Here is a 71785-nt window from a genome sequence, read left to right as displayed (position 1 = left end):
TGTTCTTGATTTAAGGTGCAACATATAGATAACATTAGGCTACCCCGAAAAAGATTTGTAGAACTGAGGAATGGATTAAAGGTAAAAGGTAAAGGTGTCCCCAACCAGTCGTGTCTGACTCTAGGGTGCGGTGCTCATCCCCGTTTCTAAGCCGAAGAGCCAGCGCTGTCCGAAGATGCTTCCGTGGTCATGTGGCCAGCAGGACTGAACACCGAGGTGCACGGAACGCTGTCACCTTTCCCGCCGAGGCGGTACCTATTCATCTACTTGCAATTTCTTGCTTTCGAACTGCTAGGTTGGCAGGAGCTGGGACTGAAGACGGGAGCTCACTCCGTCACGCAGCACTCGGGTCTCGAACTGCTGACCTGCCGACCTTCCAGTCTGAGTTCAGCGTCTTAACCACTAAGCCACTGCGGTCGAGAAATGGATTACCTATTAACAATTGGATACCCCATGCTGCCCAATTTATGGTTACATATGGTTTCTTATTGACTGACCTTAAAAACGTCCCATCAGATATACAGAAAAAAACATGATTAAAAGAACTATAAGGGAGGTTATTACTAAAGAGGATTTAAACTGTGTTTATATATCTAGATGAACACCATTATATTTTCGACTTAACAGTGGCCTGTGGAAGTATAGATTATTTTACTGAGCTGACATTTGTACAGCTCCGGAAAGTTTTCACAGCATTACAATTAAAATTGATGGATACAGCTTATAGAGATGGGAGGTATAGGGGTATTCCAGCAAATGGGTGTATTTGTCTTGGTGGTTGTCCTGAGCCAGAGGATCTTGTCCATTATATTTTGTGCTGCCCCTTATACAGTGACCCAAGAGAATTGCTTGTGGTACCCTTAATTGAAAAATCCTCTTACCAGAGTCATTTGCATATGATTTTCTATTTCCTAGTAGATATGTAAAAATATGTGACCTGGCATGTCGCTCTCTTTGCCTTTGCTGTCAAGATCAGAAAGGAATGTATAGCAGAAATATGTAGCCATCGATTGCAAAGGAGATTACTGAATTTGATTTATACCATTTTACTTATGGATCAATGACAGATTGTTTTTATGTATTTTTCAATTTTCTATATCATGCGTTATATGTATTATGTGTAACCTTGGCATATTTTGCTTCTTTCTTTTGGGGTGTGTATTTATACCACATTAATTATGGACCAATGAAAGATTATTATTATTGTCTTTCATTTTTGTACATTATGTGTTATATATATTATATTTAACCTTGGTATTGGGGGCTTTTTCTTCTCAGCATGTGTATACCTTTTATGCAAAGGCCATTGGCCAAAAGCAATACAATTTGATTGGATTGGCAGAAATACAAAGGACTGAATACAGAAGGGGGACTCATGGAATGTTAAATCAGATTGATATAAAAGAGATCGTATGGAAGAAGTGAAAAGACAATGTAAGTCAAAGCATTCCAGGCTGCAGCTCAAATGGCAGAGAACAAAGGCCAGAGAGGAAGCCTTTTTATCTAGTAAGGAAAACCCGTCTTAGCAGAAATACCAATTTTACTTAGGAACAAACGGTCAGCAAGGCCTGATCAGTTCCTGGCTGAACTGGACAGGGGAAATTAAAGCAGTCCTAAATGAATAGGTGCAGAAAGGAATATAAGAAATAAAGGAATGCCCAGTGGATGGAGCAGAACATTTATAGAGTCAGAATCAAGGTAAGATTGTGTAAGGAGATCCCCATCAGTTCTATAGACAAATAGCTGGGAAAGATTGAAGGCAACAGGAGAAGGGGATGGCAGAGGATGAGGTGGCTAGACGGCATCACCGATGAAATGAATATGAACTTGAGCACACTCTGGGAGAGAGCGGAGGACAGGAAGGCCTGGCGTGCTATGGTCCATGGGGTCACGAAGAGTCGGACATGACTTAACGACGACTGAACGACGACGAAGAAAGCATTTGGGTCCAAGGCTGCCAACTGGTTTCAGGATCATTTCCTTCGCACTCCTCCTGCCCTGCATTTTCTGCTAGACAGCTGATTTCGGCTGTCTAGCCGCAGGGGGGCCGAGCAGGGCAGGAGGCTGCTGTACAACACATTGGTTGTGTCCTACGGGCATTTCCTGTCTCTCCGCCCTGGAACACCCCCACACACCCTGCTTTTCAGCCCTCCATGCTCCTCTTGCCAGCGTGGAGGACGGGACTTCTTCACACTGCCTTTGAGGCAGCGCAGCAGTGGGGGGAGGTCGGTTCCCAGAAAACAAGATATCCTATGGCTGCCTAGCCACTGTCTAGCAGCCATAGGATTGCACCCTAAGACTACGAGCCCTAATTCATAGGACAGAAGGTAATATTAGCTATGGGGTAATTTCTACAGAAAAGTAGAAATATGTGCTGAGTTTAGAATGCAGGAGCTTCTTATAACAATCTCACCAGGTCTGTGTATCTGTCAGCTCAGAATAGCCTATTCAGTATTGAATGAGGAGCTTGAGATCTCTCCTTTTGAAAGTATTAAGTCTAAGAGGAAGAAATGTTTAAGAAATCCTATTTATTATTAAGCAATTAAGATCTAAGAATCTTCAGCAAAGCTCTGTTTAACAACAACAAAATTTTGTGGGTTTTTTGGTTTTACTTGTTGTGAACTGCCCAGAGAGCTTTGGCTACTGGGTGGTATAGAAATGAAATGAAATGAATACATACATACATACATACATAAAATTTTCATGTCAGTTTATGTTAGTTATATTTTGATGTGATGTTACAAGCATATTTCTAATAAAAAATAAAAAAATGGATCCAAAAGATTTTCCTTTCTTAATTCTGGTTAGTACAAAACCAAAATTAAACCCACTGAAATGGTGTTCCCTTTCTTTGAAGTGTGTTGTCTACTCGACCACCTTGTCCTACAACATACTTTTTTAGTTCAGAAATTTGCCTGGCCAGCTGCAGTCTCAGCTTCTGCAAAGGCAGTCTCTGCACAGGTATAAGAGTCCTAAGAGCTCCAGCTCAAATGGTCCTATAATACGTCACAACACAACAATGGACTAGAAGTCTGTGCATTGAATGATGACTTCTTGTTGATGGCAAAATAAGACAGCGATTTACCAGGTTCCAGATAATGGGGACACTAACTGCTAATTTGGGGTTATTGGAGCTCATTAAATCAGTAGGACATGGAGCAGCAGTAACTCCATCACACACATAATGACTTAGGAGTAAAGTGAATTAGAGGGCTCCTCGTTGAAAGCATATGGTAGAAACTGAGCATGTCCTGTAGAGATGACTGCACTAATCAAGTGGTCTCCTGGCCTGTGATTCGGTGGGTCAAGTTCATCCCTTCCCAAAGTCAAAGTTAGAAGATGCCAAAGCCCACTTGCAAAACTGAGGCTTCAGTGATTTTCATAATGGGGATGGAGTCCAGACCACCAAGGCCTCACATCACATCTTACAGGGATGATTGGACATTAACCTCAGTCCCACATAGTCCTCCTCACCTGCCCTAAACCTCCTCCCAAGCCAAGCCCTCGCTGGTACAGGAGGCTTCCAGTGACAATGATGGATCTCGGAGTACCCCCAGACTAAAGATGTGATCTTCCATAGGGAGAGCAACCCCATCCAGAACAGGCAATGAACCTATCTCTTGGACCCAGGAACCACTCACCCACAGGGCTTCCATCTTGCCAGGATTAAGCTTCAGTTTATTGGCCCTCATCCAGCCCATTACTGAGTCTAGGCACTGATCCAGGACTTGCATAGCCTTTCCTGATTCAGATGTCAAAAGGAGATAGAGCTGCATGTCATCAACATACTGATGGCATTTAGCTCCAAATCCCCTAATGACCACTCCCGGAGGCCTCATATAGTTGCTACACAACACTGTGGACTAGATGGCACCCTACTTTGGTATAGTATCAAAGAAGTGAATTTACAGTGTTTTATAAACATGTGTATAAACAAATAAGGCACAACTGATCATATCAGACATTTCAACGGAAGCCCAGTGCATTACCGTTTCGACTCAGAATAGTATTTCTCAGGAGCTATATGGACCTTTCTTTTAATATGTGTGTGTGTAGATATACATATATGAAAACTGATATCATAAGAAAAAAAATCACATCCTAAACAGTATAAATATTCATTGGTGTACTGGTTCGTTGAATAAGGCAAAATAGCGAAGTATAGTATAAACTGTTATCAGAATGATTTACCTTTATTTCCCCCTTTAAATAAATTAAATTGGGGACCACTGTGGCCCCTATTTCTGATGGATTCAAGAACACACTCACATCTTCCAGTAACTCCTGTGTGGCAGCACTTAGGATTAAGATGATGGGGGGAGGGAATGCTTAGGGATTCCCATGCTTTTAAAGGTGGAGTACACCCTTGGAGAGGTTCCCCATCCAGCCAACCCCCACCCATGACAGGCTCCTATGCTTCATAGGAAACTCAACGCTACCCCACTTAACCCTGAAATTGCTCTCACTGCTTCTAGTTAGAATTGGCTTCGGCAAACTTGAGGGAGAAGGGGAACTGCATGTTGTGGCCCTGAAAAATGCATGTAGGGGACTAGATACAGGTTGTCTTTGACTGCAACCCTGTACATTTTCTAAATGGAATAGACAGGGCTGCTGTGCAGGCGTGCAACGGTGATAAACTGAAGCAGGGGAAATAAAAATAAGTCAATTCTGGGGACAATAGTGCACATTCCCTGGCATGGGGAGGTGCTATTTTGTTCCCTCAGCTCCCATTCCCCCCTGTCTTTACTTGTCAAGATATGAGGGCGCAGTGACTTTTTATTCTGACATAGCCATGAGCCATAGGCGTGAGATTTTGAAAAGCAGAGAAATATTTATTATTTACAGAATTTAGGTGTTAAACAGTAAATGACCACTTTAGTCTCATAAATAATTGAGACACATAAATAACTGTGGTATGACAGGAAGTCAATTCGAAACCTTCTAGATATCCTCTCTCACACATTCAGTCCCCACTCTCATCCTAGAAAAACAGATCCTAGGCACTATCTGTCTCCCCTCAAGCTCTGTCTATCTAAAACTCCACAGGCACTGCTCCCTGTTTATACATCACACATCATTTCACCCTCGCCCCACATCAATCATTTAGACAATCATCTCACATATGCAATGACAACATACCTCCTGTCACTCAAAGCACTCACTTTCTCAATCTACTTAACAGAGGAATACAGAGTCAGAACGTTAATGCATTACACAAACACACACACACACACACACACACACACAGAGAGAGAGAGAGAGATTCATAACATATATACATATATGTGACATCACATGGAGCTTGAGGCAATATAAGATAATCTTAGTCTAATCGTAAACCGGCAGGTTTTTTTGGACCTGTGTGTGTGTGGTGTCTCTGTATATGTGTCATTGAATTTCCCAGGTTTTTGAAAAGGAAATTTCTCTCCAAAGTATTTGAATGTGCTTACTTGGATATAAATGTATCTGATACATGGGATTCTAAATACTTAACTAATGGTAATCATGATTTAATTTCAATGTACACTTATTTTTTTAGATGAACAACTCAGAGAGTAAATGCAGGTACAATGTTTGCAAATTAGAACAAATCAAAAGCATAACTGGAGGTAATATTTTTATTCAGAATAACAAGAAATCATACTCTAGAGAACCAGGTGTAAAAAATCCAGAACCCCACTTTGTGCTTAACTATAATAAAAATGTTAATTCTAGAGCTGTGTATTGGAATCCCCTCATGCAATTTATAATGAAGGGTGTGGATCCTAAACAAAGGCTGCGATTCTGTTCTGACTTACTAGACAGTACGTCCCATTAAACAAAATTCAACTTACATCTGAATAGGAAAAAATGGGATGGGAGCATGCCTAGCCCTATCAGTATGGCTTACTTCTGAGTAAGCTGCACAGTGACAGGAGTATAGTTTATATCTGTTGCATTTCCAGCCTCCCATCCTTATTTCCAGAGGCAAAGGACTTACTTCTGAGGGTGAAACTAAATGTTAATGCAATTGCACATAGTTCAGCTATGATTTATTTACTCTAGAGTAAGTGTGCATGCTCCTGATTTATATCAGGATGATGCTGGGGGGGGGGGGTTGGGAGGGGGAAGTTACTATGGGAGGGAAGAATGAACTCCATCCAGATTTCCCCCCAAAATGTATATCCTTTATCAATCATTGGAAGGGGCTTAGGTCAAATGATCAAGCAACCTTAGATATGCTATATGTGTGTTAAGTTGAAATATTGTAATTGGTTTGAATGACTGCATTGGAAAGCAAAATAAAATAAAAAAGTGTATATACTGCTCCACATCAAAAGATCTCAGAATGGCATAGAACACATTAAAAACAACGAAATATGAACACTTTTTTTAAAAAAAAGTGAATATGTCAATGTCTGTGTGTTTGTGTGCAGGAGGAAAGAAGTGTTTAGTATAGCCATTTTGCTATGGAATGGCCCTGGCCAGAAATACATCAGAAAACAGGCTTGGCAGCTTGTCCAAATTTAAACCATGATTTGGCCCCCTTCCATTGCAAACACAAGGGGAACAACGGTGAAGCCCTACACATGTAGATATTGCCCAAAATCTCCTTTAGGAAAAATGTATGTCACAGTTCAACAAAGCTGGCCTTGCATTCCCTTTCTGGGAACTTAGTTCAAACCACACACAGACACAGAGATGTTGCAATTGTATCTTCTGGGCAAAAGCACCGTACACTGTAAAGCTGGGTTCCAGCCGATGGGTCTTGTGGATAGACTCAGAACATCAACTGAGAACCAAATGATGTCAAGGGCATGGCCCCTCCCCCTGATGCCATTCAGACTATGGGTAGGTGGGTGGGAGTTTGTCAAGGCCCATCCTAATTTAGCGCCCCGGCCTTGCTTTAACCCATTCATTCTGTTGCAAGACTGGTGATCCTGCCCTTTGATGCCATAAATTACACAAATGTGCCCCTATTCTAAGCTTTAAAGGTCTCAAGTTCTTACCAATATATATCTTTTTGCAGGGGCATGCAATGGCATAAATACACACATATTTTGCCAGCAAAAGGGATACTTCCCTCAAGGGTCTCCTCTCACCTTGATCTTGGAAAAAGTCGACCCCAAATCGAAGGTAAGGTCAGACTTTACACCCTTTCCCTTTGCCCATTATCCTAAATGTAATGGCATAGATTATTCCTGAGGAGTTACAGGTTAGGAAATCAGAGATTTGAAAAAGGTTTCCAGTGCTTGGACTGGCAAAATATGTTTTCTTTTTGGTGAACTTGCAGTATGTGCAAAAGCCACATGGATGATTTCCTTTTGGTCTTGGTGTATTAAACACTGTTGGTTGCACAATCTTGTTTGTGCTCTGTGTGTGTTCGGTATGCACTAACCAGTCCTTGAGGTTTTTTGTTCTCTTGAACATTACTCTGGGTCTTGTAGTTAAACCTAGCAAATCCTGAGTAAGACTAAAGTTGGGGGGGGGGGGCGGGGATATGTGTGTTTGTAATCTTTTTGTGACTGGGTTAAAATGAAGAATATATGTTGCTCACTGTTCTCTTTGTTGTTTTACCATTCTTTTTGGGAGACCTAATAAAGTATCTCATTTCGAGGCATTTGCTCTGTTCATAGCTGATTTTACCACCTTGGTGGGGTATCCTCTTTCTTGAAAACATTGTGCTAATAACCATGATTCTTTGAAGAAATCTTGACTTCTTCAGCAGTTGCATTTTATTCTTGAAAACTGACTGTAACATAAATTATTCTGGAGATGTACATTGATACAATCTCAACCAAAGTTAAAAGCAGGGAGCATTTAAACCCAGAGTGATACAGTAAAAATAAAAGCCATAGCTAGCAAGATTAAAAAGGCAAATGTTTCCTTGTTTGCTTTTCCAAAGTTGGAATGAAGCCAAGTTTTCCAAATGCAGATTATTGCATAAAAACAGAATATCAGAATGTTTGCTAAAAATATTAATCAGATTTATTCTTTGGTTTTCATCACGAGATGCTCCTTTGTATTCAGATGAGGCCTCAGAATAATAATATAGCACTTGGGAAAAAAGATGCAGCCCAGTAACCCAGCACTGGAGGCCAAAATAGAGAAGACCTGCACGGCAACCATGTATTTCCCCTTCGTGCTCAGGTAGGTCGGCACAAAGGACAGCCAAACACTGCAGAAGACCAGCATGCTGAAGGTGATCAGTTTGGCTTCATTGAAGGCCCCAGGCAGCTTCCTGGCCAGGAAAGCCACCGTGAAGCAGATGGCAGCCAGGAAGCCCATGTAGCCAAGGGCAGAATAAAAGAAGGCGACAGATCCTTCGTTGCATTGCAGGATGATCTGTGCTGGCTGTGAGTGCTTGTCTGAGTCTGGAAAGGGTGGAGAGATACCCAGCCAGATGGCACAAATGCTAGCTTGAATACTGGAACAGGAAATGACAGTGGAGTTGGCCAAACTCTTTCCCAGCAAATTCCTCACCCTGTTCCCTGGCTTGGTGGCCAAGAAGGCTAGCACCACAGTGATTGTTTTGGCCAAGAGAGAAGAGATGGCAACTGAGAAGATGATGCTGAAGGCTGTTTGTTGGAGAAGGCAGGTTGCTTTCCCTGGCTGGCCAATGAACAGTAAGGAGGACAAGAAGGAGAGCATGAGGAAGATGAGGAGAATGTAGGAAAGGTCCCGGTTGTTGGCTTTGACTATTGGAGTTCCTTGGAATTTAATGAATATTCCTAACACATATGCTGTGATTAAGGACAGGAACAGGGCGAAGGAAGCAAGTGTGATCCCCAAAGTTTCTTCATTTGACAGGAAAGTTATAGTCTTGGGGATACATTGATCTCTGTTCTTATTTGGATGCTGATCATCAGGACACTTGGTGCAATGGTCTGCATCTGGAAAGAACAAGAGTAACATCTCCCTTACATCCTTGGCAATATCTGTTCTTTTACATTCCATCAAAGATATTTCTCCCATGTGATGGGCAGCACACAGTAATTTCATGCAGGGCACAATCTGGCTTTCTGGGCTTCAACATTCTCCCATGTCAACAACCCAAATTTTGGTGATTCATGTGTTTAGGATCCATATTTAACCATGTTTTTAACCTAGAAACTGGGAATTTCTGTCCTGCAGGCTTTATTTGGCCTTAATGGATTATTCTAACAGGTGGGTTTTAGCCTTCTATCTTTTAAAGAATCCTCACTGCTATCTCCGATGTGTGATTAGGGGTGTACGAAAGTCACTTACCTTTTCGAAGGGTGACATTCACGGTGGGGAGGGAGGCGCTTCACACCTCCCCCCGAAATTCTGGCTGGCTGGCTCTGCTCCATGGAGATTCTGCGGAGCCGCCGGCCAGGGCCACCTGCAGCCAGACATCTGGCCACTGGGGAGCCTGCAGGGATGCAAATGGTGGCTGCGTCCCTGTATTTTGCCATGATAGGGGTCATAAATATTTATGTAGCCTATCACGGCAAGCAAAAACAAAACAAAACAGCGGACACAAATGGTGGTGGCTACGGCGGCTGCCATTTGCGTTCCCTTTTTTTTTGCTGTTTTAGCCTATGTAAATATTTACGTAGGCTATTACGGCAAAAAAAAAAGGGGGGGAATGCAAATGGCGTAGTGGGCGCCATTTGCATTCCTTTTTCCCCCCCTGCCGTTTTAGCCTACGTAAATATTTACATAGGCTATTACGGCGAAAAAGGAACACAAATAGCACCCACTACGCCATTTGCGTTCTCCTTTTTTTTCGCCGTAATAGCCTACGTAAATATTTACATAGGCTAAAACAGCAAAAAAAAGGGAACGCACATGGCAGCCGCCGTAGCCGCTGCCATTAGTGTCCGCTGTTTTTTTTTTCTTTTGCTTGCCGTCATAGGCTGCATAAATACCTACATAGCCTATCACAGCCTCTGCAGGGACGCAAATGGCATCCCTGTGTTAGCCGTGATAGCCTACGTAATTATTTACGTAGCCTATCATGGCTATGATGAGGAAGCGAATGGCGGCCGCAGACACGGCCGCCATTCGCAAGTCAGCGCGGACGGCAGCAGGTAAGTGCCCCGTTTCGCGCGCCTTTCATGGGTTGGGGGGGCACGGACTTCGTTCCACCATGGTTTTCTGGGGGCCGAATGCACTGGCATTCGGCCTCACCAAGATGCGTGGCGGAATTCTCTGACATCCCTACGTGTGATTGGAGATTACAGCAGGGGATGTGGGCAGCAGGGGACATTGCCAGTGCTGCACAGCATTGGTTGTTTTGCATGATATGCTCCTTCCTTATGAGGTGATGTAGGGATGTACGAAAGTCACTTACCTGTAAAGAAATTTGATTCACGGTGGGGGGGAAGTGCTCCGTCCCTCCCCCCGAAATTCTGGCCTGGGGGGGAGGCGCTCCGTCCCTCCCCCCCAAAATTCTGGCTGGGGGGGAGGTGCTCTGTCCCTCCACCCCCGAATCCTGGCCGGCCAGGCCGCAAAAGGCGGCAGCCGTAGCCGCCGCCGTTTGCGTCCCTGCAGTTAGCCGTGATAGGCTACATAAATGTTTACGTAGCCTACCACGGCTGAGTAAAAAACAACAACAAACAAATCGCATGTACGCAAATGGTGGCGCCCATGGGCGCCGCCATTTGCGTTCCTTATTTTGACACGTCTAGTCTACATAAACATTTACGTAGACTACAGAGAAAATAAGGGGAACACCAATAGCGTAGACGCTATGCTATTTGCGTTCCCCTTATTTTCGCCGTAGTCTACGTAAATGTTTACGTAGACTAGACGTGCCAAAATAAGGAATGCAAATGGGGGCGCCCATGGGCGCCGCCATTTGCTTACGCGTGGTTTTTTGTTTGTTTGTTTTACTCAGCCGTGATAGGCTATGTAAACTTTTACGTAGCCTATCAAGGTATTTTTTAAAAATCTAGCCGTGATAGGCTATGTAAATCTTTACGTAGCATTATGGCATGTGAAGTCCCAGGGACTAGCCTCTGTGGTGCTTCCCAATTGTGGTGTATACCATCCAGATGAAACTGTGACGAGTTCCTGGCTGAGCTGGAGCACTTGAAACAGAAAATGAGAGGAACAGTTGCAGAATACCACAAAAGCAATGCTAAGAAGACCCAACTGTTGTTATAAACTTTAAAGGTGTGAATTATGGTACAAAAAGTAAAATTGATGGTGCAAAACTACAAAGCCCACGTACAAAAGATGGGAAAACAAAGAAACAGGGCACAATTTTCAAAACACACAAACGGAGGCACATTCGATATGTGCATATGTTATGTGTAGGGGTGGACGAAAGTCACTTACCTGTCCTCGAAGATTTCCCACGGTGGGGGGGAGGTGCTTCGTTGCTCCCCCCGCGAAGTTCAGGCCGGGGGGGGAGGCTTCTCGCCTCGCCTGGCTGAAATTCAGGCCGGGGAGGAGGCGCCTCGCCTCGCCAGGCCGCGAACTAAACAGTTAAAAAAAAAAATGCCCCCGTGATAGGCTACGTGACGATTAACGTAGCCTATCACGGCTAGATCTGCAAAGTCAGCCGTGATAGGCTACGTAAATCGCCATGTAGCCTATCACGGGTGACTTTAAAAAAAAAAAAAGCACGTACGCAAATGGCGGCCCACATAGGGAGCTGCCATTCGCGTTCCTTATTTGGTCGCTGTAGTCTACGTAAATCTTTACGTAGACTACGGTGAAAATAAGGGCAACGCAAATAGCAGACAGGTGTCCAGTAAAGTGCCTGTTTCAACAGTCCATCAGAAGTAATAGGAGATAGACCTACATTTAAGCCACAGTTCAGAATTTAACAAAGCCAAATGTGTTGAGATGTTGCATCTCCTTTGTCAGCTTCTCTCTGTCTCTGTCTCTGTCTCCCTCTCCCTCTCTCCCTCCCTCCCTCCCTCTCTCCCTGTCTTTCTCATTCTGTCATTTTCTCTCTTTCTTTTGCTTTTTTCACTGCAGCCTGATGTCTGGTCAAACAACTGTGCCTCTGAGGGCTCCTTCACATGGGCTTTTATCCTGCTACCGAGGTTGGTTACTCACAGATGTTTGCAGGTCCTGTACACAATGCTGTCCTCCTTCAGGGCACCTCCTGCTCTTTGTGAGCTGTTTTGCATTGTTTTCCATGACAACGAAAGTCTGGCATTTTCCCTCCTCCCACCATGGAGTCACAGTATATCACGGTATACTGATCAAAGTCGCTTTATTGCAAGTAATACAACTTCACCACCTAGTGGCTTTGTAATGAAACACATAGAACATCTTGAGAAGTTTAGTTTGTTTGAGAAGCCACATGGAAAGGAATCGATCTAATCCCACAAAGATTCCAGAAGCAGAACCCCTGTTTAACTATGGGATTTTTAGCCTTGTTTGATGAAGCCCTGAATGGTGGAAGATTCAGGACAGAGTAAATGAAGTCCTTCTTCAGAGCTGTATAGTTAAAGTATGGAATTCACTAACACCGGGAGAGAGGCAGGGGGACTGCGACCCTGTTGATTCCCTGGGACCTCTCAGTGGCTTTCAATACCATCAACGATGGTATCCTTTTGGATAGGTTGTCTGGGTTGGGAGTTGGAGGCACTGCACTGCAGTGGTTCCACTCCTACTTGGATGGCTGATTCTAGAAGGTGGTGCTGGGGGATTATTGCTCTGTGCCATGGCAATTATGCCATGGGGTTCCACGGGGCTCTATTTTATCCCCCATGCTGTTTAAGATCTACATGACACCGCTGGGGGAGGAGGGGGCTGGGACGTCACAGTAGAATGGATCACAGATGTTTATGCACTGTTCCCCTTCTACCCCCTCTGCCTCTAGCTCTGATGTATCTGGTAGCTCATCCACTGTACCCTCCTGTCTTGTGGTGCTGCTATTTAATGCCAGGATGGTCTGCAGTAAAAGCTTACTCATCCATGACCTAACTGTGGATGAGATGGCTGATCTAGTGTGTATTACTGAGACCTGGGTGGGTGAGCTGGGTGGGGTTGGCCTGACTCAGCTCTGCCCACCTGGGTACTCAGTGCAGCCCCAACATAGGTTGGAGGGCCGTGTGTGTGTGGGTTGTGCTTCATGGAACGCCCACCAGGAAACCACTCCTCCTTGAAGCAGGCTTTCTTTAATAGACCAGTCATGCAGGGATGTTAGAGAATTCTGCCACAGACTCCAGTGAGGCTGGATTCTTTAGAATCCGGCCCCCTGAAGTCCATGGCAGAACAGAGCAATCCCCCCCGCCACCCCGTGAAACTTCCTGAGGATGGATCTTACCTTTTGTCAGCTGTCCATCTGCTGCCCCTGGTCTGTGGCCGCTATTTCCCTCCCTACGTTAGCCGTGATAGGCTACATAAATATTTACGTAGCGTATCATGGCAAAGAGTAGGGACACAAATAGCATCCGCTATGCCATTTGCATCCCTGCTGTTTGCTGTGATAGGCTACGTAAATATATATGTAGCCCATCACGGCTAACGCAGGGACGCAAATGGCGGCCACAGCCCAGCAGCGGATGGAGGTGGAGCCAGCCAGGGAGGATTCCAGGGAGAGGGATGGATCGCCTCCCCACCACTGCGGATGCCCCGAACCGGAACAAGGTAAGGGATTCGTACATCCCAACAGTCATGGTTTCTATTGGTATTCTGTTTTTTAAAAAGCAGACTTTTAATCTGGTGTTTTAATCTTTTTATCCTTTTACTGTGTTATCTCTTGTGTTCACCACTGCAAAATCTGTTCTAGATATGGAGCAGTATACAAATATTGCAAATAATAAGTAAGTAAGTAAGTTAATAAGTTCATATATTATCAAATTTCAATAAGCGTCCATCCACCTCCTTCCAAAAGAAATTAAACCTTGGCAAGCACTCCATCCCATGCATTCCTCACTGCTCAGAGAAGTGGGGTGGACATAACAATATTAACCATAGAAGGAGTAAAGTGTGGAAGACACATGTAGGATGGTGGGGGATACACAAGTCCCATCCACTCTCTCACCCACCCCCAAGCCCAGGGAGCTGTTACGAAGCTTCTTGTGTGAATTCTGCTGTTAGGGGAAGATAGGGCCTGGTCTTGGAGAAGAGCAGAAAAGCAGGTTGAATAGGATGGCAAGGCCTTGCACATCCCAAGTGGAGCTACAGAATTCTTCCATACAACTTTCTGGTCAGCCACTGTGCCTTAATTCCTCAGTGTTAACACTTGCAAATTTCACATCTTGCCTCAGGACAACAATCAGTTTTATATACCACCCTGCATTGCTGAAAAGTCCTTCCCACCCCCTGAAGTCTACACTGGGAAAATTTCAACCAAGTTAAAAACAGAGAGCCAGAGAAATACTGGAGGGGGGTGGTGGACATAGCTAGAAAGATTAAAATGATAAATAATTTTTTTCTGTTACTTTTCTGAACTGCATAAAAATAGAAGAACATGTGTGTGTTTGATAACAATATCAATCACATTTATTCTTTGGTTTTCATCGTGAGGTGATCCTTGTGTTCACATCAGGCCTCAGTGTAATACTGTAGCAGTTTGGGAGAGAGATACAGCCCAGTAACCCAGCACTGGAGAACAAGAAACAGAGGACCTGCATGGCTACCATGTATTTCCCCGAGGTATATTCAAAGATGACTGTGAAAATGCACTGACAGACAGCTAGTAAAATGCCGATTTTGACAGTCCATCGGAAGTAACAGGAGATAGACCACCATTCAGAATTTAACAAGGCCAAACATGGTGGGATATTTTCTCCTGTTCTGGCTTCCAGTTTTTACCATTTTTCATGGCCCCCTGATGTTTGGTCAAAGAACTATGTCTCTGAATGAAGGATGTTTCAGGTAGGGCTGTGCAGGGACCCCCCGATCTGACTTGGAAGCCACTTTGCTGCTTCTGAGGTGGGTCCAATCTAGCTGGATTCGGGGCCACGACTTGCCTCGGCCCTGAACCCGAAGTGGGGTTTGGATAGTGAACCCCACTTTGGGTCCTCTCCCACCGCCACCTCCTCTGCTGCCGCTGCCGTCACTGCTCCTATCTCCTGATGCCTGGATGTGCGGCGACACGTCTTCTTCCAGGGAGTTGCCATTTTTAAAATGGCAATCTCCTGGAAGTTCCAGGAAGTTGCCATTTTAAAAATGGCGACTCCCTGTAAGAAGAGTCGCCGTGCGTCAAGGCCTGAAGAGCTGGTGGCAGTGGTGGTAGGCAGCAAAAACAGCAACAGAGAAGGTGGTGGTGAGGAGAAGGCAGCAGCAGCAGTGGAGAAGGCAGCTCTTGTAAGGACCTGGGGGCACTGGGGGGGGCTGGACCAGGGGGGCTGGGTTAGGGGCTGAAGCACACCAAGTGCTTCGGTGAGCCCCTGACCCACTCCGGATTGCTTCGTGCCCCCTCCACTTAGCCTCCAAAAGGGCACAAAGTGACCTGAAGCGGCCCGCTTCGACTCAGGGTTTGGGCCTCGGACTGAAGCAGTGCACAGCCCTAGTTCCAGGTCAAAGAAAAGGGAGTACTTCTTCACACATGCATGTTTAAATTATGGCATTTGCTAACAAGAGGATGAGACAAATAAATGGAGGAAAGGCTATCAGAGGCTCCTAGTCATGATGGCTACATATTAATTCAGGTGTCAGAAGCAGCATGGCTGTGTATACCCCTTACTGGGCAACATGAGTGGGAGGGTGTATTGTGCTCATGTCCCCCTACGTGCTTCCCATTGGCCACTCTGGGAACTGTTGGCCACTGTGAGAACAGAATGCCGGACTAATAAAAAAATGATCTAATCCAATATTTCTCTTCTTACGTTTTCATGTACATTTGTGGATACATATAGCGAACTAAAATGGACAAGCACGGGCGAATTTAATTCAGATGACCATTATATCTACTACTGTGGGCAAGAATCCCTTAGAAGAAATGGAGCAGCACTCATAGTCAACAAAAGGATGGGAAAAGCAGTACTGGGGTACAATCTCAAAAACAATAGACTGATCTCAGTATGAATCCAAGGCAAACCATTCAACATCACAGTAATTCAAGTCTATGCCCCAATCACTGAGGCCGAAGAAGGTGAGGTTCATCGGTTCTATGAAGACCTACAACACCTTCTAGAACTAACACCAAAAAAAGATGTCCTATTCATCATAGGGGATTGGAATGCTAAAGTAGGAAGTCAAGAAATCACCAGGATAACAGGCAAGCATGGTTTGGCGTACAAAATGAAGCAGGAAAAGGCTAATAGAGTTTTGCCAAGAGAACACGCTGATCATAGCAAACACTCTTTTCCAACAGCACAAGAGGCGACTCTACACATGGACGTCACCAGATGGTCAATATCGAAATCAGATTGATTATGTCCTTTGCAGCCAAAGATAGAGAAGCTCTATACAGTCAGTAAAAACAAGACCTGGAGCTGACTGTAGCTCAGATCATGAGCTTCTTGTTGCAAAATTTCAGCTGAAATTGAAGAACGTAGGGAAAACCACTAAACCATTCAGGTATGACCTAAATCATATCCCTTATGAATATACAGTGGAGGTGAGGAATAGATTTAAGTGATTAGACCTGATAGACAGGGTGCCTGAGGAACTCTGGACGGAGGTCCAGAACATTATTCAGGAGGCAGCAACGAAATCCATCCCAAAGAAAAAGAAATGCAAGAAAGCAAAGTGGCTGTCTGAGGAGGCTTTACAAGTAGCTGAGGAAAGAAGGGAAGCGAAAAACAAGGGAGAAAGGGGAAGATATATCCAACTGAATGCAGAGTTCCAGAGAATAGCAAGGAGAGACAAGAAGGTCTTCTTAAGTGAACAATGCAAAGAAATCGAGGAAAAGAATAGAATGGGAAAGACTAGAGATCTCTTCAAGAAAATCGGAGATCTGAAGGGAACGTTTTGTGCAAAGATGGGCATGATAAAGGACAAAGAAGGCAGGGACCTAACAGAAGCAGAGGAGATTAAGAAGAGGTGGCAAGAATACACAGAAGAAATATACAGGAAAGATCTGAATGTCCCTGAAAGCCATGATAGTGTGCTCACTGAACTTGAGCCAGACATCCTCAAGAGTGAAGTCAAGTGGGCCTTAGGAAGCATTAGTAACAACAAAGCTAGTGGAGATGACAGTGTTCCAGCTGAGCTATTGAAGTTCCTAACAGATGATGCTGTTGAAGTGCTGCATTCAATATGGCAACAAATCTGGAACACTCAACAATGGCCACAAGACTGGAAAAGGTCAGTTTACATTCCAATTCCAAAGAAGGGTAACGCCAAAGAGTGTTCAAACTACCGCACAATTGCACTCTTTTCACATGCCAGCAAGGTTATGCTTAAAATCCTACAAGCTAGGCTTCAGCAGTATGTGAACTGGGAACTACCAGAAGTACAAGCTGGGTTTCGAAGAGGGAGAGGAACTAGAGACCAAATCACCAACATTTGCTGGATCATGGAGAAAGCAAGAGAATTCCAGAAAAACGTATATTTCTGCTTCACTGACTATGCCAAAGCCTTTGATTGCATGGGTCACAACAAACTGTGGCAAATTCTTAAAGAGGTGGGAGTACCAGACCACCTAACCTTTCTCCTGAGAAACCTGTACGAGGGCCAAGAAGCAACAGTATGAACCAGACATGGAACAACCGATTGGTTCAAAATTGGGAAAGGAGTACGACAAGGCTGCATATTGTTGCCCTGCTTATTTAATTTATATGCAGTGTACACCATGAGAAACACCGGGTTGGATGAATCACAGGTCGGAATTAAAATTGCCAGGAGAATTATCAACAACCTCAGATACGCAGATACGCAGATGCCACTCTAATGGCAGAAAGCAAAGAGGATCTCAAGAGCCTCCTGTTGAGGGTGAAAGTGGAGAGTGCAAAAGCTGGTCTGAAAGTCAACATTAAAAAAAAACGAAGATCATGGCATCTGGCCCCATCACTTCCTGGCATATAGAAGGGGAAGAAATGGAAGCAGTGATAGGTTTTACTTTCATGGGCTCCCAGATCACCACAGACGGTGACTATAGCCATGAAATTAAAAGACGCTTGCTCCTTGGGAGGAAAGCTATGGCACACCGAGACAGCATAGTAAGAAGCAGAGACATCACCTTGCCGACAAAGGTCTGTCTAATCAAAGCTATGGTTTTCCTAGTAGTAACATATGGCTGTGAGAGCTGGACTATAAGGAAGGCTGAGTGCCAAAGAATCTATGCTTTCGATCTGTGGTGCTGGAGAAAACTCTTACGAGTCCCCTGGACTGCAAGGAGGTCAAATCAGTCCATCCTAAAGGAAATCAACCCTGACTGCTCATTGGAAGGACAGATACTGAAGCTGAAGCTCAAATATTTTGGCCACCTAATGCGAAGAGAAAACTCTCTGGAAAAGACCCTGATGCTGGGTGAAGACTGAAGGCAGAAGGAGAAGGGGACGGCAGAGGATGAGATGGCTAGATAGCATCACTGATGCAATGAATATGAACTTGAGCACACTCCGGGAGAGAGCGGAGGACAAGAAGGCCTGGCGTGCTATGGTCCATGGGGTCACGAAGAGTCGGACATGACTGAACTACTGAACAACATTATGCAAAATGCCACTAAGCCTCCACTGACCTCCTTCCAAATGAAACAAAAATTTGGCAAGCACTCCATCCCTGGCATTTGTCACTGCTGAGGCAAGATGGGTGAACATCACAATATTACCCAAGGAGAGTGTGTGTGCAGTGTAAAGTGCATAAGACACATCTAGGCTGATGGAGTGTATCCCAGCTCCATGCACTGCCTCAACCACCAAACCCTGGGGAGGGGTCCATCCTCCAACGTTACTGCTAAGAATCACTTTCCGAAAGGAATTATGGATATTGCAAGAATAGATCCAAGTTTAGACATGCGGTGAAAAGAAAAGAAAACATCACAGAAAATGTTTGGAGTCACCCTCCCCTCCCCTACTGTCCAGCCTCCAAGTTTATTTTTTGTGACTCATATTGTTCAAATAAATTGTGGATATTGCAATAAAGGACACAAGTTTAAAAATCCTCTTAAGAAAAACTTCACAGAAAACACCTGTGTGGGTCTTTGCCCTCCTCCCCAGGGGCTGCATCTTCCTCCACAGTCACCCACCTTCCTGAGTGGAGATGGTCCCTTCTGCGCAGGGTGCACAGTCATAGCAGCAAGCAACCTTTCCTTCCTGAGCCACCTTCACGAATCCAGGGCGACAGCTTTCCACGCACCTGGCGTGAGGCAGGCGCTAAGCAGAAAGATCGAACAGCAAGGAAAATGTGTTAGGGGAAATTCATCTGTGGAAAGGAGAGAGAGAGAGTTGGAAAGAGCCCAAGAGAATTCCAGGGTTTAATTTGATCCCGTAACTAAGCTTAAGCCTGTGAAACCGAAGCAATTGCATGTTCCATCCAGTCTGTATTTATTACCTTTCTTAAATATAAAAAAAGGTAAAGGTGTCCCCAACCAGTCGTGTCCGACTCTAGGGTGTGGTTCTCATCTCCATTTCTAAGCCGAACAGCCAGCGCTGTCCGAAGACGCTTCCGTGGTCATGTGGCTGGCATGACTGAACACCGAAGTGCACGGAATGCTGTTACCTTTCCCGCCGAAGTGGTACCTATTTATCTACTTGCAATTTCTTGCTTTCGAACTGCTAGGTTGGCAGAAGCTGGGACTGAAGACGGGAGCTCACTCTGTCACAGAGCACTCAGGTCTCGAACTGCTGTCCTGCCGACCTTCCAGTCTGCAGTTCAGCGTCTTAACCACTGAGCCACCGCGGCCCTTATTTCTTAAATATACCTGTCAAAAATAATAAAGGTTAAGAGATGGTAAAGAAATATAGTGAAATGCAAGGAATGATGTTTTTCACCTGGTTGAGCCATTTGGACCACACAATGGCATCCGGGTCAATGGTGACCTTGAGGCTTGGGGATCCCCGTCTTTCCATTCTCCCAAATTTCAGTCCAATGACAGTCCTATTGGGCAGCTTCACCCAGTTAATAATGTCAAAGTTGGCTGTCAGGTCTCCATTTTTATCCAAATGCATTCCATCCATAGATGTATTGTAAAACTGGGGGTTTCTCAGGAAAGGGTGAAACTAGAATGGCAGAGAAAACACCAGCATTGAGGAACTAAGAAGCCACATTTGATATCCCTTTTCAAGCTTGAAGCTCCCATGGCTCAGGGCTGGTGCCAGACTCAGATGTCTGGGTGTGTCTCTTCACATTCACCTGATTTCATTCCAGGATGCCCTTGTCTGCTTTAGGAGCTTGGGAAGCTGAAGCCATTAGACATATACCCTTGTTCTCAGCAGCAAAATGTCAGTTATGTAACTGCGATCGTACACGCACTTACCTGGGAGTTAATTCAATGGTACTCCATACGATTTAGTTCTGAGTAGGCACCATCACAGAGGATCGCATCGTAAATATTATACGTTTAATATATGCTTGGGTGACAACCTGGATTTAATGCCTCAGGGATCCAATTGCACAACTTGATTAAAAAATTGCTTTCAGCACAAAAAACTATTGTCGGTTTGAGATGAAAGATAAGTTGAATACAAAAATTTACTACAAGAACTTTAATACAAGATAATAAGAGAAAGTACAGCCTGGCACAAAATTAGGGGTGGACAAACCCAGCCCCATCCAGTATCAGCGGGCACCCACTGAAGCCCTGCTCCTGCTCAAGCCCCAACCCCCGGACTCGCACTCAAGCCTCACTCACCCTGCATCCTGTCGGCAAACGCCCACCATTTTGCAAAGTTTATTTTTACAAAAAAGGGGGTCATTGAAAATGCACATATTTAAATACTCACAAATTCAGCCTGGGAAAGCTGGATATATGTAATATTGGAGGTGTGAATTGACCATTTCCCAGTCTGAATTCACGCATATTTAAATATGTGCATTTTTAATAGCTTCCTTCCTTCCTTTCTTTCTGTAAAACTAACCTTGGCAAAATGGTGGGTGCTTGCGGATTGGTCCGGGTGAGTGTGGAGAATGGCCAGGAGGGTGTAAGCATGGGCAAGCGAGGCCAGAGTCTCAGCAGGCATGGTCCAGGAGCATAGGCAGGCAGGGGGAGGGGGAGTCCGATGGATTCTCGGACCCAGTCAGGCGTCTGCGCCATCCCTAGGCACAAGAGTCTAAAAACTGCAAATGTACAAAACTATCAAACACTATCAGCACATGGGCCTGTCCATGTTGGGTATATTGCAGCGGCATCTGCAAGTTGCCAGAAGGAAGCAGTGTTGCAGTCAGTTAATTCATGGGAATTTGGACCATAGATAGCATTCGGATCACTATAGCCTATTGTGGTTTCCTGTGATTTCTTCTTTTTGCTCCTCCCCTTCCTCCCTTCCTCTCTCCCTCTTCCTCTCTCTCTCACTCATCTCCACCAGTGCTTCTGTCAGTGTAATCTTTTGAACCTCTATGCTTTAACTGCATTGTATATGCAAGAATATTTGGGAGTAAAACTGCTTTCTTTTCCTCACTGAAGAACAGTGTGGTCTCCTTTATTGTCTTTAGACAGGCAGTGTGCATGTGGGACTGGTGAACACTCATTCTGTTTTTCCATTTTGTTTTTCTCTGCAAATCAGGGATGTCGGAGAATACCGCCACGGATCTTGGTGAGGCCGAATGCCAGTGCATTCGGCCCCCCAAAATCTGTGGCGGAACGAAGCCCCTGATCCCCCAACCCACGAAAGGTGTGTGAAATGGAGCCCCCAACCCACGAAAGGCATGCGAGATGGAGCACTTACCTGCTGCTGTCTGTGTTGACTTGCGAATGGCGGCCGCCCTGCGGCCACCATTTGCTTCTTCATCATAGCCGTGATAGGCTACGTAGATACTTAGGCTATGTAAGTATTTACGTAGCCTATCACGGCGCAGAGCCGGCCGGGCAGGATTCCAGGGGGGAGGACCGGATCGCCTTCCCCCCCGTCGAGGATTCCAGGAGGAGAGACAGAGCGCCTCCCTCCCCACCACGAATCACATCCGCAAAAAGGTAAGTGACTTTCGTACATCCCTACTGCAAAGTGCTGTTCTAACAGGAGACATCATTACTAAATAATCCCATCAGTCCAAACACCTAGATAAGGTCCAGAATTACATGTGAAGTCCCACGGACAAAGGAGGAGCGAGATAAATTCAAGCAAAGATTTATAGATTCCCACCCCTTGCTTATACTGACTCCTGCAGGATGGCTTGAACCAGTTATGGGGGGAGGGGGCACTACCAGAAGGACTGCATCCTCTAAATACAGTGTAAGGGATAAAAAGAGGGAACAACACGGGAAGACTCAGGTTGCCCCATACCTATGCAAAATATCACCCCAATTTCTCATTTTCTATATCCAAGGCAATGATCCTAGAATTGTACAATTGATTGTCATGTTCAGAAGGGATATCTGTGATGGAAAAGGGAATACCTGCCATGGCTGAAGCTTTGGAACTGCCACCCTATCTCCACCCTCCACCATCCTCCTCTTGGGTCTGGATGAATAAGCAGCATCTAAGTAATGGGCCACAGCCTGAACAGTGTTGTAAGTGATGTAGGTGTCTAGAGACAGGATTCTATCAATGATCTTTTGGGGCAGGGCCTCCAGTTTCTCCTTTTCTGTGCATCTTTTCCAGCCTTTCACAGACAAATGATACTTTGAATAAGAACAACTAAATGCTTTCTCCACAAATTCTTTGATAACATTGTAAAAGGGTACAAAATTATTAATTTCTGCCTGTTTCTTTCTCTGGAGAAAGAAGGAAAAAAAACCATAGATACGTTGGAAAGAGAGATTATTAAACATTAACTCCAAGGTGAAGTCCCACATAGCTGTTGTGATCCAGACTTTCCCCACACTGGGTTTCATCAATGTTTCAACTTTATGTTGCACACGGTATATTCCACTTAACAAGGAACTAGTCTCTGCACAATAAACAAAGATGTTGACTTGTTGCCACTTTTGGAGGGAACTATGAGGAATTTGGACAGAGTTTGTTTTCAGTTCTGGCAGGCTTTCTGAAAAAACCACACAAACACCATTCCTGATGAGCTCAGGTGCCAAGGTCCTTATAAACCTATTTCCATTGTCAGTGTCTACAGCAAAAAGACCAATCATCGTCCATCTGAAATGCAGCAGAATTTTGACAATCCCTGGGTACTGGCTTCCTTCTTTGGGGACCATGCGGTAGAAAAAAGGAAACTGAGTTTTATCACTCAGAACCTGAGAAACAAAAGCATACGTGACCTGGAAAACAAAGGGAGAGACTGGTGGTTTGTTTTGTTTCAGAACCAAATTTCAAATCTTCATCTGGTGAGATTATATCTTTTAACTTGTAATTATCTGTGTGAAACCTTATTCCAGTGGAACAAATAGTCTTCATTTTATGATGGATAAAACGTTCAGGCTTCACAATTACAGAACACTGAGAAATGAGATGCCTTAAAGGGCTTAAACTATGGAGCATCTCCTGAATCTGCATAATGGAAGCAAGGTCCCAGCAGCTCTTCTGACTTTCACAGCAGTAGGGGCATCCTTGTTTCTTACGAGTGGCCTAAATATATATTACCAGCCCCCCTTGCTGGTGTCCTTGAGTGCCCCCTTTCCTTTCTCAGCTATATGCATATGAATGAAGGCAAAACTTTACACAATGATTTGCCCTTGTGCAGGATTTTTCTTTCACAAATTGACAGCATGGGCCCACAGTGGGATCCTGGCATGAGTGATGGGGGGCTTAAACCCTTTACACCCCATTGTGGATCCAGATCACCAATTTTCATAGGGAAGCGGAGTTCCCACTGGAGTTCTCTGGAGCACATTGTGATTTCTCAGGAGAGGACCGCAAGTGGAATTAGACTCAGCCTGCAAATACCACCTCACCACACCTGTGGGATTTTGTAGATGCCCAATATTGTTGACATCTGGATGGAGTTTTCAGAGTCAGTCCCTTCAAGAACAGCCAATGGGTGCTTCCCCCTTCCACAGTCATAGTTGGGAACATTTGCCTGCCCAGGAGAGAGCAGGTCTACAAAGACATCTGAAGTCACTCTGGCATTGCGATAGTTGTCATAGATGCTGTAGCCCAGGGTGATGTTGGGTAACAGGCTGGGATTCTGGTTGATATCCTGAATGGCAAAGAAGACATACAGTATCTTCCAATAATCTGTGGGTCCCTCCCTGGGAAAAAAAGGTGTAAATGTGTTACATTGTCATTTCAAGTTTCTGATAGATAGATAGATAGATAGATAGATAGATAGATAGATAGATAGATAGATAGATAGATTTGTTTGTATGTCCTCGATGGGCTAGAAAACCATATATCCGGTTATTATGAAATGTTCAGGACTTCTTCTACCCATATCTGGGATGTTTTTTGGCATATTGAAAATTTGGTCTGCTATCTTGACACTAAATGCCGGCCAACTGAATTATAGACTCATACAACAGTAGGGTTGGAAGGGGCCTACAAGGCCATTGAGTCCAACCCCCTGCTCAATGCAGGCATCCAAGTCAGAGCATCCCTGACAGATGGCTGTCCAGCCTCATCTTGAATGCCTCCAGTGTGGGAGAGCCCACCACCTCCCTAGGTTCCATTGTCGTATTGCTCTAACGGTCAGGAAGTTATGCACATTTGCTTGGAGGGTTCAGTGTATCACCAGGTCAGTACTGATCCCAAGCCAAAGCCAGAAACACAATTCTAACTTAACGGCTGATGGTTTCTTCTTTGTGTGTGTATGTATGTGTGTGTGCGTGTGTGTGTAAAATCCATATAACAAGATGTGTGGCAGATCAAGCAAATCTTTCACATTTGCATGATCTTGCCCCTGCTGCTTGATTAGAAAATTCTATAACCAAATGCCTCCAGGAGAATTCTTGAATTAAAAATGGGATCCCAATGCCTAATATCACCCAGTTTCGGCTTCTGACCCAGGAGAAATAAAAACCTTTTAGCTCTGAGGTTTGCCAGATGTACCAGGCAATTAGAGATAGATCCTTTTATTGCTTAGAAAGGAATCCAGATAAAGAGGTGTCCATGGTAGATTTAGGTTTATGACTTTCAATCAGTAGAGTCTCGTATAGTCATTAGGTCAGATGGGTCATCAGATAAGTGACCAAGAGGCCTCACTGGAGACCATAAATATGTAAGAAAAACAAGCCCACAAGACAGGATGATATCAAGTGAATAGGTTTGTGTCAAGAACATACCTCTAACATGTCAAGGAAAGTAAAGATGTTTGGATAAGTATGCTGGTATGCACATTATTCTAGATAAGCAACTTAAAAAATCAACACTCTTATTTAGGCATATGAAGATTTAGAGCAGAAAGGTTATCTTCGGAATTCTTGGATAGGGAACATCAGCCATAGTAAAAAGAGTTTAGACATATTTTATAGCATCCAAAAAGTATATAAAAGAGACTCAGAACACGCAACAGAGGAAGCTGTTTTTTGGGATCAGCTTTCCCCATGTGTTGCGTGTTGAATCAGCCTGGTAAGCATGATATTGATTATCATTGAGAACTAGCAAATGTTCTTGACTCTGCTTAGAAGCCTTGTTTAAGAATGATATCAGATGTTTTCATGTGTTTGAATATACATATGCATTAGCTCTTGGATTTAATACTGTTACGCTAATACTTTGGAGTAAAAGATAAAAAAGACAAAATCATCTCTGAGAGAGTGTTTCCTAAGAACTAGAAGTCTGTATCACCTATATCTGGACAGTATCATTCATGCCCTTAACTGGACAGAGAGATACTAGCTACAGTTATCCATGCTCTGATAACTTCTCGTCTGGATTACTGCAATGCGTTATACATGGGGCTCCAAAATAGTCCAAAATAGGGCAGCAAGATTGTTAACAGGGACTGGCCAATGAGCTCGTATTATGCCAATACTTTTCCAGCTGCACTGGCTGCCAGTCCATTTCCGGGCCTGATTCAAAGTGCTGGTGTTAACATTCAAAGTGCTTAACGGCTTGGGGCCAGGTTACCTGAAGGATCACCTCCTTCCATGTGTGCCTACCTGGACCTTAAGATCATCCTCAGTGATTCTTCTCCATGAGCCCCTGCCAAAGGAAGTGAGGAGGGTGGTTACTAGGAAGAGGGCCTTTTCTGCTGTGGCACCTCGGATGTGGGATGAGCTCCCTAGTGAGGTTCACCTAGGACCTACATCACATTCTTTCCAATGCCAGGTGAAGACTTATTTTATTTTGGCTGTTCCAAGTGGTCTGGAGCCTGGTCGGTCCTGTGGCTCCTGAACCACTGGAGCATTCTAAGGCCTCCTGTGAGGCCTTGGCAAGGCACTTTGCAGATAAAATTGATCAGATTAGATGTGTTACTCTGCACGCTGTGGATACAGTTAGTGAGCAAGAGGCAGCCTGTGGCAAACCGGTTTTGTGGGATCGGTTCCAGCTTCTTCCTCCTGATGACGTGGACAAGGTGCTTTCATCTGTAAGGCCGACCACCTGCTTACTTGATCCTTGCCCATCGTGGCTCATTATGGTCTGCAGAGAGAGAATGGGTGAGGGGATCAGGGTGGTGGTGAACGCCTCCCTGGAGGAGGGAGTGATGCCATCAGCCCTCAAGGAGGCAGTGATAAGACCGCTCTTAAAGAAGCCCTCCTTGGAACCTCAAGTTTTGAGCAACTTTCGCCTAGTCTCAAATCTGCCATTTTTGGGCAAGGTGATTGAGCGGGTGGTGGCGGTGCAGTTGAAGGCACACTTGGAAGAAACTGATTATCTAGACCCATTTCAGTCGGGCTTCAGGCCTGGGCATGGGACAGAAACGGCCTTGGTCGCCTTGGTGGATGATATGAGGAGGGCTCTGGATAGGGGTGAATGCTCCTTCCTTGTTCTCCTCAACCTCTCAGCGGCTTTTGATACCGTTGACCACGGTATCCTCCTGGACCGCCTGGAGGGGTTGGGCATTGGAGTCACCGTATTGCGGTGGTTCCGGTCCTTCCTCTCCTGCAGGTACCAGAGGGTAGCACTGGGAGAGGAGGTTTCAGACCCGTGGCCACTCACTTGTGGGGTGCCACAGGGTTCCATCCTCTCCCCGATGCTATTTAATATCTATGTGAAGCCGCTGGGGGTTATCATCATGAGGTTTGGGGTGCGGTGTCATCAGTATGCGGATGACACACAGCTCTACCTCTCGTTCAAATCTTCACCAAGGTTGGCCGTAGAATCCCTGTCCAAATGTCTGGAGACGGTGAGTGGCTGGATGGGGAGGAATAAGCTGAAGCTGAACCCTGACAAGACCGAGGTACTTGGTACAAGAGGAGGCTGGGGGATGTTGACCTGGTGTTGAATGGGGTACGGCTACCCTTGAAAGACCAGGTCTGCAGCCTGGGGGTCATTTTGAACTCCCAGCTGTCCATGGAGGCTCAGGTGTCAGCTGTGAGCCGGACAGCGCTGTATCAACTCCATCTGATATGGCGGCTGCGCCCCTTCCTTCCCGACCATCTGCTCCCATCGGTAGTACATGCCCTGGTCTCCTCTCATTTAGACTACTGTAATGCACTCTACGTGGGGTTACCCTTGAAGACAGTTCGGAAACTGCAGCTGGTACAGAACGCTGCGGCTCGACTGATTAAAGGCAGCCGCCGGCGAGATCACATCACTCCAGTACTGAAGGAGTTGCACTGGTTACCAGTTGTTTTCCAGGCCAAATTCAAGGTGTTGGTTTTGACCTTTAAAACCCTATATGGTTCTGGCCCAGCCTATCTTACAGAGCGCCACCAGCAGCACCAGACTGGCCACTTAACAAGATCAGCCTCAGATGGCCTTCTCTCTGTCCCATCAGCCAGGACAGCTAGACTGGTGAGGATGAGGGAAAGGGCCTTTTCTGTGGTGGCCCCCACTCTGTGGAACTCCCTCCCTAGGGAACTCCACCATGCCCCCTCTTTAATGAGCTTCCGTCATGAATTAAAAACATGGTTGTTCAGGCAGGCATTTGGGGTGGGTTAGGGTATTTTAGAAAAAAATTTTACTGTAGAATTTTATTGTTTTAAACTGTTTTATTATATGTTGTATATCGCCCAGAGTGGCTGGGTTACCAGCCAGATGGGCGATTAACAAATTTAATAATAATAATAATAATAATAATAATAATAATATTTTTCCAGGCATTTTAGCATTTTAGCTTTCTAGTCTTTTAACTATGCTGTTTTAAATCTTTATTTTAAATCTCTGCATTGCTGCTAGGTTTTATTCTGGTTTTATTCTGTTTGTATTGTTATATTGTGGTTTTAATGCTTTTATAGTTTATATTGTTTTGCTGTGTGCTTTTTGGTTTTAATTTTTGTGAACCTCCCAGAGAGCTTCGGCTACCGGGTGATATAGAAAATCAATCAATCAATCAATCAATCAATCTGAGTGAAGTTTTGAACTGGTTCTAAATAGTATCTGGTTGTAAGTAGGGGTGTACGAAATGGAAACCCCACTTACTTGGCTCCACTGAGGTCTGCAGGTGGGGGGAGGTGATGCGTTCCTCCCCCCGGAATCCTGCCTGGCCGGCTCCGCTCCATGGCCAGTCTGCAGAGCCGATAGCTGGGCCAACCTGCAGTGGGGCCTCCACCCGCTGCCGGGCTGCTGCGGACGCAAATGGCGTCCTGTGTAGGGTACGCCATTTGCATCCCTACGCTAGCCCGTGATAGGCTACGTTAATATTTACGTAGCCTATCACGGCTAAAGCAGGGATGCAAATGGCATCATTTGCGTCCCTGCTTTAGCCGTGATAGGCTACGTAAATGTATACATAGCCTATCACGGGCTAGCGTAGGGACGCAAATGGCGGCCACTATGATGGCCGCCAGTTGTGGCTGTAGCAGCCCGGCCGTGGCTGGAGCTGCCACAGCTGCTTCATTCGCTACCAGAGCCGCTGCCGGAGCCACCCCCGCATCTGCCGCCAGGTAGGTCCATCCTGGGAGGATTCCGCAGGGTGGTGGAGGGGAGGGAGCCCATTCTGCCACGGACTCCGGGGGACTTCTTTAGAATCCATGGACTTCTTTAGAATCTGGCCTCACTGAAGTCTGTGGCGGAATTCTCCGCCATCCCTAGTTGTAAGGGGAATCTGATGGTATTAACTGTAGACAGCTGATCAAGGGTCAACGACGTACTGACAATACAGTTTGAGAGAACCTCTGATCCAGGTCATATACCACAGATGCTTTATGAGTCTTCTATTACAATATCTGTTAAACCTGAACACATCAAAAAACAAGTGATATGAAATTCTTGGGAAAAAATGTACTAAACAAAGTTATTAACTCAAGACAAGAAAATGAAGTTTCCAACAGCCATTCCCAGCAGCAGATGGTGTCCTGGATTGTTGGTAATGGCTGATCCTGTTTTGTTGAACTCTCTGGGAAGACTATTGAGAGAATGCTAATCCACCTCTCTTAACACAATAAAAGATGTCTTATGAAACGCAAATGCCAAATGGTTAATGGTAAATAATTAAGAATTTGAAAATGTAATTAAGTGAAAAGTAGAAATTGTATTAAATAGAAGGTGCAGGTTCACAAGCATGTTCATAATGAATTCTGGGAAACTGGCATAAAAATAATGGTCACGTTTACCTGGATAGTATCCAAAGAAAATGTGCTGAGTTATAGCTCTATCACTTGGGCCCAAAATGTATTGGATAATGAACAGGGGTGAAATTGTATTATTGCAGGTCAGAAGTGTACTTTAAGTTTTCACTTATCAATTCATCAGCAAAAAGTACCATGTAAGGTATACTCATTAAATGCTTGAGGAGCCCCAGTGATGAAGTGTCTCAGCCTCAACGACAAAGTGTCAGCAAACAAGCAAGTTAAGCACCTGTGCAAGGGGAAGGTAAGTGAAATGACTGACTCATCTTTTAAATTACCTCAGGTAATCATTTCTAATTCATAAATAGTGGCTGAAGCCAAAACAAGGGTGTAACCAAGGGAGCTGAATCCCGGAGGGGCAGCCCCTTACAAACTTAAAGCAGAGAGCTAAATATCTTAAACAAAATCACCCTGGCCAGGGTTGCCTGATGTCAGGGGTGCCTCTGAGCATAGGCAGTGGCAGAGTATCTCAGATTCCGAAGAGGAACCACAAAACATGGGGGAGGAACTTTCCCAGACTCTTCCAGACAGGGAGAGACAGACTCCTCAGGTTTCAATAGTCCATCTGGAAGGAGAGGGCCTCTCTTCACACACCCCTGTGAGAGACAGTGATCAGGGAGAGGTGGGGCTTGGAGAGCCTGAATTCTTAGATGCCAGGCACAGAAGCAGAGCCAAGAGAGAGATGGCAGGGGCGGAGCTTAGACGGTCTGCCCGATTGGCCCAGCGTGGACAGCTGCGCTTAGAGGACTCACGAGAGAGAGAGGAAGATCCCCCCCACCCCTTAAATTAGGATAGCCTGCCTGCCTTTTCTCAAATGGTGGGCAACTTTCAAACTTCGTAGCTTCCCTTTGAAATCCCTGAAGGCATTTCCTTTGTAGACAGTGAGTTACGGACAATTTGCATCTGTATGACCCACTGAAGTAAAATGATTAAAGAGCCTTGGATAGAAGCCTGTTGTCTGTGTTTTGATTTGGCTACTGAAGTTCAGCAGGGACAAAAGGGAATCCTGACACCTCCCCTCTGTTCTAGAGTACAATCATTTAAGGAATTGAGAAATTTAAAGCAGAGAGCTAAATAAACTTAAAGCTAAATATCAGAGCGGGAATCCAGGGAGAACTTATAGATCTTGCAGCTTTGCACTAACAAAGATTCTCGAGTGGCTGAAAAGAACCTCAGCTACATATTTTAACTACTCTCATGCTTAGAAAATGGGAATAAAATCAATATTGAGCTAAATATCAGTGGGGTAAGGTAAGGGGCTGGGTCAGGGTGGGGTGGGAGAATCCAGCAAGAATTTACAGGTCTTACAGCTTTGCACTAACAAAGATTCCTGAGTGGTTGAAAACACCCCCCCCCTCATCTACATATTTCCATTAATCCCAAACTTAGAAAAGGGGAATAAAAGCAATTCATAGTTCTATATTGACAGGTGTACAGGACTAACTAGTGTAAGAGTCTGCTTATAAACAGAACAAAGTGCAGGCTAGCTTCAGTTTGGGCTCAGTTTAAACTCAGGTTTTAGGCCTTAAAGAGCTGTCCATTCAATTAAAAAAAAAGTTTAACACCTCAGTTTATCATTTAGTTTAAAACACAGAAAAAAGACCCAGTCCCTGCAAGCCACGTCCTTCCCAAATCACCTATCCTTTGTATACTGTCCCTTCCAATAATCCATTGAGTAGAGGATTCTCATCTCCCCTAAATGGGTCTCCCATTCACTCTTCTCTGTAATCCCCCTTCTTAAATAGGAATCTCCATTGACCGACATTCCCAGCTACTAGAAGCCTTTGCTGATCAGGAGTTTGCACGCAGCTGTGTTTGCTTAGTCAAACGTGGCCCTCCAAGCAGAGGAGTTGGAGTTCTTGGACAGAATGGGGGAACCACAGCAGCAAAGGGCAGACCAGAAGCTTGAAGAGCAACAGCAAGATGAGGCAGTGGGAAATGCTGAGGTGAAGAAAAATGGAATAGAGGATACTCCTTGGAAAACGGTGACAGTTAGGAGAAGAAGAACTAGACGCCACTCCGCACCAGTGGAAGCAGTGGAGCTGTGGAACCGATTCCAGGTACTTGCAGATGAGACTGGAGGACAGCCTGCAGAGGAAGAATCACAGGGGAACCTGCATGAGAGTGAGCAAGAGGCTAAAGGTCAGTCAAACAGAGCCAATGAAACCCAGGCCTACAAGAAGAAGAAGAGAAGAGTGGTAGTAGTGGGAGACTCCTTGCTGCGTGGGATCGAGACCCAAGTATGTCGCGAAGACCCATGGACTCGCCAGGTATGTTGTCTCCCGGGAGGACAGATTAGAGATGTGACTGAAAGGTTGCCTGCACTCATAAAGCCCACTGACAGGTATCCCTTTCTTCTCATCCATGTGGGAACAAATGATACCGCCAAGCGGAGCTACGAAGAGATCACGTCAGACTTTGAAGCTTTGGGAAGGAAACTCAAGAACTTTGGGGCCCAGATAGTTTTCTCATCCATCCTTCCAGTAGTTAGAAGAGGGATAGAAAGGGAATGAAAAATACTCCGGGTGAATGACTGGCTACGAAGGTGGTGCCGATGAGAGAGATTTGGATTCTGGGACCATGGGCTATACTTCCTGGAAGATGGGCTGTTGGCTAGGGATGGGTTGCACCTCACAAAGGATGGGAAGAATGTGTTTGGCCACAGCATGAAGAACTTCATCAGGAGGGCTTTAAACTGAATCCTACGGGAAAGGGAGATGTAATGTTGTGGGTAACAATGGACATAGGCGCATGCACTGCAATGGAGAGAACAGCTCTGATAGCGCCCAATAATAGTCTTCAGACACATGTAGGAAGAAAGCCAGACTATGAAGCACATGGTCTTCGATGTCTATATACTAATGCCCAGAGTATGGGAAACAAACAGAACGAACTTGAACTCTTAATACAAGAGGGAAATTATGACCTGATAGGTATAACTGAGACTTGGTGGGATGACTCTCATGACTGGAATACAGCAATTGAAGGATATAACTTGTTCAAAAAGAACAGGAGGAACAGAAAGGGAGGTGGGGTTGCACTGTATGTGAAAAATACATATCTCTGCACAGAAATACAAGAGGGGGAGCTTGGTAGCCCCATCGAGAGCATCTGGGTTGAAATAAATGGAGCAAAGAATAAAAGGAACCTGGTGGTCGGAGTCTACTACCGGCCACCCAATCAAGGAGAAGACAAGGATGAAACTTTTGAAAAGCAAATAGCCAATGTTTTAAGGAAGCATGATGTAGTAGTAATGGGGGACTTCAATTTCCCCGATATTTGTTGGGAGACAAATTCGGCAAAACATGGCCCCTCCAGGAAATTCCTGACTTGTGTGGCAGATAACTTCCTCCTACAGAAAGTAGAGGAAGGAACTAGAGGATCGGCTATCCTTGACTTGATCCTAAGCAACAGAGATGACTTAGTGGATAAAGTAGCAGTTACAGGAACTCTGGGGGAAAGCGACCATGTTGTACTTGAGTTCTTGGTTCTAAGGGAAGCAAAAGCCGAGTGTAGTCAAACGCGTACCCTGGATTTTAGGAAAGCTGATTTTCATAAACTCAGAACAATGATCAGTAAGGTCCCATGGCAAGCGATGCTAGTGAGAAAAGGAGTCCAAGATGGGTGGGAGCTTTTAAAAAAGGAAATTCTCAAGGCACAATGACAAGCAATTCCAACAAGAAGAAAAGGTGGAAGACAACAGAAGAAGCCAATGTGGCTTCACAAAAAGCTTAGGGATGACCTGAAAACAAAAAAGGACACATATAGGAAGTGGAAAGAAGGCCAAATAACAAAGGAAGAGTACAGGCAGATAGCACAGAATTGCAGGGATGGCATCAGGAAGGCTAAAGCTGAGAATGAGCTGAGGTTAGCAAGGGATGTTAAAAACAACAAAAAGGCTTTCTTCAGCTACGTGCATAGTAAAAGGCAGAGGAAAGAAATGGTGGTTCAGCTATTAAATAAGGATGGAAAAATGATAACAGATGACAAAGAAAAGGCAGAGGTGCTCAATTCCTACTTTGGCTCAGTCTTCTCCCCAAAGAGGGTCTATGACCCCCCTGGCAAAGGCGAAGTACAGGCTGAAGGGGCAGGATTGCAGCTTGAGATTGACAGGCATATGGTCAAGGAACACCTCATTACTTTAAATGAGTTCAAATCTCCAGGGCCAGATGAACTGCATCCTAGAGTCATAAAGGAACTGGCAGAAGAACTCTCAGAACCGCTGTCTATTCTCTTTGAGAAATCATGGAGGACGGGCGAAGTGCCAGATGACTGGAGGAGGGCTAACGTTGTCCCTATCTTCAAAAAGGGTAAAAAGGAGGAACCTGGGAACTACAGACCAGTCAGTCTGACATCAATCCCTGGGAAAATTCTGGAGCAGATCATAAAGCAATCCATCTGGAAGCACCTTGACAACAATGCCGTGATTACTCAAAGCCAACATGGATTTGTCAAAAACAAGTCCTGCCAGACAAATCTGATCTCATTTTTTGATCAAGTCACCTCCCTTGTAGACCGTGGGAATGCTGTAGACATCATATACCTCGACTTCAGCAAAGCTTTCGACAAAGTGCCCCATGATCTCCTGATGAGCAAACTAGCTCAAAGTGGGCTAGATGAAACAACGATCCGGTGGATCCACAGTTGGATACAGAATCGGACTCAAAGAGTGCTTCTCAATGGGACCTTCTCAAGCTGGGGAGAGGTAACGAGTGGGGTACCGCAGGGCTCAGTCCTGGGCCCAGTGCTCTTCAACATTTTTATTAATGACTTGGAGGAGGAGGTGCAGGGAATGCTGATCAAATTTGCAGATGTCACAAAATTGGGCGGGATAGCTAATACTTTGGAAGACAGAAACAAAATTCAAAGTGATCTGGATAGACTGGAGCACTGAGCAGAAAACAACAGAATGGCATTTAATAGGGACAAATGCCAAGTTCTGCACCTCGGAAAAAGAAACCAAATGCACAGTTACAAGATGGGGGATACGTGGCTCAACCACACTACGAGCAAGAAGGATCTTGGAATTGTTGTCGATCACAAGCTGAATATGAGCCAACAATGTGATGTGGCTGCAAAAAAGGCAAATGCTCTTTTGGGCTGCATTCATAGAAGCATCGCTTCCAAATCCCGGGAACTACTAGTTCCCCTCTCCTCAGCACTGGTTAGGCCTCATCTGGAGTACTGTGTCCAGTTCTGGGCACCGCACTTTAAGAAGGATGCAGACAAACTGGAGAGGGTTCAGAGGAGGTCAACAAAGATGATCAGGGGACTGGAAACAAAGCCCTATGAAGAGAGACTGAAAGAACTGGGCATGTTTAGCCTTGAGAAGAGAAGACTGAGGGGAGATATGATAGCACTCTTCAAGTACTTGCAAGGTTGTCACAGAGAGGAAGGCCAGGATCTCTTCTTGATCATCCCAGAGTGCAGGACACGGAATAATGGGCTCAAGTGACAGGAAGCCAGATTCCGGCTGAACATCAGGAAAAACTTCCTGAGTGTCAGAGCAATACGACAATGGATCCAATTACCTGGGGAGGTGGTGGGCTCTCCCACACTGGAGGCCTTCAAGACGAGGCTGGACAGCCATCTGTCAGGGATGCTCTGACTCGGATTCCTGCATTGAGCAGGGGGTTGGACTCAATGGCCGTGTAGGCCCCTTCCAACCATACTATTCTATGATTCTATGATTCGATGATTCGATGATTCGATGATTCGATGATTCGATGATTCGATGAGTTCACACCCAGCTGCCCTTGCTTTCAAGCAAGGCCCTCCAATCAGATTGGCTGCAGCACCAGTGGGGCCTGTCTCTATAAAGAGGCAGGCGTGCGAGGGAGCCACTTTTCTGCATGTGAGCAGCCCTAGTGAGCAAGCGTCTCTGCTGTGTGAGTTCAGCAACAGGGCAAGGAAGCCAGGGCAGGTCAACTCTCCCCTTCCTATGCATAGTAAGTAACTGTAAATACATAACTATAAATAAATTCCCATCCTTCTCCTAGTAACAACTTAGTTTTCCAGGTAAACAAACCCAGCAGCAGCAGCAGCACCAACAATAACAATAACAATAACACTGTGATGAAGGTAGAAAGCCAGCAGGGGTGTTGGGGGTACTGCAGTGAGTGCTACATGTATGACTATCTGCCTGCTGGAAATGAGTCGTGGGTATGTGCTCAGTGTAATGACCTCCTGCCTCTCAGGGAAGAGGTTCGTTCCCTTCAGGCCAAGGTTGCAGACCTGGAGAAGCTAAGAGAGGCAGAAAGGTTGGTGAGTGAAACCTTTAAGGACCTATTAGCAGTGTCCCACTAGCAGGCTGACAGCTGCTCTGCTGTCATGGAGAATGCGGGTCTCAGGGAAGGCGGGTGTCATTCTGAGGAGAAGGGAAATGATCCCTTAGAAGGGACCCATTCCCTGGAAGACAAGAAAATATCCTCCAACACCGAGGATGTGCCTCCTGGGGGAAGGGGGTTTGTGGTAGCCAGATATTTGATCATTAACCACATAGACAGCTGGGTTTGTGATGTGGATCGCATGGTGAATTGCCTGCCTTGTATGAAGGTTGCGGATATTGTGCGCTGTGTAGTAGAGAGTGCTGGGGTGGAGACAGTGGTCATGATCCATGTTGGTACCAACAATGTGGGTAAATGTAGATGTGAAGTCCTGGAAGCCAAATTTAGGTTGCTAGGTAGGAGGTTGAAATCCAGGACCACCAAGGTGGCTTTCTCTGAAATGCTTCCTGTTCCAGGTGCAGGGCCAGCTAGACAGGTGAAGCTGAGGAGTCTCAATGTGTGGATGAGGCAGTGGTGCAGGGATTAGGGGTTCAGATTTGTTAGGCCCTGGGGAACCTTTTGGGACAAGCCAAGCCTGTACCAGAGGGACTACTAACTTTAATGCCTCCATCAATATGCAAGTATTGAATATCAGAACAGGAATTATTTTGGCTCAGCAGGCTGGCTGAGAACTTGGTCAACTGATACTTGTAAAAGAATCCCACAGTAATATAAGTTCTCATTGAATATTAGAGATAACTCCTAATAAGTGTAAAAATGAAATCAGCTTAGAGCTCAGTGAAGAACTTAAAGGATCACTAGACGCAAATGTGAACTTTAAAATTAATTTGAATGGACCAGAAATCCAGACAAAAAAACTATCAAGAAACAATGTGGTATGTAGCATTGGAAGACTGTCACTACCTGAATAATTGAATTATAAGAATTTAGCCTACCTGCTAAATCACTGTTATGCAAGCAACTTTGTAACTGAATAATATCTTATATTATCTGAGTGCAGCTGATTATCAGCCTGAAAGAAATGGAACAGCAAAAAAAATACCACAGACAACATTCAATGGAAGCTGTGTTCTGTACCTTGGATTTGTATCTGGAAGCCTGGTGGAGATTGGATTTGCAGAACAACGGAGGAATGGAACAGCTCACTGACGTTATCAACATATGCCTCAGAGATGAAATGATGAGTTTCTAACTAACTAACTAACATTAGTTAGCTCTATTTTGACATGATGAAGTAAAAGGATTGATGCTTATGCTTGCATGTGTCTTCTGTGAAAAATACTGTTTACTGTTAAAGAAAACATACTTGTTTAGAACAACAGGCTTGTTCACAACACTGGTTACCAGACCAGGAGAACTCCAGTAAAAACATGAGCAAGTGCTACAATATATACCGACTGAATAAGAAAACAAAAGAATGAAGTTTGAAATCTAAGACAGGAACACTTAGAAAAACATGTTTTCATAAGCAGAAACAAAGGACCCTGGTGTACAATTAAATAAAGAACAAGCAAAAATTCTCCTGGATGCATTTGTGTAAGTGAAGCTATAAAAAGTAATATAATAATGTAATAGGTTTTTAAAAAACTTATCACAATATAACAAAAAAAGTTATTAACAACTTGCAAAAATGTTATACGTGAATAGAAACATACAATGTTTCTAATGTTTCTAGAAACATATAATGACACATATAACTAGCGTATAATGACTGCCTGCAAAGATTTTTTCTCTTCTTCTAGATTGAAAAAAGGCAAATTTTGGAAAACAAGTGTCTGATGTTAATCCTAGTTCAGTCTGGGTCCCAGCTGGCATGTGTGAGACATACCCTGTTGAAATATCTCAAAGTGATATAGAATATGCTGTTGAGAATGAAAACTGAGAACAAAATCCATGGGGACTAAGTATGCCCAAATGCTCAAAAACTCTTGCTTACTGGCTACAATCAGGCCTTTTCTGCTGTGGCACCACGGCTATGGAATGAGCTCCCTAGAGCAGTTCACCTGGCACCCATGTTGTACTCTCTTCAGTGCCTGGTGAAGACCCAGCATTTTAGATCTCTAGTCCTCTAGCATTTCTGTTTTAAAAAACTGTATTTTAAATTTGCTACTAAGTTTTATTCTGGTTGTACCTTTATATTGTAGTTTTATGTGTTTATATTTTGAATTGTTTTATGATGTACCTTGAGGTTTTAATTTTTGTGATCCACCCAGAGAGCTTCAGCCATGGGGCAGCATAGAAATGTAATCAATCAATCAATCAATCAATACAAGCAAGAGCTATGCATTTTAGAAAAAGTTCTAACATGGAAAGCATATCCTATGAGACCAAGATATGTTTATATGATGGTGCATTTGGATCGACAAAAGAGCCTGCCTATTGATTAACAATCCCAGATCAAGAATAGACTAATTTGTGATAGAAACCTACATAAACCTAATCTCAGTGTGGCATATGCCCTGGTTCAGAGATTCTCTCAGACTATATTGTCAGTACTTTGGCAACCACTGATCACCTGTCTACTGTGTATACAATCAGATACCATCTAGAATCAGAATACTTCACTCTGCTATATGTAATATAGAATTCTAGTTCTTAAGAAACACTCTCTCAGACAAGATTTTGTCTTTTTGTCTTTTACTACCAAGTATTAGCATAGCAGTACTGAATACAAGAGCTTATGCATGCTCAAACACATGAAAATTCAAACACATGAAAACATCTAACATCATTCTGAGGCCTCTTCGTCACTTATCTGATGGCCCATTTGACCTGATGACTTTACGAGACTCTACTAATTGAACATCATAAACCTAAATTTAAAGTTGACACCTCCTTATCTGGATTGCTTTCTAAACAGTAAAAGGATCGAATGATCTATTTCTAATTGCCTGGACCAATCGTCTCTCATCTGGCAAACCTCAGAGCAAAGACATTTTAATTACTCCTGGGTCAGAAGCCCATACTGGGTGATATTAGACATTGGGATCCCATTTTTAATCCCAGAATTCTCTTGGAGGCATTCGATTATAGAATTTCCTAATTGAGCAGCAGGGGGAAGATCATGTAAATATGAAAGATTTGCTTAATCTGCCACATCAGAAAAAAGGAGAATCTCCATCAAAATAGAACCAACTGATCCTACGCATACTGAAACATTGCCAAAGAACATCATCATGTGACTTCACATAACCACAGTCTAAGGTCTATTTATTCTTGTACCAATATGATAGGTTTGTGAAATCCTAACAAGAAGACATTTTAGGAGTCTTTTATTATAGGTATATGTTAGACACAACCACATCAAAACTGAAGTGATACAAGATTCTTGAAAAAATTAAGTATTAATTCAAAACAAGGAAACAGTTTCCAATAGCCATTGGAGGGTGTCATGCGAAACCTTTCAAACTGAGGGAGAAAATAGTGACAGGACAATGGGTTAGGAAGGTTCATTAAACTATGGGGTATTGCCTTGAGGCACCGTTGCCCAACCTGGTGCCCTCCAGTTGTTTGGAGCTGCAATCCCAAGCATTCCTGTCCATTGGCCATGCTGGCTGGGGCTGATGGGAACAGAAGTCCAGAACATCTGAAGGGCAGCAGCTTGGGGAAGGTTCTGTGCTAACGGGAGTGGTCGCTACTTAAATGAAGGTGGAGGGCCTCAATGCACTTGTGGTAAAATGGAACAAACAGCCTCTAAATTAGGAAGTAAATAACTGAACAAATCTTCTCCCTCTGTGTGTGTGTGTGTGTGTGAGAGAGAGAGAGAGAGAGAGAGAGAGAGAGAGAGAAAGAGAGAAAGGGTGGAGGGAGTTGTCATGACCTCAGTTGAGTTTCAGTCTCTTGCACCTCTTCCTCTGGGAGGTGGGCTACAACATTACATGGTTTTTGTAAGTTCTAGCCCTCCCACTGAGAGCTGCTCCATCTTTTGCATGGAATATGTTGCTCGTTGCTTCAGCTGTTGCCTTTGGAGACAATGTATGTACTGGTATTATGTTTCTAGAACTTTCCACATACCAACACTGATCCCCAGCCAAAACCAGAAACACACATGCCAATGCCCAATTAATGGCTGATGTGGGGGGGGGGGTTGGGGGGGTAGGGAGGTAGGGGAGTAGTGCTGTTCCTGGCTATATATCTATGGTCCATTTTAAAACAAAGCCAGTACGTGTGTTCATCCCAGTGATGGATTCAAGCATGTGGAACCCTTCACATGGAGGGAGAAAGAGTGACAGGGCAATGGGTTAGGAAAATTCATTAAATGACTGGGCATTGCTCTAAGGCAGCCTTCCCAAACCTGGTGCCCTCCTGTTGTTTTAGACTACAACTCCCAGCATTCCTCACCATTGCCCATGCTAGCTGGGGCTGATGGGAATTGAAGTCCAAAGCATCTGAAAGACACCAGCTTGGGGAAGACTGTTCTAAGGAAAGTGGGTGCTTTGGTAGTATTTGCTACTTAAATGAAGGTGTGGATATCTGGATGCATTGGTGGGAAAACAGAACAACCAGCCCATACATTAGAGACTAGAGAGTAACATCTATTTCGTGTGTGTGAGAGAGAGTTGTCATAACCTCATTTGAGTTTCAGACTCTTGCATTTCTTCCTCTACAAATTTCCTCTGTAACTCCTTTGAAATTCCTGCTCTGAGAGTTCTGTACTGCACTACATTCTTGGGTTTTATAAGTTCTAGCCCTCCCTCTGGAGCAAGTGTGCTTCATCTTCTGCATGACTCCCTTTCAGATATTTGAAAACCGCTGTCAAGTTTCCCCTTTCTCTTCTCTTCTCCAGGCTGAACATACACTTTTCTTTCAAGCTCGAAGGTACCTCATAGCACTTGGTTGGTTTCCAGACTAATATTTGGACTCTGAATAGGCAGTTACAAAGAGGGGACAGAGGAGGGAACTGCGTTCTGCCACCTTTATTTATTTATTTATTTTATTTCTATACCGCCCAATAGCCGAAGCTCTCTGGGCGGTTCACAAAAATTAAAACCAAACAACACACAATAAAACAATTTAAAATATATAGAACATTATAACCACAATATAACAATACAACCACAATAAAACCTAGCAGCAGTACAGGAGTTTAAAATACAGATTTAAAACAGCAAAGATAAAAATTTAGAAAGCTAAAATGCCTGGGAAAATAAAAAGGTCTTCACCTGGCGCTGAAAGGAGTACAATGTAGGCACCAGGCGAACCTCACTAGGGAGCTCATTCCAGAGCCGGGGTGCCACAACAGAAAAAGCCCTCCTCCTAGTAGCCACCCGCCTCACTTCCTTTGGCAGGGGCTCACGGAGAAGGGCCGCTGATGATGATCTTAAGGTCCGGGCAGGCACATATGGGAGGAGGCGATCCTTCAGGTAACCTGGCCCCAAGCCATTAAGGGCTTTGAATGTTAACACCAGCACTTTGAATCGGGCCCGGAAATGGACTGGCAGCCAGTGCAGCTGGAAAAGTACTGGCGTAATATGAGCTCACAGGCCAGTCCCTGTTAACAATCTTGCTGCCCTATTTTGGACCAGCTGAAGTTTCCGGACCATTTTCAAAGGCAGCCCCACGTATAACGCATTGCAGTAATCCAGATGAGAAGTTATCAGAGCATGGATCACTGTAGCTAGGCTATCTCTGTCCAGATAAGGGCGTAGTTGGTATACCAGCCTAAGCTGATAAAAAGTGCTCCATGCCACTGAGTTCACCTGTGCCTCAAGTGACAGTTCTGGATCCAAGAGCACCCCCAAACTACGAACCTGATCCTTTAGGGGGAGTGCAACCCCCTCCAGAACAGGTTGAATATCACCTAGCCAGGCAGACAAACCACCCACTAACAGTACCTCCGTCTTGTCTGGATTGAGTTTCAGTTTATTAGCCCTCATCCAGTCCATTACCATGCCCAGGCACTGGTTCAGAACAGCCACTGCCTCACCTGCTTTTGATGAGAAAGAGAGGGAGAGCTGGGTGTCATCCGCATATTGATGGCACCTCAGTCCACACCTCCGGATAACCTCCCCCAGCGGTTTCATGTAGATGTTAAACAGCATGGGGGATAAAATAGAGCCCTGTGGAACCCCATGGCACAATTGCCATGGCACAGAGCAATAATCCCCCAGCACCACCTTCTGGAATTGGCCATCCAAGTAGGAGCGGAACCACTGTAGTGCAGTGCCTCCAACTCCCAACCCAGACAACCTATCCAGAAGGATACCATGGTCGATGGTATCGAAAGCCGCTGAGAGTTCCAGGAGAATCAACAGGGTCGCACTCCCCCTGTCCCTCTCCCAGTAGAGGTCATCCCACAGGGCGACCAAGGCAGTTTCCATTCCAAAACCAGGCCTGAAGCCCAATTGAAATGGATCTAGATAATCCGTTTCATTCAAGAGTGCCTGGAGCTGTCCTACAACCACCCACTCAAGCACCTTGCCCAGGAAGGGGATGTTGGCCACTGGCCTATAATTGTTAACATCCTCTGGGTCCAGGTTAGGCTTTTTCAGGAGTGGTCTAATTACTGCCTCTTTTAAAGCAGCAGGCACCACTCCCTCTCTCAAGGAGGAATTTACAACCTCCTGGACCCAGCCGGACAACCCCTCCTTGTTTGATTTAATAAGCCATGAAGGGCAAGAGTCAAGCACACAAGTGGTCGATCGGACTTGGCCAAGCACCTTGTCCGCATCCTCAGGCCTCAGTAACTGAAAATCATCCAATAAAACTGGACCAGACGGTGCTCTGAATGCCTCTACCAATGGAACTGCATTAATGGTGGTGTCCAATTCATGACGAATCTGAGTGACTTTATCCTCAAGGTGCTGCGCAAACTCGTCACAGCGTGCTACCGAGGGTTCCACCGTCTCTCTCCCTGGCCCAGAATGTAACAGGCCGTGAACCACTCGGAAAAGCTCCGCTGGACGACACTGAGAAGATGCAATGCTGGTGGAAAAGAACTGCCTCTTTGCCACCCTCACCGCCACAGAGTAGGCTCGATAGTGGGCTCTTACCTGTGTTCGGTCAGACTCAGCACAAGTTTTCCTCCACCTGCGTTCTAGCCGTCTCCCCTCTTGCTTCATTGCCCTCAGCTCAGGTGTATACCAAGGAGCTGGCCGGGCTCTGCTCAGAGGGAGAGGGCGCTTGGCCACAGCTTGTGTTTGCTCAAATGGTTTAAGATTAAAACCAGTGTTTCTTCTGCATATCAACAAGTTGGCAGGTTATCCTACGATATACATTAAAGTTTAAAAGGAGCCTGGTCAACTGCGGTTTCAGCTATGGGAATGGCAGGCTGTGCACTACACTAATAGTCAAAATGTTCCTAGATTGAACTGTCCTATGATATGATACTACATTTTTAAAAATGAACCACCACTGTCAGATGCAAAATTTGACAGTGATTCACCAGGTTCCAGATAACAGGGACATTTAGAGTGTGATCTTATGCGTGTTTCGACAGAGAAAAGGCCTACAATTCCCAGCATTCCCCAGCCAGCATGGCTGGCTGGGGAATGCTGGGCGTTGTAGGCCTTTTTTTCTGTCCAAACACGCATAGGAGTGCATCCTTACTGTTAATAAGGGATGATTGCAGCTCATGGAATCAGTAGCAAGGGGAGCAGCAGGAACTCCATCACATTCAGAATGACTTACCAGGCAAGTCTGTTCGAGGGAGGACCGTAGAAAGTGTGTGGTAGAAACTGAACATGTCGTACAGGGATGATGGCACCAAGGAAGTGATCTCCTGGCCTGGAATGGTTCACTGGGTCAAGTTCATCCCTTCCCAAAGTCAAAGGGCATTTGGCCTTGAGCACCCCACAGGTCTCCTGGGGGAGCAAAAGTAGCCGCAAGAGCAGAATCATGCTTGGTCCGCCTGGCACAGCCTCCAGCTTGCTCCTCTCAACCAATTGGAAAGATGACTAGAAGAAGCCAAAGCCCCTTGGAAGACTGAGGCTTCAGTGACTTTCCTAATATTGACAGAGCCCTGCCAGCCAAGGCTTCATGTCTGAAGGGGATGATAGGAAATAAGCCTCCTTCTCACCTGCCCTAAACCTCACCCCAAGCTCTCAATAGCACGGGAGTAATTTCTGAGCCAGTCCTTTGGCACCTGGGTGCAAGTCGTAACTGCATGCTGCTCTTGAATCTGATGTTTATGTCAGTGGACTCAGAAGTGATTTTTTTTTTTTTTTAGGGCGGAATCCCATGGGCAAGAAGGAGAAGAAACCACTATGATTTCAATAATTATAAGTGGACGAAGTTGGGTCACCTCTGTGACTTCCTGAACTCTCTACTCAGTTCCATGCACAGATGCTAGGCTGGAGAAAAACATGTTTGGGAGAACTCACGGATGCAGCTCCTTCATGTGAACCAGGATCAAGGTGGTCTAGGATTAGATGTAGTTAGTCCTGAAGGTGCCATCTGCTGTATCAGATAGTTGCTAATTCCTGCCCAGTATTGTCTACTTTGACAGGCAGGAGCTTCTCTTTAGGCCCAGCAAAAACTACTGCAGTTTATTTTGCTCCTCCCTTTTTTTGGTAGCTCATCAAAGGTCTCTGCAGGTTCAACTCATGGCATTGCTGATTAATATGACTGCCATCTTCACAGTGTGGAATAATGAACCCTAGGGAAAGGACAGGCTATGATTCAGTCAAATATTTAAAGGGCAGAACAACCTAAGCAGCTTGGGAGAGGTGATAGTCCATGATGGAGGAATTATCCCTTTGTATGCCAGGTCCATGTCAGTCAACTCTAAAAGGTGGTGCATCGGGTGGGATGGGCTGGGCTGGGGGGTTACCTATCTCACTTTTTTCTTTTCTTCTCACCCATATTTTTCTGTTTAAAAATGTTTTCCCCTCAATTGTTTCCAATGGGAGGGAAAATAACTGCCCTGGATCCAAGCCTGGCAAAACATGTTCCCTGTGTGTGTGTCTGTGTTTCCAGGCATTGAAAATGCTTTGGGTCTCGTGGATGAACTGTCAATTTAAGCATATACGTATGTAAAAGTATATCCATCAGCTACTCTGTCAACAAAATTAAGTGGAGAATGCTTGAGTGAAAAGGAATGTTTTAAGCATGCATCTAACACTGACAATTGTTGGTGCATGCCTTATTTTCACGGTCAGAGTATACCATAAAGCAGGGGCAATTACTATTTATTTATTTATTTCGTAAGTAAGTAAGTATACCACCCCATAGCCGAAGGTCTTTAAAAACCCCTTTCTGAGTGGCCACCATTGAATACAGGGAGTGTGCAGATCCAAGGGAGTGGGATCTGGAAAGGATGAGGCACTCTCTCAAACAACCTAGTCCTAAGCTGTGATACGCAAGCACTACTGCCTTCACATTGGCCTGGTAGCATATAGGCAGCCAGTGCAAGGGCTCCTTCACACCAGGCTTGTATGCTGCGATGGAGATGGCTCCTTCGCCGAAGTTTCCGGGCTCTTGACATGATGCCGTGACCCTGCCGTGACCCTCCTGCACAGAACGACCTTTGTTCCATTTTTAAAGGGATCGCAGATCATGCGCTAACAAATTCCCCCATTGTGTTCTACATCAGTTTCCACCAGGAAAAGCATTAAAGCAGCAAGAAGAGGAGCAAGATCAGTGAAAGATAATGGAAGACTCAGATAAGGGGTGGGGGGAGGAAGCACAGGTAAAGGGAGTCAGTTGTGATCCTGCATTTAAAAGGGAAGCAGAATGCTCCGTTTTCAATGCAGGATTTTAGGCTGGTGTAGAAATGCATTGGAATGCTAAAGTAGGAAGTCAAGAAATCACCGGGATAACAGGCAGGCATGGCCTTGGTGTACAAAATGAAGCAGGACAAAGGCTAATAGAGTTTTGCCAAGAGAACACGCTGATCATAGCAAACACTCTTTTCCAACAGCACAAGAGGCGACTCTACACATGGACGTCACCAGATGGTCAATATTGAAATCAGATTGATGATGTCCTTTGCAGCCAAAGATGGAGAAGCTCTATACAGTCAGTCAAAACAAGACCTGGAGCTGACTGTGGCTCAGATCATGAACTTCTCATTGCAAAATTTCGGCTGAAATTGAAGAATGTGGGGAAAAACCACTAAACCATTCAGGTATGACCCTAAATCATATTCCTTATGAATACACAGTATTCATAAATATATTCATAAATATACAGAGACAAGGTGATGTCTCTGCTTCTTACTATGCTGTCTAGGTTGGCCATAGTTTTCCTCCCAAGGAGCAAGCGTCTTTTAATTTCATGGCTACAGTCACCATCTGCGGTGATCTTGGAGCCCAAGAAAGTAAAATCTGTCACTTCTTCCATTTCTTCCCCTTCTATATGCCAGGAAGTGATAGGGCCAGATGCCATGATCTTAGTTTTTTTAATGTTGAGTTTCAAACCAGCTTTTCCACTCTCCTCTTTCACCCTCAACAAGAGGCTCTTGAGATCTACGTAAATATCTCCATAGCCTATCAAGGCAAAATACAGGGATGCAAATGGCGGAGGCTATGGCAGCCGCCATTTGTGTCCCTGCAGGTTGCCCAGCGGCTGGATGTCCGGCTGTGTGCAGCCCTGGCTGGTGGTTCTGCAGAACCTCTGTGGAGCAGAGCCGGCCGGAGAGAATTTCGGGGGGAGGGATGGAGTGCCTCCTCCCTACTGCGAATGACACCCTTCGAAAAGGTAAGTGACTTTCGTACATCCCTACTTTAGACGGTCGGACTCAACGTATGCCAGTATGGCTGCTCTTATGTGGGCACAGTTTGGTGTTTTGGGCTGTATGAAGGACTTCTACGTTGGCCTTCGGGTCCCAGCTTCAGGTAACCTGACATGTTACGATCGAGTGTCTTGGCGGAAGGGAATGCGGTGGGAGGACCTCCTCCTCACCCTATTCCACCAAGTAGGGATGGCAGAGAATTCCGCAACGGATCTCGGTGAGGCCGAATGCCAGTGCATTTGGCCCCCCGAAATCTGTGGCGGAACAGCCTGCCACCCCCCCGCCACCCCGCGGATCCCCCCCAGGACGAGACTTACCTGGGGCAGATCCTCCGGGCAGCGGCAGCTGCGGCGGCGGTGGCTAGTCTTCTGACCGGCTGCCACTGCCACCATTTGCAGTCTTGTCGGGTTTTTTTTTTTTACAAGACGTGATAGGCTACGTAAGGACTTACGTAGCCTATCACGTTTGGCTTAAAAAACCAACAACAATGCGTAAACAAATTTATTTATTTATTTATTTTATTTCATTTCTATACCACCCAATAGCCGGAGCTCTCTGGGCAGTTCACAAAAATTAAAACCAAACAACACACAATAAAACAATTTAAAATATATAGAACATTAAAACCACAATATAACAATACAACCACATAAAACCACATTTAAAAATATATTTTAAATTGTTTTATTGTGTGTTGTTTGGTTTTAGTTTTTGTGAACCGCCCAGAGAGCTTCAGCTATTGGGCGGTATAGAAATAAATAAATAAATAAATAAATAAATAAATAAATAAATAAAAAAAAAAAACCTAGCAGCAGTACAGGAGTTTAAAATACAGATTTAAAACAGCAAAAATAAAAATTTAGAAAGCTAAAATGTTAAAATGCTAAAATACCTGGGAAAACAAAAAGGTCTTCACCTGGCGCTGAAAGGAGTACAATGTAGGTGCCAGGCGAACCTCACTAGGGAGCTCATTCCAGAGCCGGGGTGCCACAAAAGAAAAAGCCCTCCTCCTAGTAGCCACTCGCCTCACTTCCTTTGGCAGGGGCTCATGGAGAAGGGCTGCTGCTGATGATCTTAAAGTCCGGGCAGGCACATATGGGAGGAGGCGATCCTTCAGGTAACCTGGCCCCAAGCCATTAAGGGCTTTGAATGTTAACACCAGCACTTTGAATCGGGCCCGGAAATGGACTGGCAGCCAGTGCAGCTGGAAAAGTACTGGCGTAATATGAGCTCACAGGCCAGTCCCTGTTAACAATCTTGCTGCCCTATTTTGGACCCGCTGAAGTTTCCGGACCATTTTCAAAGGCAGCCCCACGTATAACGCATTGCAGTAATCCAGACGAGAAGTTATCAGAGCATGGATAACTGTAGCTAGGCTATCTCTGTCCAGATAAGGGCATAGTTGGTATACCAGCCTAAGCTGATAAAAAGTGCTCCGTGCCACTGAGTTCACCTGTGCCTCAAGTGACAGTTCTGGATCCAAGAGCACCCCCAAACTACGAACCTGATCCTTTAGGGGGAGTGCAACCCCCTCCAGAACAGGTTGAATATCACCTAGCCAGGCAGACAAACCACCCACTAACAGTACCTCCGTCTTGTCTGGATTGAGTTTCAGTTTATTGGCCCTCATCCAGTCCATTACCGTGCCCAGCCACTGATTCAGAACAGCCACTGCCTCACCTAGTTTTGATGAGAAAGAGGGGTAGAGCTGGGTGTCATCTGCATATTGATGGCACCTCAGTCCACACCTACGGATAACCTCCCCCAGCAGTTTCATGTAGATGTTAAACAGCATGGGGGATAAAATAGAGCACTGTGGAACCCCATGGCACAATTGCCATGGCACAGAGCAATAATCCCCCAGCACCACCTTCTGGAATCGGCCATCCAAGTAGGAGTGGAACCACTGTAGTGCAGTGCCTCCAACTCCTAACCCAGACAACCTATCCAGAAGGATACCATGGTCGATGGTATCGAAAGCCGCTGAGAGGTCCAGGAGAATCAACAGGGTCGCACTCCCCCTGTCCCTCTCCCGGCAGAGGTCATCCCACAGGGTGACCAAGGCAGTTTCCATTCCAAAACCAGGCCTGAAGCCTGATTGAAATGGATCTAGATAATCCGTTTCATTCAAGAGTGCCTGGAGCTGTCCTACAACCACCCGCTCAAGCACCTTGCCCAGAAAGGGGATGTTGGCCACTGGCCTATAATTGTTAACATCCTCCGGGTCCAGGTTAGGCTTTTTCAGCAGTGGTCTAATTACTGCCTCTTTTAAAGTGGCAGGCACCACTCCCTCTCTCAAGGAGGAATTTACAACCTCCTGGACCCAGCTGGACAACCCCTCCTTGTTTGATTTAATAAGCCATGAAGGGCAAGGGTCAAGCACACAAGTGGTCGATCGGACTTGGTCAAGCACCTTGTCCGCATCCTCAGGCCTCAGTAACTGAAAATCATCCAATAAAACTGGACCAGACGGTGCTCTGAACGCCTCTACCAATGGAACTGCATTAATGGTGGTGTCCAATTCATGACGAAACTGAGGGACTTTATCCTCAAAGTGCCATGCAAACTTGTCACAGCGTGCTACCGAGGGTTCCACCGTCTCTCTCCCTGGCCCAGAATGTAACAGGCCGCGAACCAGTTGGAAAAGCTCTGCTGGACAACACTGAGAAGATGCAATGCTGGTGGAAAAGAACTGTCTCTTTGCCACCCTCACCGCCACAGAGTAGGCTTGATAGTGGGCTCTTACCTGTGTTCGGTCAGACTCAGCACGAGTTTTCCTCCACCTGCGTTCTAGCCATCTCTCCTCTTGCTTCATTGCCCTCAGCTCAGGTGTATACCAAGGAGCTGGCCGGGCTCTGCTCAGAGGGAGAGGGCGCTTGGGCGCAATCGTGTCAACCGCCCGAGTCATCTCTGCATTCCACAGAGCGACCTGGGCTTCGACAGGAGCACCAGACATACCAGCAGGAAAATCCCCCAGAGCCCTCTGGAATCCTTCAGAATCCATTAATCTCTGGGGGTGGACCATTTTAATAGGTCCCCCACCCTTGCAGAGGGGAAAGGCTGCCAGGAGTCTAAACCTCAGCAGGAAGTTATCTGACCATGACAAAGGGACAGATGTTAATTCCTCCACTTTCAGATCACCATCTACCCGCCCATTTGAGAAAACCAGATCAAGCGTGTGGCCTTTTATATGCGTTGGGCCAATGACATGTTGGGACAGCCCCATGGTTGTCATGGCGGCCATGAAGTCCTGAGCTACCCCGGATACAGCGGCCTCGGCATGGAAGTTGAGATTCCCCAGGACCATCATCCTGGGGGTCCTCAACACCAAGTCCGAGACCACCTCCGTCAGCTCGGGCAGGTAGTCTTATGGGCAGCAGGGTGGGCGGTACACCAATAGAATCCCTAATCTGTCCCGGGTACCCAACACAAGGTACCGACACTCAAGATCTGCACTCGAATGAGCAGGAAATTCATTCTGCACTCGAATGAGCCACCGCCATTTGTGTTCCTTATTTTTGGCCATCTTAGTCTACGGAAATATTTACATCCGGCTGCTGGCTAGCAGGGATGCAAATGGCGGTGGCTATAGCCCCCGCCGCTTGCATCCCTGTAGTCAGCCGTGATAGGCTATGTAAAGACTTACATAACCTATTACATCTGACTTAAGAACAAAGATAATAACGCGCGTACGCAAATGGCGGCGGCTACAGCCACCGCCATTTGCGTTCCTTATTTTCACTGTCTTAGTCTACATAAATATTTACATAATGTAAGGGGAGTTTTGTACATCCCTACCACCAAGGTTTGGTCAGTCTTAATGGGCAGGTGGTCCGGCATACCTGGCCGGAAGTAGCCTCATTGCGGCCCTCTCTGCTCCCACGGATCAATTCGAAGTCTCTGAATGATGCTGCCATTGGCAGGGCACATTGGAAAGTGAACAGAGAAATGGCTTATTGCCTATGTGAATGGGGTGATGGATGCGCCACCCACCAGGAAATTCTGGGACAAGGAGGGAGCGTTACAGAAAGGAGGGTGTCCGCCTGTCTAATGCAGGGAATGACATATTTCTGCCTGATCTGCAAAGGGGCCTGCGGGAAATTCTTCTTCGCAGGTGGGGGAGTTTCACAAGCAATAGGCTTGTGACTCCTGTGGCGGCTAGGATGGGCAAAGCAGAAAGAGATTAGGGATGGTGTGCATGCAGACTGCAGAGTAGGGGTGGACGAAAGTCCCTTACCTGTCATCGAAGGATGTTCGCGGTGGGGGGGAGGCGCTTCGCTGCTCCCCCCGCGAAGTTCAGGCCGGGGGGGGAGGCTTCCCGCCTCGCCCCGGCCGCGAATGCGAAAGTTTTTTTTTTAAACGCCCCCTGATAGGCTACGTGACGATTCACGTAGCCTATCACGGCTAGATCTGCAAAGTCAGCCGTGATAGGCTACGTCAATTGTCACGTAGCCTATCATGGGTGACTTAAAAAAAAAAAAAAAGCGCATATGCTAATGGCGGCCCCCATAGGGAGCCGCCATTCGCATTCCTTATTTAGTTGCTGTAGTCTACGTAAATGTTTACGTAGACTACGGCGAAAATAAGGGCAACGCAAATAGCGTTGCCCTTATTTTCGCCGTAGTCTACATAAACATTTACGTAGACTACAGCGACCAAATAAGGAATGGGAATGGCGGCTCCCTATGGGGGCCGCCATTATCCGTACGCGCTTTTTTTTTTTTTAAAGTCACCCGTGATAGGCTACGTGACGATTGACATAGCCTATCATGGCTGACTTTGCAAATCTAGCCAGGATAGGCTACGTGAATCGTCACGTAGCCTATCAGGGGGCGTTTTTTTTTTTCTTTGATTGCAATGGCGGCGGCGGCAGCTCGAACACCCACCGAACCGCCGGCCGGACCCGCCACCGGGAGGGACATTCGGTGAAGGTAAGTCCCGTCCCGGGGGGGGTGCGGGGTGTGGGGGGGGTTTGGAGGATTTCTCCCCGAAACTTGTTCGGGGGGCCGTACACGTTGGCGCTCGGCCCCCCGAAGTTTTGGGGAGAAATTCTCCGCCATCCCTACTGCAGAGGCACCTTATGGTGACAGGTGACCCCTGAGGCGCCCCGAATGGGTTGTGCGGCTCGGCGGGTGGATAAGGGTTGCCTGGGAGACCAACCCTCCTCACTCACCCAGGTGTGGAACGGTACTGGGAGGGGGGGACAGGGGAAGGTCTACCTCCCCCACAAGGGGCAGTCCGGAGGGGCGGCACACAACTACTGGCAGCTGCAGGTCAGAAGAATGGGGAGAAGGGGATTCCCTTCTCCTCCTCCCATCCCAGCTCCTGCTCCCATCTCCTTGGTGAGGGGACTGGATTTCACCCCACCCCAATTTTCTCGCAGAGCACTGTGCAAATCAAGTGCAAATGAATGGAGTGCCTTGCTCCATTCACTTCCATTGGAGTTTCAAAGTGCTCCTTGCAAAAATCAGGGGTGGGGGTAGGAATCCCATCCCCCGCCAAGGGTTCTTGGGGCAACAGGACCCACAGCAAGGGCAATTCCCCCCACCCCTGATTTTCAGGAGGACCATGTTGAAATTCTAATGTCAGTGAACGGAGCGCCTTGCCCATTCACTTACTTCAGATTTCCAAAGTGCTCCTCACAAAAATGTGTGTGTAGGAGTGAAATCCACCCCACCACCAAGGACCGGGGGGCAAGCCAGTCCTAGGTGGGAGGGGGACGGATTTTGTCCCCGAAAAGGCATTTTCCCTTTGCCCAGCTAAAAGGTGCTGCTCGCCGCTTGCATTTTAAAAGCAAGTAGCTGGAAGTATCCTCCACACTGGCTGTGGGGAAATGCCTGTGGGGTGGGGAAGGTGGTGCATGGTGGGGGAGGGGAGAGGAGAGGATGCCCTAGTGGCAGGGACCCCTTTGGGTGTCACCCAAGCCCACTCCACCACGCCCCCTGCTTTCCGTATTTTTAAGCTGTCTTCGTTGTGTTCTTGCTCAAGAATAGAACAAAGACATTTAAAAAATTGCTGCAGCCTGATTCTTCTGAGGAAATGAGGGTGCCCGGCATGTGGAAGCTGCCCATGCCTGGCACCCTGGGTTCCTCAGAAGAAAAGGAGTGCTTTCCCAGCTCCACGTAGGGATCCGTCTCTCAAGAGACAGCTCTCAAGAGCAGTGCAGGACCCACTCGCTGTGCACCGGGCTGCTCAGTGAGTGGGGCCAGGCAAGTGCAGAGGCATGCCAAGTGCATCCAGAGGGGGGGATGAGCAGGGGTGCCAGCTTGGCTGGAGCCCAAGGAAGCCAGATGTGGGTGAGTCCATACATCCCCAGTTCCGACAGAGAGGTGATAAAGCCAGACCTTCCAGAGGTCAGCTTCAATTTCTCACAGACCCTCTGGAAAAACTCCTACTCATGAGGGGAGCCTAGCTCATGTGGAGTCATCTACTCATGAGAAGCTGTCCTCTGTAAATGGCACTCCTCCTCATAGACGTTTCTTTGGCCTGCCTTTTCAGACAACAACACACTTTGGGGCTGGGGGGTCACTCAGCCTCTGCCTCAGAAGCAGAATACCCCAGCTCTTGTGGGTATGAACCAGCAACTATTTCCCTCAAGGGCTCAGGTAAGGATAGTGGAGAAATAAATAATAATAAAAAGTAGCTATCAAGGTTAAAATGGGGGGGGGGAATGTCTGTGCTGTTGCTTTTCAAAAATGAGGAAGAAGCCTAGTTATCAGGTTCAGAGTGCTATTTAAAAAAAGGAGGGGGGGGAAGAATATCAGAGTGTTTGGTAAAAATATAAATCAGATTTGTTCTTTGGTTTTCATCATGAGATGCTCCTTTGTATTCAGATGAGGCCTCAGGATAATAACATAACACTTGGGAATGAAGATGCAGCCAAGTAACCCAGCACTGGAGGCCAGGATAGAGAAGACTTGCACGGCTACCATGTATTTCCCCTTTGTGCTCAGGTAGGTGGGCACAAAGGACACCCAAACACTGCAAAAGACCAGCATGCTGAAGGTGATCAGCTTGGCTTCATTGAAGGCCCCGGGCAGCTTCCTAGCTAGGAAAGCCACCGTGAAGCAGATGGCAGCCAGGAAGCCCATATAGCCAAGGCCAGTGTAAAACATGGCAACAGACCCTTCATTGCATTGCAGGATGATCTGTATAGGCTGGGAGTGCATGTCAGAGTCTGGGAATGGGGGAGATGAGCCCAGCCAGAGGATGGAAATGACAATTTGAACACTGGAACAGGAAATGACAACAGCGTTGGTCAAACTCTTTCCCAATCCCAGCAAATTCCTCAGCCTGTTCCCTGGCTTTGTGGCCAGGAAGACCAGCACCACAGTCATCGTTTTGGCCAAGAGAGAAGAGATGGCAACTGAAAAGATGATGCTGAAGGCTGTTTGCCGGAGGAGGCAGGTCACTTTCCTTGGCTGGCCAACAAACAGTAAGGAGGACAAGAAAGAAAGCAGGAGGGAGATGAGGAGAATGTAGGAGAGCTCCCGGTTGTTGGCTCTGACTATTGGAGTTTCTAGGAATTTAATGAAGATTCCTAACACAAATCCTGTGATTAAAGACAGGAATAGGGCAAAGGAAGCTAGGATGAACCCCAACATTTCTTCATTGGACAGGAAAGTTAGAATCTTGGGGATGCATTGATCTCGGCCCTTGTTTGGATGCTGATCATCTGGACACTTGGTGCAATGGTCTGCATCTGGAAAGAAGAAAGAATAAGAGTAACATTTCCCTTACATCCTCGACAATCTCTGTTCTTTTACATCCCATCAAAGATATTTTTCCTGTGGATGGGCAGCACACAGTGATTTCATGCAGGGCACAGACAGGCTTTCTGGGCTTCGTCATTCTCCCATGTCAACAACTCACATTTGGTTAGGGATGGCGGAGAATTTCTCCCCGAAACTTCGGGGGGCCGAGCGCCAATGTGTTCGGCCCCCCGAACAAGTTTCGGGGAGAAATCCTCCGCACCCCCCCGCCCCCCGCACCCCCCTCGGGACGGGACTTACCTTCCCTGAATGTCCCTCCCGGTGGCAGGTCCGGCTGGCGGTTCATCCGGTGTTCGAGCGGGGCGGGAGCGGCAGCCGGTCTTTCGACCGGCTGCCGCCCCCGCCATTGCAATCAAAGAAAAAAAAAAAAAACATCCCCTGATAGGCTACGTGACGATTCACGTAGCCTATCACGGCTAGATTTGCAAAGTCAGCCGTGATAGGCTACGTAAATCGTCACGTAGCCTATCACGGGTGACTTTAAAAAAAAAGAGTGTGTACGGATAATGACGGCCCCCATAGGGAGCCGCCATTCCCCTTCCTTATTTGGTGGCTGTAGTCTACGTAAATCTTTACGTAGACTACGGCGAAAATAAGGGCAACGCTATTTGCGTTGCCCTTATTTTCGCCGTAGTCTACGTAGACATTTACATAGACTACAGCAACTAAATAAGGAACGCGAATGGCGGCTCCCTATGGGGGCCGCCATTCGCGTACGCGCTTTTTTTTTTTTTTTAAAGTCACCCGTGATAGGCTACGTGACGATTCATGTAGCCTATCATGGCTGACTTTCCAGATCTAGCCGTGATAGGCTACGTGAATCGTCACGTAGCCTATCAGGGGACGTTGGGTTTTTTTTTTTTTTAGTTTCGTGTTCGCGGCCGGGCGAGGCGGGAAGCCTCCTCCCTGGCCTGAATTTCGGCCGGGCGAGGCGGGAAGCCTCCCCCCCTGGCCTGAATTTTGGCCGGGTGAGGCGGGAAGCCTCCCCCCCTGGCCTGAACTTCGCGGGGGGAGCAGCGAAGCGCTCCCCCCCACCGCGAACAAGCTGCGAGAAAAGGTAAGTGACTTTCGTCCACCCCTACATTTGGTGATTCATATGTTTAGAATTCGGATTTAAACGTGGCTTTAACCTAGAGATGGGGATTTTCTAATGTGCCCTGTGGAAGGTCTTCATGGATTATTCTAGCAGTTGGGGTTTAGCCATCTTTCTCTGGGAAAATCCCTACTGTTACCTGCGAGCTGTGGTTGGAGATTAGCCAGGGGATACTGGGAGCAGATGACTTGTCCAGCATCTCACACCATTGGCTGTTTTGTATGCCATGCACCTTTCCTATGGACATGTGCAGTCCTGGGGGCTTGCCTCTGTGGTGCCTCCTAGTTGGGGATTATACCATGAAGCTGTGAAAAGTCCCTTGTCCAGCTGGGAGGTGGAGCCCTTGAAACAAAAAGTTGCAGAATACCACAAAAAAACACTTATACAAAACGCAGTGGTTGCAATAAGCAATATTAAATTGGTGATTTATTGCACAAAAGATGAACTCAATCCTGCAAAGCTAACAAGCCCATATACAATAGAAGAGGGAAAACAAACAAAGAAACACGACCAAATTTTCAAAATGCACAAACCCAAGTATTGTAGCAAGCAGTATTCAATGTGCAATTTATTGTACAGAAGGCAAAATTAATTTTGCAAACCTATGAAAGGAAGAGAGGAAAACAAAGAAAGAGGGCATTTTTTAGGATGTGTTCATATGTGCAGCTCCGCTCTTCTCACCCCGGAACGTCCCCCCAGACCTGCCCCTGTTTAGTTGCTCCATGCTCCTCTTTGAGCGTGGAGGATGGGCCTTCTCTACATTGCCTCTGGGTCAGCGCAGATGAGGAGGGCAGTCAGTTTTCCAGGAACCGACCTCAGAGAGCGGGCTCCGAGGTTGGTTCCTGGAAATAAGCATATCCTATGGCCCTGTAGACAGTGTCTAGCAGCCATAGGATTGCTCTCTTAGTGATTAATGTGTTTAGAATCTAAATCAACCATGAGTTTAACCTAGAAATGGGGAATTTCTTTCCTGTAGGCCATATTTGACCTGTGAAGGTTCCCTGTCTGGCCTACAAGGCCTTCATTAATTATTCTAGTCAGTGGAGCTTAGCGGTCTTTCCTGTTGTTATCTCCAATGTGTGATTGGAGATTACAGCATGTGATGCTGGCCGCAGAGGACTTGGCCAGTACCTCACAGCACTGGCTGTTCTGCATGCCATGCACATTTCCTATGGGGTGATATTTGGCAAGAGAAGTCCCAGGGACTCACCTCCCAGTTGGGGTGTATGCCCTGCGGATGAAGCTGTGAAGAGTCCCTGGCCAAGCTGGGAGCTGGAGCACTCGAAACAAAAAGGGGGAAACGCGAGTTGCAGAATACCACAAAACCAATGCTAATGAAACCCAACCGTGGTAATAAACAATATTAAATGTGTGTTTTATTGTACTAAATACAAAATCACTTCTGCAGAACTACCAAGCCCATGTACAAGAGAAGAGGGAAAAACCAAGGAACAGGACCAAATCTTGAAAATGCAGAAATGGGAGTATGCACCAGTGTCAGATGCACCTACTCGCTGGATCGTCACCTTGCTGTGGTGAGCGGGCTTGTGTGTTCCAATGAACCCTGTGAGCGAAGCCCTTGGGAGTTATGTACTCCCAGCAGGGTCACCCACGGCAGCAAGGTCAAGGGGGAGGAACCAGACAAAGAACGATCCAAGAAAGTCCTCAATGGCAGAACAGGTGGAAGATAACAAGGTGTATGTTACAATGGCTGAGAAGGCGGATGAAGGCTGCAGCAGATAAAGGACCACCAATTATCATGATATTCATGCCATTGGATTAGAGCCTTTTCTGTGAAGACTGTGTGTTGATCATTGTGCACTGATTCCACACATAAAAGAAATTCACGCACAGACATCTTCCAATCTAAACCCAACCAACGAAAAGTCCCATGGCGATCGGCAAATGGCAACGGGGGCGGGACTGTGAAATCTGGAAGCCCCTAGTCATGGACCGGCACATGGGCGGTGGATACAGATTCAGTTGTCCTGATTCAAGGATCGAGGCTGTTGAGTAGTTCGGCAGCTGTATCCACGACTGAGCAGTCCTATTCAGGATCCACTCTGCTCACCCCGTATGGGGAGGGGGCTAGAAAAGGTGTCCTAAACGTAGTCTGCCTCATATTCTCCCTGACTGGATTACCGTGTCCAGTGGGTCACCATTTAGCAGTCGCAAAAGACAAATGAAATTTGGAACATGGAATATACAGACACTGCTGGACAATACAGACAGTGAACATGCTGAACGCAGGACTGCCAGCATTGCAAGGGAGCTGAGACATTTTAACATTGACATAGCAGCACTCCAAGAAACTCGAAGGAGGTTACACCTTCTTCTGGAAAGGACTGCCTGAACAAGAACAACGAATACATGGAGTAGGCTTTGCTATTAAAAATGATCTTATGAAGTTCTTGTCAGAAGTTCCTACTGGCATTAATGAACGACTCTCAACCCTCCAAATAAAACTCACCAAAAACCAGCAGGCAACTATTCTAAGTGCCTATGTACCAACATTAGATGCTGGTGAAGACATCAAAGAAAAAAATTACTCCAAACTGGACACCATCTTATCAGAGATACCTAAGGAGGATAAAATCATCCTCCTGGGCGATTTCAATGCAAGAGTTGGGCATGATTTTGATTTGTGGCCAGGGACCATTGGGAAAGAGGGAGTCAGCAATAGCAACCAGAATGGAATTCTACTTCTGACTAAATGTGCAGAGCATAATCTTGTCATTACCAACACACTTTTTCATCAGAAAAATAAATTTAAAACATCATGGAAGCACCCTCGATTGAAGCACTGGCATCTTCTAGATTATGTAATTGTCTATGCCAGAGATGGCTGCGATGTACTCCTCACTAGAGCCATGACGAGTGCTGATGACTGCTGGACAGACCACCGATTAATTCATTCCATGATGGCCATTAAGATTGTCCCTCAGTGTAGGCTCCAAGGAAGAAAATCAAGGCATAAAATGAACACCCAAGCCCTTCAAGACCCTACTAAGCGACCCTGCTTTCAAACAACCCTCAAGGAACATCTACCTATGGAAACCCCTGAAAATGTTGAGGAACACTGGAATAAACTGAAGACTTCCATTATCGCAGCCTGTGAACAAACTATCAGATACCAAACTAAGAAACATCAGGACTGGTTTGATGAGAATGATAGGGAGATTGAACATATTATTGATAAGAAAAGGAAAACTTTCCAAATATGGCAAAAAGACATCAACTGTGCCACTAAGAAAAAAATCTACGCCAGTGCAAAGGCTGAGGTCCAAAGAAGAACTAGAGAACTTAAGAACACCTGGTGGATAAAGAAAGCTCAAGAAATCCAGCATTTTGCAGATGCCCATGACTCATGGGGCTTTTTTAATGCCGCAAAGGCCATCTACGGACCAACAAACCATGGTACAAACCCCTTATGCTCAATAGATGGTGCTGAATTTCTAAAGGACAGAGAGTCTATTGCACTGTGTTGGAAAGAGCATTACCACAACCTCCTTAACCATAACTCTATTGTGGCTGATGAGGTTTTCTCGCAAATCCCACAAAAACAAACCAGATATGAGCTTGCAGTATCTCCTAGTCAGTAGGAAGTCAGTAAAGCCATTAACCAAATGAAAAATAATAAAGCTTGTGGACCTGTTGAGGTCTTTAAAGAAGGGGGGGCTGAAGCTACACAACAGCTTCACAAGCTCATCAAAAAATCTGGATGAGGGAGGAGATCCTAGCAGACTTCAGGGATGCCATGATTATCACTCTCTTTTAAAAGGGTGATAGAACAGTTGTGGAAACTATCGAGGCATCTCCCTTCTAGCTACAGCAGGCAAAATCCTGGCAAGGATCCTCGCAAGCCGCCTTCTACCTATCTCAGAAGATATCCTCCCTGAATCCCAAAATGGCTTCTGCCCTTCCAGGGGGACAGTGGATATGATCTTCACTACACGACAGCTCCAAGAAAAATGCAGGGAGCAAAACCAACCCCTGTGCATGGCGTTTATTGATCTGACTAAGGCCTTCGACGTTATAAATCGTACTGCTCTCTGGACCATCCTTGTGAAAACCAGATGCCCTAATAAATTTGTGAACATCATGCGGCTCCTCCATGATGGCATGACGGCAACAACCTTGGATAACAATGGCTCTCAAAGTGATCCATTCGAAGTGGGATCTGGCGTTAAACAGGGATGCGTCATTGCTCCAACCTTATTCGCTTATTCGTGGCTACCTTTACTGTGATAGGCTACGTAAATACTTACATACCCTATCACGGCAGCCTGGAAGGATGCAAATGGTGGCTGCTACGATGGCTGCCATTTGCAGCTGCAGCAGCCAGCCGAGAGACCAGCCGCCACCGCCGGAGCCGCTGCCGCTGCTGCCTCCTCCGCCCCAGGTAAGCTTCGTCCTGGGGGGATTCCGTGGGGGGGGGAGGCCGTTCCGCCACAGGTTTTGCGGGGGCGAATGCCAGTGCATTCGGCCTCACTGAAATCTGTGGCGAAATTCTCCGCCATCCCTAATGATAACGTAATCTGCGCGCATTCAGAGGAAGATCTCCAAACTATCATAAACATCTTCGCAGAAGCATATGAAAAGCTCGGTCTCTCGCTTAACATCAAAAAAACCAAAGTGCTTTACCAGCAAGCACAAACCAATCCCTCTGTAGCGCCATCAATCCAGCTTAACGGTGTGATGCTGGAAAATGTTGATCACTTTTCTTATCTTGGCAGCCATCTCTCCACAAAAGCTGACATCGACGCTGAAATTCAGCATCTCCTGAGCTCTGCGCGTGTAGCATTTTCTCGAATGAAGTGTAGAGTGTTCAAGGATCGGGACATTCGCAGGGAGACCAAAATGCTTGTTTACAAAGCCATTGTACTACCAACCTTACTGTACGTCTGTGAAACATGGACCATCTATAAACGCCACTCCCAACTTCTCGAAAAATTCCACCAATGCTGCCTCCAAAAAATTCTGCAAATTACTTGGGAAGGCAGATGGACTAATGTGAGCATACTGGAAGAAGCAAAGACCTCCAGTGTTGAAACAATGATTCTTCAACATCACCTTCGCTGGATCAGCCATGTTGTTCGAATGCCTGATTATCGTCTTCCAAAGTAGTTACTCTATTCCCAACTTATGAATGGAAAATGGAATATTGGTGGACAGCAAATGAGATTTAAAGATGTTCTTAAAGCTAACCTAAAAAAAATGCAACATAAGCATTGAGAACTGGGAAGCTCTAACTCATGAGCACTCCAACTGGAGGTCAGCCTATATTAAAGGCGCTATGGAATTTGAAGAAGCACGAGTACAGAGCGAAAGGGAGAAACAAGCTCAGCAGAAGGCATGTCAAGAAAACCCTCACCGTGACCACCTTCCACCTGGAAACCTGTGTCCTCCCTGTGGGAGGCTGTGTAGATCCAGAATCAGCCTTCACAGCCACCTGCAGACCCACTGCTAGAGATTAATGTGTTGATTGACCTATCTTCTATGAATCTGTCTAACCCTTTTAAAGAGTTATCTATATAGACTCTACTTTTGGAAGACAACCTTACTCAGTCATGAGTGATCGCCATGATGATGATTATGCCTCTGTGCACCCCTTACTGGCAACATGAGCGGGAGGGTGCTGTTGCACTCATGTCCTCCATATGTACTTCCTATTGGCCACTCTGGAACTGTCGGCCACTGCGGGAACAGAATGCTGGACTAAACAAACCTTTTATCTGATCCAGCATATCTCTGGGGTGTTTTTGTTTTGGAGGGGGGTTGTTTTTACGTTTCTCTGTGAATGAATTCATATATTGGAAAATGCCACTAAGCCGCCGCTGACCTCCTTCCAAAAGGAATCAAACCTTGGCAAGCTCTCCATCCCTGGCACTTGTCACTGCTCTGAGAAGTGGGCTGACTGAACATCACAATATTAACCATGGAGGGTGTGCATGCGATGAAAAGTGCAGAAGACCCATGGAGGCTGGTGGAGCATATCCCTAGGCCCATGTACTGTCTCAGCCGCCAAACCCCAGGGAGGGGTCCATCCTCCAACATTATTGCTTGCGACTCACTTCGTGAAATAAATTATGGAAAATTTATGTATGTATGTATGTATGTATTTATTTCTATACCGCCCAATAGCCGAAGCTCTCTGGGCGGTTCACAAAAGGTCTGAGATTAGAGATGTCTTAAAAAAAACCCAAAACCCCTTCACAGAAAACGGCTGGAAACACCCCCTCCCCTACCACCCTACCCATGTCCATCCTCAAAGTTTACTTTTGGTGACTCGCTTTGTAAAATAAATTGTGGTTATTGCAATAAAGTATCCAAGTTTAGAAGTGCCCTAAGAAAAACATCACCTCCAGAAAATGTTTGCCCTCCTCCCCAGGGGCTGCATTTTCCTCCAGAGTCACCCACCTTCCTGAGTGGAGATGGTCCCTCCTGTACAGGGAGCACAGTCATAGCAGCAAGCTGGTTGTCCTTCCCAAGCCACTTTGACAAATCCAGTGCGACAGCTCTCCACGCACTTTGAAGGAGGCAGGGGCTAAGGAAAAAGATAACAAACACCAAGGGAAATGTGTTAAGGTTATTTCATCTGTGGAATGGAGAGACAGAGTGGGAAAGGACTCCAGAGAACTTCTATGTGTTAAGAATTCAGTCTCTTCTGAGTGATCGCCACCTGCTCCATTTTGAAGACGCACCTAATGAGCCAGGAGTGTTTATGTCCATCTTCAGCAAAGGTACAATAAAGGCAGAGAAATGGGCTTGAGCATGATCAGGGAAGACTAGATCCAGCCATTCAGTTTCTAATGGACTTCCTCAAATGCATTCCCCAAAAGTCGAAGGTGGGGGAGAAAACTGAGGGAAACATGAATGTACTGGATAGGGAGAGTGATATCTGGTAAGGGACCTGGTCAGCTACCTGCAATATGTTCCTGTTGTTGCATGCAAGCCTTGACACAGGTCGTTAAAACAGTCATTTGCATGTGAGGTCATATTTCTTAACTGAATGGAGATAGTATGAAGGACTAGGGAAGTCACAAGCATCCGAGAGGAGGGTGGAGTCCAACTGACCCCCCCCCCTCCACTCAGCCTCCCAGAACCCGCTCGCTGAGCTTCCACCACTGCCCACCCCTGGTCATCGAGCACTGCATAGTCCGCGAGCACCTGACTCTGTAGTGAGCCAACCTTTTCCAGGGAGAGGAGAGACTTCCCTGCAAGTCCAGTGCTTGCAATTGTATGCAAGTCTCCCTTCTTCCTTGCTTGCACCCGAGCAGGAAGAAGGGAGACTTGCACATAGGGATGGCAGAGAATTCCGCCACGGATATAAGTGAGGCCACATGCATTGGCATTCGCCCCCCCAAAACCTGTGGTGGAATGGCCTCCCACCCCCCGCCCCCCCGCGGAATCCCCCCCGGGACAAAGCTTACCTGGGGTGGATGTTGGGCGGCAGCAGTTCCGGCGGCAGCTCTGGCAGCGGCGGCAGCTGGCCTCTTGGCCGGCTGCTGTGGACTCAAATGGCGGCCGCCGTAGCGGCCGCCATTTGTGTCTGGCCAGGCTGCCGTGATAGGCTACGTAAGTATTTACATAGCCTATCACAGCAAAGGCAGCCATGCAAATGGCGGCCACCATGCCATTTGCGTAGATGCCTTTGCCGTGATAGGCTACATAAATACTTACGTAGCACATCACGGCAACAACAATAACAAAAAACCACGTACGCAAATGGTTGCAGCTTTGGTTGCGTTCACTTTTTTTCTCTGTTTTAGCCTACGTAAATATTTATGTAAGCTATTACGGAGAAAAAAAGGGGAATGCAAATAGCGCAGTGGGCGCTATTTGCATTCCCCTTTTTTTTCGCCGTAATAGCTTATGTAAATATTTACGTAGGCTAAAACAGAGAAAAAAAGGGAATGCAAATGGCGGCCGCCGTAGCCGCCGCCATTTGCATACGCTTTTTTTTCCCCCCTGTAGGCTGCCCAGCGGCCGGATGTCTGGCCCCGGCCAGTGGCTCTGAGGAATCTATGCGGAGCAGAGCCGGCCGGATCAGGATTTCGGGGGGAGGTGCGGAGCGCCTCCCCGCCACCATGAATCACCCCGCTGAAATGGTAAGTGACTTTCGTGCATCCCTACTTGCACACAGCGATAGGTGCTTGATGGATACCGCCGGCCCTCGCTGTCACTGCCGCCTCTCATTGCCAGCTTGCTAAGGGGCAGGAGTCCCCCGTGCTCCCTGGGAACTTGTTGGGCCGTCCAGGGCTCGCATGGTGGGGCTTGCAGGGGTTGCGGTGGCAGCTGAAACCAATCTACACAGGTGACTTAGCGTGGAGCTCGAGCACATCAGGGACACTTGTGACTCATGCCGTTGTTGTCACTCCACAGCAATGACACAGCTTCCCTCTCAAAAGGATGCGTTTTTCCAGAGTCCTTTTAGGTGTTCTCCCCTTCAACACATCTCCAGCACAGGTCCACTGCAGCGTGCCCCATTCCTCTGAACTAAATCCTGCATACAGAGCATGTCTAGGGTTGTGTCTGTGACTTGGCTATGACCTGGTCAAGGGGTGGGGCTGGCCCTTTTTTCCCATTCCTTTCTCCCCACCCCCTTTGGCAGTATCCATTTTGGACACTGGCTTCTCTTCCCAATTAGCAGTATTATGCAGTAGCAATATTTGGCTGCTGGCCATTCCTGTTTATTTTTATTTTGTACTACAGCATTGCGAATGTATGGACCTGTACTCATTCAGTTGTGCAATGTTGCATTAGTCCAGTCGTCGGAAGTGGACTGTACTGGAGCAGTGGCTCATGAGGGGAGCAGGTCTTCAATATTGCTGCTTCACAGTGGTGGATATGGGAGCAGAGGTGTGGAGTAAATTATGGGGTGTAGTTAATCTCTTCCATTAAACATCCCTGAGCAGGAGAGCATTGAAAGGGGCAGGGAGGAAGTCTCTCTCATTAGCTGAGAAACACCAATGCCATTGATGATATTCAGTTCTCCTGGCCAGACTCAGCCCAACCAACCACGAAGGATGGTGGCTTCAGGTGCTGTTTGACCCATGAAAGTGGGTTTTAGGGACTGTATACTTTGCTTTTCTTGCTTCATGTGCTGCTGATGGATCAAAGTTCTTGGCTGCAGGAAAGGGCTTCAGCCCAGGGAAAGGTATAATGCTCTTAGAGGTTCTTAGTACAAATTATAGCCTTCAGCCCCTCTTTTCCCTCTTTGTGTGTGTGCGCATGTGTGCATGCGTGTATGCTTCACGCCTTGGGAAGACTCTTTCCTGCAGCCTCAAAAACTACCATTTGGCCCAGAGCTCAGCTTCACAAAGAAGGCAGCTGTTTTCCCCATCAAGGCTTGATGAAGGCTGGAGCATCCCCAGTTGTTCTAAGTGTTAACCAGTCCATTTGCTCATGTAACTTCCCCCAAATCAGCTTAGACATTTGAACCCTTGCAAACTGCAGTGAATCTGCCATTGTGGAGATATCCTCTAAAGCAGGGTCTGAGTGTGGACCTCCTTGGGTGGGAATCACCTTCTTAGCCAGAGATGTGCTATTTGCCAGTGTATCGACATTCCTTATCTGCGGGTGTGCAGGTCTTGTTAGAGCATGTGCAACTTTCTAGATGGCTCTAAGAAGAGCACATCATGTAACATAGGACTGAACTTGATTGGGTAACTAAACCTAAGCCCATGCAACTGAAGCAACTGCATACTGTTTCCTGATTACATGTATTAACTTCATGAAATAGATCTGTTAAATGTCATAGAGCTTGAGAGTCAATAAATAAATTTAGTGAAATGAAAGGAATGATTTTCTTCACCTGGTTGAGCCATTTGGGCCACACAATGGCATCCTGGTCAATGGTGACTTTGAGGCCTGCAGCAGATGCTTGTCTTTCTATACTCCCAAATTTAAGCTCAAGAAGAGTCCTGTTGGGAAGCCTCACCCAGTTGACGATGTCAAAGTTGGCTGCCAGGTCCCTGTTCTCATCCAAATACACACCATCCATAGAATTATTGTAAAACTGGGTGTTTCTCAGGAAAGGGTGAAGCTAGAATGGCAGAGGAAATACCAGCATTGAGGAAACAAAAAGCCACATTGGATATCTCAGTTTTGCCCTTTCCATGCTTGAATCTCCCATGGCTCAGGGCTGGTTCCAGACTCAGTTGTCTGGGTTTGTCTCTTCATGTTCACTGAGGACATTCACATATGAGTGGTAAAATGACAGGTAGACACAGAGAGTTTCGCAACTTCATTTGCCCTATAAATATGCAACATTCCACCTCGATTTCTCATGTTATAAATCCAAGGCAGTGATTACACAGGTGTAAAATCAATTGCCATGTTCAGCAGTGATATCTGTGATGTAAAAGGGAATACCTGCCATGGCTGAAGCTTTTGAACATCCTGCCAGTCTCCACCCTCCAAAACCATCCTTTTCAATCTTGATGAAGAAGCAGCATCTAAGGCATGGGCCACAGCCTGGACAGCATTGTAAGTGATGTAGGTGTCTAGAGCATGGATTCGATCAATATCCTCTTGGGGCAGGGCCTCCAGTTTCTCATTTTCTGTGCATCTTTTCCAGCCTTTCACAGTCAATGCATGCTTTGCATAGGAACAATGAAATGCTGTCTCCAGATATTGCTTCATAGCAAAGTAAAAGGGTAAAAAATCATTATAGTATGTCTTTTTCTTTGTCTGGAGTAACAACGAAAAAAACCCACGGATGTGTTGGAAAGATAAATTAGAATACCCTAACTCCAACGTGAAGTCCCACATAGCTGTTGTGATCCAGACTTTCCCCACACTGGGTTTCATCCATGATTGTATTAGACTTTGTAAAAGGTATATTCCTTTTACCAAGGAACTAGTCTCTGCACAATACACAAAGACATTAACTTGTGGCCAGTTTCGGAATGAGGCATGACGGAGTTCAATATACTTTGAGTTCAATACTGGCAGGCTTTCTGAAAAAACCACACAAACACCATTCCTGGACAGCTCAGGCGTCAAGGTCCTCATGAACCAATCTCCCTTGTCAGTTTCGACAGCAAAGAGACCAATCATCGTCCATCTGAAGTGCAGCAGAATTTTGACAATCCCTGGGTACAGGGCCTCTTCTTTTGGGACCATGCGGTAGAAAAAAGGAAACTGACTTTTATCGCTCAGAGATGGAGAAACAAAAGCATACGTGACCTGGAAAGAAAGGAAGAGACAGATGGTTTGCTTTGTTTCAGTACCAAACCTTAATTCTTCTTGTAAGATTATGCCTGTTCACTGGTAGTTATGTGTGTGGAAACCTAATTCCAGTGGAAAAAAAATAATCTTAATTTTATGATGGATTAAATGTTCAGGCTTCAGAATTACTTAACCCTGAAAAAGGAAGATGCCTTAAGGAACGTAAACTATGGAGGATCTCCTGAGTCTCCATCATGGAACCAAGGTACCAGCAGCTCATGGTACTTTCCCAGCAGAAGGAGCATGCTTCATTTTTAGGGGAGGCAGAACATATTTTAACTACCCCCTTTTCTGTTGTCCCTGAGTGCCCCTTTCCTTTCTGAGCCATAGGCATATGAATGAGGACAAAACTTCACATGCAGTTAATCACATGACTTGCCCTTAAGTGCCGAATTCGTCATTCACATATAGACAGCATGGACCCATCAGTACAGAATGGGACCCCTGCATGGGGGGGGCTTTAACCCTTTGCACCATATTGTGGGTCAAAGTAACCTAATTTCATGGGGAAGAGAAACTCCCATTGGAGTTCCCTGGAGCACATTGTGATTCCTTTGGTGAGAACTGCAAGTGGATTGAGACGCAGCCTGCAAATGCCACCTCACCCTACCTGTGGGATTTTATAGATACCCAACATGGTTGAAATCTGGATGGAGTTTTCAGATTCAGCTCCTTCAAGAACAGCCTTTGGGTGCTTCCCCCTTCCACAGCCATAGTTTGGAACATTTGCCTGCCCAGGAGAGAGCAGGCCTAGAAAAACATCTGAAGTCACTCTGGCATTGCGATAGTTGTCATAGATGTTGTAGCTCAGGCTGATGTTTGGTAACAGGCTGGGAGTCTGGTTGATCTCCTGAATGGCAAAGAAGAAGGACAGGATCTTCCAGTACTCTGTGATTCCTTCCCTGAAAAAAATGTGTAGATGTGGCGCATTGTTACCTTGTCTTCAATAAAACCTAAATATTCAGTTGTTGCTTCAGCTGTTGCCTTTGAAGACAATGAACGTATCTGTATTATATTTCTAGAACTTTCCACATGCCAACCCTGATCCCCAGCCAAAGCCAGAAGCACAAATGCCGATGCCCTCATAATGCCTGATCTGTGCTATTCCTGGCTAAATGGCCATGATCCATTTTAAAATTAAGCCAGTGCAGCTGTTCAATCTAACAACAGAATCTGGCATGCGGAACCCTTCAAATGAAAGGAGGAAGAATGACAGGAAAATGGGTTGGGAAAGTTCTTTAAATGATGGGGCATTGCTCTAAGGCAGACTTCCCCAACCAGGTGCCCTTGAGGTGTTTTGGACTACAACTCCCAGCCTTCATCACCATTGGCCATGCTACCTGGGGCTGATGGGACTTGAGGTGTGACGCATCTGAAAGGCACCTGGTTGTGGAGGACTGTTCTAAGGAGACTGGTTGCTTTGGTTTGATTTGCTGCTTCAATGAAGGTGTGGGTGTCTGGATGCGGTGGGGGTAAAACAGAACAACCAGCCTATAAGTTAAATGACTAAACATATATTTCCTGTTTGTGTCTATGTCTGTGTTTGTGTGTGTGAGAGAGAGAGAATGAGAGAGAGAGAGAGAGAGAGAGAGAGAGAGTTGCCATAACCTCGTTTGAGTTTCAGACTCTTCCATCTCTTCCTCTACTAATTTCCTCTGCAACTCCTTTGAAATTTCTGCTCGGAGAGTTCTGTACTGCACTACATTCTTGGGTTTTATAAGTTCTAGCCCTCCCTCTGGAGCAAGTGTGCTCCATCTTCTGCATGACTCCCTTTCAGATATTTGAAAACTGCTGTCATGTTTCCCCTTCCTCTTCTCTTCTCCAGGCTGAACATACACAGTTCTTTCAGCCTCATAGGTTCATGATTGGACTCCGTTTCCAGACAAACATTTCCACTCTTAACAGGCAGTTGGGGGGGGGGGGATAGAGGAGATCAGTGTTCTGCCACCTTAGTGTTTCCTCACATGGTTTAAAACTAAACTCAGTGTTTCTTCTGCATGTTAACAAGAGGGCAGAGGACAACATACTTCAGAGTTCAAAAGGAGCCTGGCCTGGTTCGGTTTCAGCTACCGGAATGGCAGGCTCTGCACTGGGCTAATAGTCATCATAGCCCTCCCTCAAATTGTCCTATAATATAGAATCAAAGGGTTGGAAGGGGCCTACGAGACCATTCAGTCCAACCCCCTGCTCAATGCAGGAAGCATGGTTGTCAGGCAGTCTCCTGTATAAGTCCTCAACAGGGCAGGGCTGACCCTGCTTAGCTTCTGAGATCAGACGAGATCGGGCATATCCAGTCCTTTGTCCCAACTCCCAAGACACTTTTCAACATGAATCAGCTGGCTGTACATTGAACACTGACTTCCTGTTGATGGCAACATAGGAGAGCGATTTAAGGGATTTCAGATAACGGGGGAGCAAAGGGGAATTCGGGACGGTTGGAGCTCATGAAAGCAGTAGCAGGTGGAGCTGCAGGAACTCCCTCATGGGCAGAATGACTCACAAAGCAAGTCTGTCCGAGGGAGGCCTGTAGAAAGCGTACGGCAGAAACTGAGCGTGTGCTGCAGAGACGACTGCACTAATGAAGTGGTCTCCTGGCCTGTGATGATTGAGCAGGTCATGTTCATCCCTTTCCAGAGTAAACGGGCATTTGGCCTCGAGCCTCCCACAGGTTGCCTGGGGCAGCAGAAGGAGCAGCAAGAGCAGAATCATGCTTGGTCTGCCTGGCAGAGCTTCTGCCTTCCTCCTCTTGACCAGTTGAAAGAAAGGTTAGAAGAAACCAAGTCCCCCTGGCAAAACTTAGTCTGCAGTGACTTTCCTAACAGAAATGGGAATCCTGCCATCTTCCAGGGAGGGTGGTAAGTAACTCTCACAGCCCCACAGTCCTCTTCACCTGCCCTAAACCTTCTCCCAAGCCCTCATGGGCAAAGGAGGCATTTATGGGCCTGCTCCTTCACGCCTGCATGGAAAACATCACCTCATGTCACTGCTCAATCTCATGTTTGTGTCAGTGGAGCCAGAAGTGATTTTCTTTTGGTGGTGGACAGAATCCCCAGAGTTTTGGCAAGAAGGAGAAGAAATCACTATGGTTTTAATAATTATAAGGGGAAGAAGTCTGATCACCTTTGCAACATTCTGAATGCTCATCTCACTTCCATGCACAGATGCCTCATGCCTGGCTGGAGAAAAAACATGTTTGGGAGAACTCACTGATGCAAGGCTTTGGAGCAAGGTGGTACTTTATTAGATGTAGTTAGTCTTGAAGGTTCCAGTTGCCTGTTTGGAGAAAAAACATGTTTGGGAGAACTCACTGATGCAAGTCTTTCATATGAAACAGGATCAAGCTGGTCTTTTCTTCCATGTAGTTAGTCTTGAAGGTGCCAGCTGCTGTATCAGATAGTTTCTCATCCCTGACATGTTTTGTTTACTTGGACAGGCAGGGGGTTCTGTGTAGCAAGTAAACGTTCAGCTCATGGCATCCTTGGTGATTACGACTGCCATCTTCAGAAGGCAGAATAATGAGCCCTTGAGTGCTAGAGACAGGACAGGCTATGGTGCTGTCAAAATATTTAATGGGCAGAGCAAACTCAGGTCATTGGAATGGGTGGTCATCCATGTTGGAGGAACAATCACTTCATACTTGCTTCACAGTTCATGTCAGCCAGGCCTGAAAGATGGTGGGGCAGGGGGCTTTTCCTCCCTGTGTGTCTTTTTTATTTTATCTTCACTGATTTTTTCCCCTTTTTTAAAACATTTTCACCTCAATTGTTTCCAGTGGGAGGGAAAATAAAAGATCCATCTAATCAAAGCTATGGTTTTCCCAGTAGTGATGTATGGCTGTGAGAGCTGGACTATAAGGAAGGCTGAGCGCCGAAGAATTGATGCTTTCAAACTGTGGTGCTGGAGAAGACTCTTACGAGTCCCCTGGACTGCAAGGAGGTCAAATCAGTCCATCCTAAAGGAAATCAACCCTGAGTGCTCATTGGAAGGACAGATAATGAAGCTGAAGCTCCAGTATTTTGGCCACCTAATGCGAAGAGAAAACTCCCTGGAAAAGACCCTGATGCTGGGAAAGACTGAAGGCAAAAGGAGAAGGGGACGGCAGAGGATGAGATGGCTAGATAGCATCACGGATGCAATGAATATGAACTTGAGCACGCTCCGGGAGAGAGCGCAGGACAGGAAGGCCTGGCGTGCTATGGTCCATGGGGTCACGAAGAGTCGGACACGACTGAACAACAACAACTATATATATATATATATATATATATATATATATATATATATACATATATATATATATATATATATATATAAACTAATCCTAGAATCATAAAATAGTAGGGTTGGAAGGGGCCGACAAGACCATCGAGTCCAACCCCCTGCTCAGTGCAGGAATCCAAGTCAGAGTATCCCCAACAGATGGCTGTCCAGCCTCATCTTGAATGCCTCCAGTGTGGGAGAGCCCACCACCTCCCTAGGTAATTGGATCCATTGTCATATTGCTCTAACAGTCAGGAAGTTTCTCCTGATGTTCAACTGGAATCTGGCTTCCTGTAACTTGAGCCCATGATTCCATGTCTTGCATTCTGGGATGATCAAGGAGAGATCCTGGCCTTCCTCTCTGTGACACTGACAACCTTTCAAGGACTTGAAGAGCACTATCATATCTCCCCTGAGGCTAAACATGCCCAGTTCTTTCAGTCTTTGTTTCCAGTCCCCTGATCCTCCTTGTTGCTCTCCTCTGAATCCTCTCCAGCTTGTCTGCATCCTTCATAAAGTGCAGTGCACAGAACTGGACACGGTACTCCAGATGAGGCCTAACAAGTGCTGAGTAGAGGGGAACTAGTAGTTCCCGGGATTTGGAAGCTATGCTTCTATGAATGCAGCCCAAATAGCATTGGCCTTTTTTGCAGCCATATCACACTGTTGGCTCATATTCGACTTGTGATCAACAACAATTCCAGGATCCTTCTCGCTTGTGGTGCGGTTGAGCCACGTATCCCCCATCTTGTAACTGTGCATTTGGCTTCTTTTTTCTAGGTGCAGAACTTGGCATTTATCCTTATTAAATGTCATTCTGTTATTTTTTGCCCAGTGCTCCAGTCTGTCAGGATCACTTTGAATTTTGTTTCTGTCTTCCAAAGTATTAGCTATCCCGCCCAATTTTGTGTCATCTGCACATTTGATTAGCATTCCCTGCACCTC

The 71785-nt window shown here is 46.1% G+C and overlaps 2 protein-coding genes across 2 annotated transcripts; both read right to left on the bottom strand.

Moving 5' to 3' along the window:
• Positions 1–7968: 7968 nt before the first annotated feature.
• LOC146356394 (vomeronasal type-2 receptor 26-like) lies at positions 7969–20981 on the bottom strand. Its single transcript, XM_084830083.1, has 4 exons — positions 20880–20981; positions 19794–20021; positions 19049–19175; positions 7969–8873 (listed from the first exon to the last, which is right to left on the bottom strand). Exons 1-4 carry the CDS (start codon positions 20979–20981, stop codon positions 7969–7971), a joined length of 1362 nt encoding a protein of 453 aa, XP_084686209.1.
• A 31650-nt stretch (positions 20982–52631) lies between these two features.
• LOC146356393 (vomeronasal type-2 receptor 26-like) lies at positions 52632–69289 on the bottom strand. Its single transcript, XM_084830082.1, has 8 exons — positions 69081–69289; positions 67191–67482; positions 66299–66538; positions 65289–65393; positions 63482–63643; positions 61766–61892; positions 53893–54032; positions 52632–52871 (listed from the first exon to the last, which is right to left on the bottom strand). The coding sequence occupies exons 1-8, from the start codon at positions 69287–69289 to the stop codon at positions 52632–52634; spliced, it is 1515 nt and encodes a 504-aa protein (XP_084686208.1).
• Positions 69290–71785: the final 2496 nt, after the last annotated feature.

The sequence above is a fragment of the Heloderma suspectum genome, chromosome 2, assembly GCF_057233095.1.
Source record: "Heloderma suspectum isolate Gila_16-S chromosome 2, 16-S_ref, whole genome shotgun sequence".
NCBI classification, from domain to species: domain Eukaryota; kingdom Metazoa; phylum Chordata; class Lepidosauria; order Squamata; family Helodermatidae; genus Heloderma; species Heloderma suspectum.
Note: the sequence above shows the minus strand (reverse complement) of the source record. Positions and strands in the feature narration are given on the sequence as shown.

What these genes read in the sequence shown, in the direction of transcription:
- LOC146356394 (XM_084830083.1), bottom strand. Translation starts at nt 20,981, where the DNA reads ATGCCTGCTGAGACTCTGGCCTCGCTTGCCCATGCTTACACCCTCCTG. An exon ending in GCACCCACCATTTTGCCAAG is followed by an intron (nt 20,022 to 20,879) that starts GTTAGTTTTACA and finishes CTGCCATTCTAG; the next exon opens with TTTCACCCTTTCCTGAGAAA. An exon ending in GGTCCAAATGGCTCAACCAG is followed by an intron (nt 19,176 to 19,793) that starts GTGAAAAACATC and finishes CTTTCTGCTTAG; the next exon opens with CGCCTGCCTCACGCCAGGTG.
- LOC146356393 (XM_084830082.1), bottom strand. Translation starts at nt 69,289, where the DNA reads ATGATTCTGCTCTTGCTGCTCCTTCTGCTGCCCCAGGCAACCTGTGGG. An exon ending in CCCTCGGACAGACTTGCTTT is followed by an intron (nt 67,483 to 69,080) that starts GTGAGTCATTCT and finishes CATTTTTTTCAG; the next exon opens with GGAAGGAATCACAGAGTACT. An exon ending in TTGTTGGCCAGCCAAGGAAA is followed by an intron (nt 52,872 to 53,892) that starts GTGACCTGCCTC and finishes CCTCATGAGTAG; the next exon opens with GAGTTTTTCCAGAGGGTCTG.